This window comes from Mangifera indica, unplaced genomic scaffold (assembly GCF_011075055.1).
Source record: "Mangifera indica cultivar Alphonso unplaced genomic scaffold, CATAS_Mindica_2.1 Un_0013, whole genome shotgun sequence".
NCBI lineage: Eukaryota > Viridiplantae > Streptophyta > Magnoliopsida > Sapindales > Anacardiaceae > Mangifera > Mangifera indica.
The window spans coordinates 151,203-223,291 of NW_025401105.1; the positions used below are offsets into that span (position 1 = coordinate 151,203).

At 33.1% G+C, this 72,089-nt stretch overlaps 5 protein-coding genes across 6 annotated transcripts; 3 read left to right on the plus strand and 2 right to left on the minus strand.

Moving 5' to 3' along the window:
* The first annotated feature begins 651 nt into the window (after nt 1-651).
* LOC123205698 (uncharacterized protein At3g49140-like) lies at nt 652-6,556 on the plus strand. Of its 2 annotated transcripts, none has more exons than XM_044622720.1 (12): nt 652-944; nt 1,684-1,807; nt 2,432-2,651; nt 2,792-2,894; nt 2,991-3,055; nt 3,184-3,300; nt 3,388-3,486; nt 3,796-3,949; nt 4,588-4,697; nt 5,005-5,154; nt 5,838-5,933; nt 6,284-6,556. In XM_044622720.1, the coding sequence occupies exons 1-12, from the start codon at nt 911-913 to the stop codon at nt 6,395-6,397; spliced, it is 1,386 nt and encodes a 461-aa protein (XP_044478655.1). In that variant the 5' UTR covers nt 652-910; the 3' UTR covers nt 6,398-6,556. The 2 variants fall into 2 exon arrangements, with proteins under 2 accessions (XP_044478655.1, XP_044478654.1); XM_044622719.1 differs by having other exon boundaries at nt 654-944; nt 2,420-2,651.
* Nucleotides 6,557-6,588: 32 nt separating this feature from the next.
* LOC123205702 lies at nt 6,589-7,807 on the minus strand. Its single transcript, XM_044622723.1, has 2 exons — nt 7,429-7,807; nt 6,589-7,013 (listed from the first exon to the last, which is right to left on the minus strand). Exons 1-2 carry the CDS (start codon nt 7,805-7,807, stop codon nt 6,589-6,591), a joined length of 804 nt encoding a protein of 267 aa, XP_044478658.1.
* Nucleotides 7,808-8,305: 498 nt separating this feature from the next.
* LOC123205711 (protein WHAT'S THIS FACTOR 9, mitochondrial-like) lies at nt 8,306-10,674 on the plus strand. The gene is made up of 2 exons (XM_044622732.1): nt 8,306-8,583; nt 8,957-10,674. The coding sequence occupies exon 2, from the start codon at nt 9,053-9,055 to the stop codon at nt 10,319-10,321; it is 1,269 nt and encodes a 422-aa protein (XP_044478667.1). The 5' UTR covers nt 8,306-8,583; nt 8,957-9,052; the 3' UTR covers nt 10,322-10,674.
* Nucleotides 10,675-33,223: 22,549 nt separating this feature from the next.
* Nucleotides 33,224-37,189, minus strand: LOC123205703 (F-box/kelch-repeat protein At3g23880-like). Its single transcript, XM_044622724.1, has one exon. The coding sequence runs from the start codon at nt 34,535-34,537 to the stop codon at nt 33,224-33,226; it is 1,314 nt and encodes a 437-aa protein (XP_044478659.1). The 5' UTR covers nt 34,538-37,189.
* A 10,024-nt stretch (nt 37,190-47,213) lies between these two features.
* LOC123205715 lies at nt 47,214-51,092 on the plus strand. Its single transcript, XM_044622736.1, has 7 exons — nt 47,214-47,293; nt 47,406-47,458; nt 49,576-49,690; nt 49,812-49,981; nt 50,083-50,356; nt 50,477-50,637; nt 50,715-51,092. Exons 2-7 carry the CDS (start codon nt 47,419-47,421, stop codon nt 50,867-50,869), a joined length of 915 nt encoding a protein of 304 aa, XP_044478671.1. The 5' UTR covers nt 47,214-47,293; nt 47,406-47,418; the 3' UTR covers nt 50,870-51,092.
* Nucleotides 51,093-72,089: the final 20,997 nt, after the last annotated feature.

The following is a 72,089-nucleotide window of genomic DNA, read 5'->3' on the forward strand; positions in this document are numbered from 1 at the left end:
CATTATTTTATATTTAATATTAAAAATAAACTTAAATATGATTTCATTTCCCCTCCTAAAAGTTTAAAAACTAACTTTTCTTCCCTAAATCAAGTTTAAAAAAATCATATTTTTCCCTTAGGGTTTAGTTTCAAAATCCGATCACCTTCTCCGATGCCATCGTCCAATGGTCAAATGGTCAGAAAACCTGCATTCACAATGTGTTATTAGTTTGAGTCACAACACAAATCTTACGCATGTTCTCTCGCTTTACAAATGTATGAGCTCCCATCCCTCGTCCACTCTTCTGACCCATTTTTTGTATAAGATTGAGAGGAAGAATTATATCCAAATAAGAGTATATGAGTATTTCTAATGCTAATATGATTATATGATTCTCATGGTTTATGCTTATTTTAATTTAATTGAAACAAAATATTTATAATAACTGTTTCTTTTTATTTTTAAATGAAATAGTATGGATAATTTCATTTCCTAACACTGTATTGTTTTTCATAAAAGATTTTGATTTCGGGTGGAAAAATATTATTTATGCCATCTAGGGGTGCATATTAATTGTGATAAACATTGGGTGGGCCTAGAATTTTTCCGCAACCCCTAAATTTTCCCCAATGAAAAACCTAATCCGGTTAACCGGTAAGCACAGTAAACTTAACGGGTACTGTGACTGCAGTTGAAGGCCGGGCCTCCATGTGACTGTGTGCGCAGATAAAACTGAGGAAAATGATGCAAGCACGATGCTCTCCGTCTAACACTTCATAATTAAACTTAACATTTTCATGGCTCAGAACGAACGACTCTGAGAAGACAACAAAGAATTCGATGGCCCGACTCCAGTCTCACTTCTAACTACACAAACTTGCTTACGCCGTCATAATCTTCAGCTCTCATCTCAGTCTCTCTCTCTCTTATGTCGATCGCTGCTGCGTCTTCAATCGCTCTTGGTAATCTTGATCAAAAGCTTTTCTTTTTTCTTCTGATTTTTTTAATGAAATGATTTGAAGGGGTGGAGTGGTCTGGGTGTTTAATTGCTAATTTGTGGTATACCCATTTGAGTTTTGCGTGTTTTGGAGGAACCCATGTTGGTATTTCAGCTTTGATTGTGAAACACTTGACCTTTTGAGGGTGATTTGTTTTATAAATCCACATGCAAGTTTGAATTTTAAGCTTTTGATAGGTGAGTACCTGAGTTTGAAAGACTGATTAGTTTCATAGACTCACATGTATAGTAGTTTTTCAATTGCAAATTTAGTTATTTGTTCCCTTTTTTTATATTTAAATGATGGGGAGTACATAAAGCAATGACTTGGTACAAGGATTCTTTACAGTTGATTGTGTATATTAAAGAGAAGACCAGTTATTTTTTTCTTCTCTGAATAATTTCAATTATAGTGCTAGTACAAGAGGGCCTTTTGAAAGTTTAGTGTGTTTGGCATTATTATAATAAAATGAATTAAAGTTTACAATTAGTTGTATTATTTTGAAGAGGATTTTGTAGCAATTATAAATTAAGGCTTTTGATTCATTTGACAACCTATATTTGAAGGTGACTTGGACTATGATTTTATTAATTTGGCTTCTGATGTTGACTGACTTTCTACTTTGCATTTCTGCCCTCTTATTTCTTCTTTTATCGGATGCAATGGTGATTTTATTAACAATTTCTCATTCCATGCGTTAAAGGTCCTTTGCAATGTCACTTATGCCATTTGGAGGGGGTTAGTTGCTCAACATCAAATGGGATCACAAGCAGTTGGATTAAAAATCCTTTTGATAGTCACAGAGCTCCTGATATTTCTGGCACAAGGTCTTCCTAGATATTTTTACTCCTGATCTAGTTCATGAAAGATGAATTTGTCTTCAAATTGTGTTTCTTTATTTGGTTGGCATGTAATGATTAGTTTATAGCCTTATATATGCTGAACCAAATTAGTTTTCTGGCAGATTTTGGAGTGAATCCTGAGATTTCTCTATCATGTGTAAAGATAGGATGAAAATGAATAATACTGATAGTTTGGTTAGGGCATTTTTTGAATTTTGTTGTTTTTGACTAATATGTCATGTTATTGTAATTTAGTAGCATTATATTTTAGAGCCTATAAATCTGTGTTTGGTGTTGCTCCTTGTAGTTTGTGGTTATACTCAGTAGTATGGACAGAATTTTCATTTACTTGCTGAAGAAATGTTATAATGTAATCTTACTGTTTGGGATAATATTATGCATGTGTGCGCTTGTATGTCTATGTTGCACGCACAACCAAGCATGTGTATTTGGACCCAAAATACTGAAAATCAAGAATTACAGAAAATAAGGCATAAGAAATGATATGATTCATTTTTGAGTCTTCTATTGCTTCCCTATCTACAAAAATTACTGATTTAACAAACTTTAGTGAAAAAATTATTCTTCTATTGTAAGTTTCGGATGCAGGAATCCATTTTTTGGTTCTTCGCAATTCGATTGGTTGTCTACTGGACGTGATCTTTGCCCTACAAAAGTTTCAGTTGCTGCAGATTACTCTGATTCAGTTCCTGATTCATCTAATTACATTAATGACCGGGGTTATCATCCTCTTGAAGAAGTGAAATTTTGCAAAAGAATTCGGGACACCAAACTTACTTCAGCAGAAATAGCAAGGACCACTGTTGAGGTTTGTGTGCTTACACTTTGAATTAAAAAAGATGCCAATTATGTTGCATGGATCTTGGAAAGATATTGAAATGTTTTCCATTGCTGACATAACTTTTGTCCTTATAAAATATCCTTGTCACAATTCTTTCTTTCTGGTAGGCGAACAACAGTTCTTTGCTGGTCTTTCCCGGGACAGTACACTGTGAGCCACATGAGCAAATTTCATGGGCCGAGTTTCAATATGTTGTTGATGATTATGGAGGTCCATTTTATACTCTTTGAAACTTTCTGTGATGGTATCATATAATTTTGTATACTTGATTGTCTGTTCAACCATCGTCTTTCTTTACCTTTTCAGATATATTTTTTGAAATTTTTGATGATGAAAATATCTTACAAGATCCAGGAGCCAATAACCCAGTGGTGAGAATATATATGCATTTTGAATATAAACTTTTTTCATGTATATCTTCCAGTTAGAAAATGAATTTATTACATGGAATGTCATTGCAAACATTAAGATTAACTGATTTCCAATGAGCAACCTGCAGAATGCTTTGATAGGGATGGGTATTCCTGTACACAGTAATCAGAGTGTAGCTGCTGGATATAATATTTCAGATACTGGCTCTAGCGATGGCATGCCTCTTGATGATGATTATTTTGAGGTTGGTGGTCACTTTCTTTGTTTTTGAGATTGAATAGAGTAATCTCATTGTTACTAATGTGCATTTAATTCTTGTCTCCTCATATAGGTTGTGGATTCTGAAGTTCCTGATGTTCCAGTTGACTGGGGAATGCCAGATACTTCCAGCTGGGTTCACCCTATATATTTTTCTAAGTGTTTAACCAAGGTGATTGCTGATTGGTTTTATAATTGGTTTGCAGGGAGGTCAGTGGGATACCTCTAATTGCAATACATTGCTTGTTGTTACTAATTGAAAACGAAGAAACAGTCTTTGCGTTGCTAATAACCGGATTTTTTTTTTTTTAAAAGATTTAGTTTCTGTTTGAAAAAGCCATTAGTGAATTCAGGGCTAATAAGGATTAGCATGCTAGTAGTTAATGTGTCTAAAGTTTATACTGAGTTTTTCAAATATATAGCTTAGTAAGTAAATATGCAGCCTGCTGAGATGGTTTATGATGTTTTTACTTTCATGTAGGCTGTTAATATGGAATATTGTAGAAAAATGGATCAGCCTTCAAATGGTGTTTCTATTGTGGGATATCTCAGACCAGCTTTTGCTGATGAAGAAACTTATGTAAGAAGGCAATTTCACTGTGAAGATAATGATGGTGACTACTCAGACTGGAAAGGTATCCTCTTTTTTTTCAATGATTAGGTTATTTAATCATCAAATGAATTGATCTTGCAGTGATAATGATGATAGGATCTGTGGGGATTATTAGATCAGGTAGATAATTTTAGAATGAAAGTCATAGCTTGGTGGGTATAAATTCATAACCATCCAATGGGTGGTCTAGGATGTTTCTCAATTGTTAACTGTAAGTATGCTATGTCTTCTGGAATCATTGAAGTGGCAATATTCTTCAGTGTTCTAATGTAGTCTTGGCCACATAAGCAATGATGTGTCTCATTCAGGCATTCCTGTTTTCTGACATTCTGAATCAGTGAAGGTCCTTTTGCATCTTTTCAGTCCTATTGCTATGAGCCTGTTTTTTTATTATTGATTAAAAAAGAAGTCGAGTCAGATTAATATATTTTTTTTATTATGCAAAGATTAAGTAGCTATTGTATTACAGTAGTCAAACAATTGATCCAAATTTTATCATGTGTATATTTGTATTTAATATTTTTCTGTGAAAGGAAAAAGATTTTGGACAGAAATCTTTTTTATTTCTTTAATAAATGAGTTTTTCCAAGTCAAAAGTTTGGTCATATAAATACATATATGGTGGAATCTCGATTTGACTTAGCTTGCTGTTTTGTTTAGATGGTGAAATTATGGGTTTTAGTTCGAAAAGTGATAGAAGCAACACTACCTCAACTCTTTACAGGTTGGAGATTATGAGAATAGAGCTGTTCTCTGTGTATGGAATTCAGGCACGTATAAACACTCCCTATTGTTGTTTTTGTAAGTTTGACTTGTATTTAACCAACCTGGTTTATAGAGATACAAAAATTAAATTTTGCAGTGATGTTATTTGTTTGAAATTAAGAAACAGTGTAAATTCTACTATCCAGCTTGGTTGATAAGCAGGTACCTTTGCGAATTGTTTATAACATTCAGGTCCTGCAATTTGGTCCAATTACTTAAATGTTAAAATAAGTTCATGTGATGCTACAATGGTTTTCATGTACTAGATTTTGAACCTGGCATTCAAAATTTGCATCATTTTGTTATGTGCAGTATCCAATTAGTTTGCAAGACTTTCAGGACGCTGAGCCTGATGCCCTTGTACACTCTACTTCAGCAATTATTGATCACTTCAGTGAAAAGGGAATTAGGTGCAATGTTGCTCTTAAAGCGCTTTGTAAAAAGAAAGGTTTTAATGTTGAGGTAAAAAGATTTTAACCTATATGTTCTGATTTTCTTATCTTATATTTGTCAAGCTTTACGTGTGCACTTGATTAGATATGTTTTTTACGATACTTGTCTCAACTAGCAATTTGTATTTTTAACACTGTTATGGTCCTAGAAAACGAACCTTTTATAAAAATGCTATTCATTATATATTTCTATTACTATATAGAGTTAGTTTCGAAATAAAAAATCGGCATATTTATATGTTTGACAAACCTAACAACCCTCAACCTCGAAAATACTTAACTCTCAACCTTGAGCTCGAGTTTGCTTAAGCCATGCTTGTTTTGAAATTATTTGAGTTAAGCTCATTTTTAAGCTTGAACAAGCTTAGCTCAAATCCAGCTGAACCTAGAGCTTTTTTATTGTTCAATTTGATACAATGGATGTGTTTTGGCAGCTACAAGGCATGTTATAAAAGTATATCCAGCATGGTGTTTAACTTTTGTGATGTAAATGAAACAATAGTTTGTATTTGCTGTAAAAGTGAGGTTTTTGCTTAGTATCTTCCACCTCCTGTAACTTTTGTATAGCCTCAGATAACACATTAGCTGAAGATTTCATTATATTTAACATTTCTTAATTCTTTGTTTTATGGGAAATATTTCTAAATTCATTTGACCTTTGCGAAGGTCTGATCAATTGATTTGCTTCTGTAGAGAGCAAAGTTGATTGGAGTTGATAGTCTCGGTATGGATGTCAGAGTTTTCTCTGGGGTAGAAGTACGAACTCATCGCTTCCCTTTTAAAGTCCGGGTAAGCCACTTTTATTGCACTTGATATTATTCAATCAAAACTGCTTACCAAGCCACTTTTATTGCACTTGATATTATTCAATCAAAACTGCTTACCATTTTAATATTTCTCTCAAAAACGAAATTCATCCAAATGCATTCTTGAGTTTTTAGACCATCTAATACCTATCAATGCATTTAATCTGATTGTCTGAGATGATACCTGGTGACATTATATTGATGGGTTTATTCTGCTTGCTGAAATATTCAGATAGTCGTATCGATACTGGTCTTGTGTTTCTAAACGGACTAGAGCATCGGTTTAGTTTGCATTAATTGATTGATTAATGATTATTGTAACCATTTTTGCAGGTGACATCTGAAGTTGCTGCTGAAAAGCAAATCCAGCAACTCCTGTTTCCGCGTGCCCGCCGAAAGAAATTGAGAACTCAACAAGATATGTTTAAAGACCCAGATTTTTTTTAGTCTTATTGTTGTAATTTATAATAAGGAAATTTATTTTCAGAATAACATGGATCAAACCCATGAGTTCCAAATTTGAGGCAACTCTAAAACATAAAACTCTAGATGTCTAGCTATTGCATACCAATAAAACCCTAGATTTTTTTTTCTTTGGCATAGAAACAAGCAAGAGCATAATGATAGAGTAAAGAATATTAGTATTTACCATGTTCTGAGCAGAATTGATTTGGTGAAACAAGACTCTCCTTATAAGAAGCTACCACATCAACGCTATCAGCACGCAAGGAAACTTCCTTCACTTCTCCGGTTTTAGTGTTGAATGAAATCATGTCACTCCAATCTGTAACCATGACCACTTCATCACCATTCTTTAAAACAACCAATGGTCTTATGTCACTCATTAAAGAAAACCTCAAATCAAATGGCAAGTTCAACAATTTAATCCGTGAATCATTCACCCCATATTCCTTCATAATCCAAACCTCTAACGTATAATCAATAATACGTTTTTCCCGTCGAAGTTGAATTTCACAAAGGCAATCTTCATAATTACTTAAATAAGTCTTGAGAGTGCCAGCGGAAAGAAGAGGAGATAGAAACTCCTTGAATTTCTCCTCTTCTAAATCGAATTAAATGATTTTATTAACCCCACCTTCGATTAAGCTATATGTTACCCAATCTGGAGCTCCAGTCACAAGTGTTGTTGCTCTTTCATCAGGTCAAGTAAAAATCTATATGGTTATCAAAGTCAAATTGCCTCCCATGCTTGTGAGGGAAGTAAAAATTTTGAAGTCGTTTCCATGAATTTGTCTTGAGATTATAAACATAACCACATACCAAATCACTCTCTTTTTCATAAAAAACCACTACCACTTTGTAATTATCAGTAGATGAATCGTAACCAAGCCCCGAAACCAGAGAACTTTAGCATGGTGGAATCATCTTGAATTCCCTAATTGTTGGATTCCATAGCAAGAATGTCCTTGGGTTCCCACTGGATTCCTCAACATTTTCCAATCGTATCAATAATATACCATTACAAGACCCCAATACCCTTGTGTAGACGAATCTGTTGATAATGCATTCATTAGCTGCAGGAGCCAGACAACAATCTTCTCCCCATAAGGGAAGACAAATTGTCTCTTCTTCAGCTTCTTCAGTATGCGATGCGGCTTGAGCAGCAAGACTGTATACAGAAATGCAACCTTCCCTTAAGTTTCCTGATTTGAAGACTCCAAATCTGCGGAACCTTTCAGATGTTTCAGTGAGATGTTTTATAGCAAACTTGCGAGTTGAGATTAAGTCAGGCCAAGATTTGCGAACACACTTGAACCGCAAGAGAGATTTTGTGGGCAGTTTGAAAAGGGTTTGCTCTATAATATCATGCGGAAAGAATAGCATTGGCACTTCCATCTTATTCTGTGGACTTGCAATTGTAAAACCCTCCGTAGAAACACACTATGTATCACTGAAATCTAGCAATTCTATTCCTAGAAATATTATAAGCTACCTCTTTATTGAATTTTCCAGGGTTTGTATAGCCCCAATTTCCCAGTGAATCCCAACAAAAGGCTAACTCAACTTTCCTGATTACATAACCTAAAAGCTCTCTTAAGATTGTTTTCCTAATATGACAATCATAGTCCTGGGAGTAATTGGGAAATTGCCGGCTCCTAAGAAACACTTCTTTTATTGTTACACAGGTTTATTATTGACAAAACCTCTAATTTAAATAGTGAATTCTAATAAATTTGGTTCATATCGAATTGAATATTTTTTAATTTGAGTTCAATTTAATTTTAAAAAATCAAGGGAATTCTTTTGATTTAAGTTTGTTTCGTATTCAATTGAATCAAATTAAATTGATTTGACTTTCAAGATTGAACCGGCTCAGTTGGAATCCATCCTCAGGGAAATGTAATTTACTATAAGTTAAAGCGCCGGGTAAGAATAATAACTCAAAATATGAAGAGGGCATCGTTCAAACAGCCACGGCGCCGTTCTTCTCTCTGCTTGTCTTGTAACTCGCAGTCTTCAATATCTTTCTTGTTGGTTTGAAAGTAGTTCCTACTATCACCGATTGTCTCTAAATTTTAGTTTTCGGTTCGTTGGACTCCTTAAATTTGAATTTTCGGGAGAACAAAATTCGGGGGGCTGCTTCAAAATGACGGCCAAAATCGCAGTTTCAGGTACAAAAATCTGCACTGTGTTATCTTTATAGTTTTCCAGTTTTTGGGTTATTTGAAATTCTTCAAGAGCTACTGATAAAATCACTTTAAAGGAAATTCTTGAAAACGCTCTAGTGTTAGTTGAAATTGCACGTCACATCACATGTTTGTTAAAATGTTTGAAAGAGAAGCAACTTACGGGAAATCATAATCCTTAGAAGGGTCTATGAGTTATTTATTTTTTTCAATTTAATTTCTTTTGTTTTTTCCGGTGTTATTCCATTTGATTTGTTGACTCCTGAGTTATGTTTGCTTTTGTTTTTGGGTTATTTGAGTTATGTTTTCTTAAGCTGGAGATAACTAATCTTATTGCATTCTGTTTTGAACTGTATAGTTGCTTATTGCTACTTAAAATGGCTACTACTTGCTGCTAGAGAACACTCAATCGTGGACTTGGATTGGGTTAATTGTTGATTCTTTCTTCAGAACAATGAGATGGTTCAAAGGTTTTTTTGGCAGAACTGCATCGTCTAGATTTCTGTGTGAATGCCAGAGAGGAGTTAATTACCAGCAAAAGTTTGGTCTGGTGAATGTGAAGCTGAAATGGGTGAAGGATAAGTCATTGGATGCTGTTGTGGCTGGTGAGAGGGATCTTAGAGCAGCCTGCATCCTTGTTTCTGTAATTTCCTCTGTTTCACACCACTTTGTCCCTATTTACCACCTCTCCAGGCACCGTGGTCAACTTAATTTACCTCAGGATCTTAAGCTATCTACTTTTATACGGAAATACCCTACTATTTTTCACGAGTCACCTGTTCTTGATAGTGGAGGTACTCGTGTCCCTGCCTTTGGATTGACTCCTGAAGCTGTCGATCTTCATGAGGAAGAGCTTAATGTTATTCAGCAGAGTCAGAAGGATATTCTTGAAAGGCTCTGCAAACTACTCATGCTCACTAAAGATAAAACACTACCTTTACAAACCATTGACCAGCTGAAATGGGATATGGGTTTGCCCTATGATTACCAGCATTCTGCGGTTCCAAATCATCCTGGTTTGTTATCTATGGTCCATCTCCCTGATGATCGTCTTGGCTTGAAACTTCTATTCTGGGATGATCACCTTGCTGTATCACAATTGCAAAAGAACAGTGTTTTACAACAAAAGGAAACAGATAATAATCGCTTGGCATTTCCAGTTAGATTTACAAGGGGTTTTGGGTTAAAGAGGAAGTGCATGAAGTGGCTAGAAAAATGGCAGATGCTGCCTTATACTTCACCTTACACTGATGCCTCTCATTTGGATCCACGAACTGATGTGTCTGAAAAGAGAATAGTTGGAGTATTTCATGAGCTCCTACACCTCACTATACAAAAGAAAACAGAGCGCAACAATGTAAGCAATCTTCGCAAGCCATTGTCTCTGCCTCAGAAATTCACCAAGGTGTTTGAGCGCCATCCAGGCATTTTTTACATTTCTAAGAAGGGTGATACTCAGACAATTGTTCTTAGGGAAGCCTATGATCATCAACAACTCTTGCAAAAACACCCCCTTGTAGAAATCCGGGAAAAATATAAGACCCTGATGATTAAAGGATTTTTGGACAAGAGTAGGGGATTATACAAGAAAAAGACGGATGCTGATCAAGAGCTTATATGTAATGATCGACTCAGTGGCATAGGATACAGTTCTGAACTGGAGTCAGACGGTAATTTGTTGTCAGAATATGATTCGGATGATCCTGCTCAATGTGCTTCCTGAATCTGTAAATGAATACCTTGGGGTATTAATGACCTGCTCAAAAAATTCATTCAATGGATTGGATTCTTTGCATGAAGCTGGAAGGCATATTGTTCTCCTTTCTCTTGGATTAATTTCTCTGGGAAGGTAATCTCAAAATTAGATTTGGCTACTCCAAACGTGAAAGATGAGATGTTCCCAAAATCTTACTAAAGCAAAGAGGGACTCCCTTAGATCTTATTGGAAGTGGAATCATAGGTGTTGGTATACAAAATTTCCAAAGTTTAGAGGCTTTCAAAAGAACTGGTGTACACAATTCATTAAACAATATTTGGATTATTACCTCAATAAAATTATACGCATTTAATTTCGAATATCGAATTGGGTACTTAGTTGATATGTTGTCACGTGATTAGATAATTTTAAATAAAAGATAAAATAACATTAAATTATATGGCGATACGCCATTTAAGTACCCAATTAGGAACTCCAAACTAAATGTACATAGTATTATTCTTATTAGTTCAATACTTTTGATGGTCAAAAATATAATTTATTTCTAGCATGTCTAATTTTCACTTTATTTTGTATGTTGTGCATAGCCCTTGTATCTAAATTTCCCATTTATAAATAGTTTAAAAGGTTATTTTAACTTTAATATAATATGGCATTATAAACCCAAAGAAAAGAATTGCGGACAATAAATTAAAGTAACTTTATTTGGGGGGTCTAAATGATTTTGGTCAATATTATAAAGGTTATAGGGATATAGTCAAGCATTTTAAATAATAACAAACCTGTCATCATCTGTCTAACTCCCACTTCCAACAGATTTATTATCAAATTTTCACTTAAAAAATACGAAATCAAACAAGATACTTCTCCAAATCCAGATTTTTAATTGTATATTTGGTTTCTTTTTTATGGTCTTTATCAATGATTAATAGGATTTTAAAGTAAATTGTGATTGAAATCATATTAACTAGTCAGGTAAGATAGGAAGGTGTGATTTATTTTAATAGGTGAATTCATACCTACTGGACTAACTTGAGTTTACATTATATGAATTGGGAATTATATGCTATTTTACATTATAGGGGTAAAATAATATTTTTACTGATAAAAGTTAATATTTTATAGATAGGGTTTTGTATGATATTATCCATAAAGGAATAAAATGATATTGTTCATTATGATTTTTAATATTTTTTTGTATATCTTCCTTAGTCCTGTGCTTACATATTTAATTTAATTTTTACCCTTGCAAGATTGAACAAATGTCAGAATTTGAAGTTTTGGTTGCATACGAAGGGCAATGGATCTCCATGAATGACAACATCAAGATGTATATTTGTGAAAAATACAAAATGGTGATAATCCAACATGATATGACATACCAAGGCTTGTTGGAGTTATTGAGCTTCTGTTTTGGCATATATATAAGTCTAAAATGTATCCACATAAACATGAAGCTTGAAAAAACTCAATTAATGGGATGCTGTGCAAATTTCATAATGATGGCGATGTTTGCTCTATTGTTGTCCTTATGAAGAAGATGACATAAGTGGCCTCTTTTTATATGACAGTTACTCGTAAGATAAGAAGAGGATCATTTCAAGAGAAATGTTTTGAAGTACAACAGATTGTTGGACTTTTTACTGAATTTAAAATGGAACAATATTGTTCTTCATTTTCAATTAATGTTGAAGTTTCACATCTATAATATGATTCAGAAAAGGGTGGCTATGAACTCAGACGAGATGAAAAGGCAAAGTGTAATGTAAATGTTGATATTAGTTTCAATGATCTTAGGGATGCAATTGGCTTAGTGTTGTTGTCGACCACTGAGGATTGGTTACGTGGATGGAAGGATAATGTTCTACATTTGGTTGTTTTTAATTGAGGTGAGGAAATAAATGATATTGTTGTTGAAGATCATGAGTACAAAGATACAAATAAGTGGAATAAAGTGAATGGGGATCCTAGTGGTGAATTTAGGTAGAGTGGTTAACATTAACGCCATGTTTGTCATCGTGATACTTTGGTTAATGTACATGTGATAGTTTCTAACTCAATGAATTGGCTACCACCTTTTCCATACTTCCAACTCTAGCTATCACTAATGGCTTTGGAAGAGGTGAGAGGGGTTTTAAAGTTAATGATATATTCCTTGATTGGGATGTGTAGCAAGATATGTTCAGAAGACTAACTTTAGAGATTAAGTTCCAATACAAAGGGATGATATCAACCAATGGGAAATCAAATGTTTGCATGAAAAATTCTAATGGTAGACACAAGCAACAAAGATAGATAATTTTGAGTATTTCCAACTTTATTGTTTGGATAATGACCACAATTGTTTTAGAGATCCAAAAATGTTATATCATTAAAAAAACTACTTATTATGAGGTTTATTATGGTGGGTCATGTATATATACTCAAGAAAATTAGATAGATATGACATAGAGGTATCATATCGATATTTCAAAGATGAAAGCATGATTGGTAAAAAACTAAACATTGTAGAAGTTGAAAGGTTCACTTGAGAAGTTGTTCATGCTATTACTAAAATATTGGTACAACTTAAGAGTTGCATTACTAAAGGACTTGGCATTGTGAAGTTTGAAGAATTTCCAAGATAACTTGGCATGATCGTAAAATCGATGATGCATGAGAGTAGGTAGTGAAGGGAGTGTTAAAAGAGGGCACTACCTCTCTCTTTCTCTAGAATTTTCTACACTGCCTCCCATTGCAACTTGCAATTGTTTCCACCATCTGAAGCTCCAAAATTTTCCTTGCATGTTGCTGCCACTCTAGAAGCATGAAGAAATGTTTAAGTCGATTGTGTGTGCAAAAATTAAGATGTAGTGAATGTAACAAAATAAAAGAGTGTGTTGTGAGTTATTGCTAAGTGAGTAGGTGAGTTGTGAGTGTTAAGTTTGTGTTATGTGAATTGGTGGTGTAAGTTTTTGTGTAAGTGTGGTTTTGTACAATTTGTAATTGTTGTAATTAATAAAAATATTGTTTTATTATCACCACTCTTGCTCAACATGCCTCACTCCTTGTAATGTCCCCCTTAATATTATTTTCCTTCTTATGAATACTTTCAATAATGTAATTTAAAGTTACTGGCTCCCACTCAACTCAACATCTTTTTTCAGCTCAACTTTTACAATCTTCATGGTGTTTGTAGTAAAATCTAATGGATACCATATAGAATTAACAACATTACAAAATGAGTTATATATCATCATGTTCTCAAAGTTGACAACCTTTAAATGATAAGTCACCCCATTGCTTCATTAAGCAATAACTAAGATTGTTATAGAACATAACTTGGTTGAGCATAATGAAGATAGAAAATATTTGAGAGGAATTTGTGTGGAGAAGTTTTAAAGTGGGTTATGTGTGTATGTGTGTGATTATATTAAAGTCGGAGGTTTGTTTGTTGATTTGTTGTATAAGTAATATGGTCAATATGTTAATTACACTTAATTAGGGGTAATATGATAAATTATAAAAAAAACGAAACAATCATTGGTAATATAATAATTACAATTTATACACCGGTTTTAGAGCTCTTTTCTGTTAATGGTGTTAGGTTTTGAGATAGAAAGTTTAATTTGTGTATTCAACGGGCAAAATATTATTTCTAGGTTAAAAATTTTTGGTTTGAAAATGTTAATCACTCGAATGCTAGCCTTTGATCTTTCATACAAATTCCTAAAATTCACTTAACGTTGAGTATAAACAAAACTTGATATAATTGTAAAGAAACCCTACCCAAAACCCCAGTAAAAAAAAGTTATAAACTGTATACATGTAATAAACTATATACATGTAATAGTGTGTTTAAATTTACTGTTGGATGATTTATTTGTTGTGCTATTAGGTAGCCTTATGATATATCTTGATTGCACCATCTCGAAGTTGATTAGGTTTTTTCTTGATTAGTTCTACTATGGCGAATGTTATCAGTAACTTTAATTTTCAATTTAATTTTATAGTTATTAATTCTCCAATGGTGAAATTCAGAGTACAAGGGGTATACCTCAAGTAATGGTTGAAGGACCAAACACAAAGACTCGAAAACCCCCCTTTCACACAAGTAATGCCAATACAAGAGAAAGAGGAAATCAGGTTGTTTATGATATCGTGAGATGTGGCCTAAAAGTGATGATGATGTTTTGTTAATAAGAATGGTGGTTGTTTTAAAAGTTGTCCATCAATAGGTGAGTGGCATACCAACTTGAGAAAGAAAAACTAGGCTTCTTAAAACAATATGCATATGCTTTCTCTTAACCTTACCATTATGCTGGTGTATATGTGGGTAGAGTGTCTAAAGCTTATTCGCTGATCTTGTAAATATGACAATGCTGACCTATTTGATCTCTCTAAATTGTTTGTGAAATTATATGAACTATCTTTCACTTCAAATTTTGTCTCTAAATGGGATCTTCAAGAAATCCTAAAAATATAAGGCGAACATAATGCTTGTAATGTTTTACCAAGTTGACATTCAACACAAAATGACACTTTATGCTGACACAACTAAATATCTTAGTTTTGAAAACATCTATTATAGCTTGAGTACATGGATGGCTTAATCTTCTATGTCAAGTAATTAAGTCAACTTTGTTTAAATGTAGAGCAGAATTACTAATGAAATTCAAGCATTTGAGAATAAACATTATAATCACATAAAGCGCCCTGAGAATTAGCTGTAAGTAATAGTAAGAAATTTATTTTCAGAACAACTTAGCTCGAACCCATGAGTTCCAACATTTGAGGCATCTCTAAAATTTAAAACTCTAGATGTCTAGCTATTGCATACCAAGATATATATTTTTTCTTTTGCATAGAAACAAACAATAACATAATAATATAGTCCAAATATTAGTGTGTACCATCTTCTTAGCATGTCATACTGAATCGATTTGGTGAAACAAGGCTCTCCGTATAAGGAGTTACCAAATCACCCGGAATACCAAACAACAAAACTTCATTTTTTCTTGATAGAACAAAGTATCTTTCACTACTCTTGTTCTAGGGTTGAATGAAATCATGTTATTACAACATGTAACAATAACCACTTCATCACCATTCTTTGAGGCAACCAAATGGGTCATGTCACTGACATCCCATAACGTTGGAGCCACTGACAAATTCATCAAATTAATCCATGATTCTTTCTCCCTATATTCCTCCATCATCCAACTCTCTAATGTATATTCAGCATAATTTTCTTCCTTTCAAAGTCGATTTTCACGAAGGCGTCTTTCATAAATACTCAATCATGATAGTGCCGGTAGAAGGAGGAGGAGATAGAAACCCCTTGAATTTCTCCTCTACTAAATCAAAATAAATTATTTTATTAACCCCACCACTGTTTAAGCTTAACACTGCCCAATGTGGAGCTCCATTCACTAGTGTTTGTGTAAGTTGTACTACAACTGTATTACAACTTATTTAGGCTATAATACAACCCTGATCTTTGCACAAATTATAGCATATCAATAATCCCTACAATCATGTAACTTTCCTAATTTTTCTGTTTTACTTTCTATGTATAGTTTCTTGTTGAATATATTTAAAGGGTACAATGTATACAAGAGAGAGAGAGATTCAGATTAATATTCTTTATAACCCAAAATAGTTGTCTTTCTTATAATTATCATGGTATCAGAGCTATGGTAATTCAAATTTCTCTTCTGCTTTGAAAATTATTTTGTTTTGGTGCTTCAACTATCACAAGCAATTCCTTGCCTGTACTGCCCTATTGTTCGATATAAACTAACCTTGTCTTCGACATTCAATAATTTCCAAGTGTAATTTATATCTCTTGTAACTCCATAGATTGTGAAAAATTTGACTCCATATCTGTTAAGTTTAATGGGAAAAATTATCCTATTTGGGAATTTCATTTTCGAATCTTTATAGAAGGAAAATAATTATCTGGAATTCTAGATGGGTCATTGCGTGAACCAACTGATGATAAAGAAAAGGCTAAATGGAAAACAAATAATGCTAAAATCATTACTTGGATATTGAATTCTATTGAGAAAGAAATTGCTTTGGATTTGAGATCTTTTAGTACTGCTAGTAAGATTTGGGCTCACCTTAAGAAAGTGTATTCTCAAACAAACCAGGCTAGACAATTTGAAATTGAATATATGATAGCTAAACTCAATCAAGATGACAGGGACATAAAAACATTTTACTCTGAATTGTTGGGATTATGGACTGAGTTAGATATGATATCCTTAAGTATTGTTGAGGATTCTGCTTTTCAAGAACTAAAGAAAGAAAGAGATAAGAGTAGAGTGCTTCAACTTCTTATGAAACTCAGACCTGAATTTGAAAATGCTAGAGCCAATATAATTAATCAAGGATTAACTGATATTGATTCGGTATTAGGAGAACTTTTTCGAGAGGAAACTCGACTACGGACTCAGGCTGATTTGGATGCTAAAACTAATTATATTGATGCTGTTTTTTTAGCTTCTTGTGGCAGGCCCCAAATGAAACAATCCAATGGAGATTATAGTAAAACCCAATGTTGATTTTGCAATGGTATTGGACATATGCAGTCCCATTGCAAGAAGAGGAATGAATACAATTATTGTAAAAAGAAAGGGTATGTGATCGTTGAATGTCGACTGTTGTAAAGAAATAAACAAAACCAACCTGCATTTCTTGCTTCTAGTTTCAGTCAAGAACAAAATACTGGTGGCTCAAACAGTGTGACCTTCACTCTTACGCAAGTGACCATACAACAGATGAATCAAACTACCATACAAACTGTCCTACCAGGTGTCATTTCATCTGCTTTCTCTACTGCTGGTTCATCAAGTAAAACAAACTAATTAGCTCTTTGGTTCCTTGACTCTGCAGCCTTTAATCACATGTCCAACCATACACGTCATTTTTCAAAACTTCAACCATATCCACCAAATAATTTTGTTATTACTGCTAATGGAGAAAAACTACCTATCAAAGGGATTGGAACACTTTCTTTAAACAAATCTCTTCCTCTTTCTCACTCTTTTTATGTCCCAAATTTAGCTATGAATTTAATTTTTGTTGGTCAATTGGTTGATCAAAATTGTTCAATTAATTCTTCATCTTCTAGTTGTTCTATACAGAACCTTCAAACTGGGAAGGTGATCGGGAAGGGGCATAAGTAAGGACGATTGTTTCACTTGAACCTGAATGATCCAACCTCTCACAATCATAAGGATAATCAGTCTTCTCTTCTATTTTGCTGTTTTGTTTCTTCTCCAAATAATGTTTTGATTGCTAATAAAAAGTGGTGCCTTTGGCATCGATGCCTTGGACACCCTCATGCAAGTAAACTCAAAAACATGTTTAAGTCCAAAGTTCTTCCTGTTCAGTTAAATATTAATTTTGATTTTTTAAAATTAGATTGTGAAAGTTGTTCTCTTGGCAAGGTGATGTGGAATGAACTAATTAAAGAAGAAACGATGGAGAAAGAAGGAAAAACCAGAAGGAAGAAATTCGCAATCAAGAAAGAAGAGAGGAATTAGAGAGAACCAAGAATACACAGAGAGAAAAACAGAGAGCAAAGTTGATTGTATTTTCCAATTATTCTCAGTCTGTACAATTAGCCAACATTATATAGTGGCATTCTTTTTATTTTTATAAACGACATCGTTTCTTCACTGTTTCGATTTACCCATTCATTTTCTTCAAGACTTCCCACTCGTATCAATTCCCCCTACTCAAGCTTCCTTGTCCTTAAGGAAGAGTTCCAAGAGGTGAAATCTCTTTAAGCCACCACGTAGGTTTCTCCAAGTTTATTTTTGAATATTTGATGGAAATAGTAGTAAACACCCTCAGATGCAGTAGTATTCAAGTCACGCTCAGTTAGTTGCCGCGCCTTTACCTTATTCACAATAGAAAACTCTTCAAAGCTGATGGGACATTCACTATACAAAAAGTCTTTCCACCCTTGGATGGCAAACATCACTCCTTGATTTTGGACAATATTAACTATTCCAGCATTAACACTTTTTTTTTCTTTTTCTTTACCTTTACTCTCACTGAACTACCTCACATATTTCGCTGTCTCAATGAGTTATCACGATTATGCACCACATACTCGCTCTCTTGGATTGATACATGTTCCGTATTTGTCTCCAATTCATCTTGCCTAGCTGAATCTTCCACAAAAACTGACACTAAAGCAAGAACAACAAAACCATGTATTGGTACCTGTAAATAACCATAATTCGTTGCCACGACAATTTCCGTAGGCGTTTTCATCTCTGGCAGTTGAACCCTATCTTCCAGATATTCCATGACAGTTTCCTCTTCAATTAACTCAATTTTATGTTTAAGATTTTCAGCAACTTCTTCTGTGTCAACCCTATCTTTCAGATATTCCATAACAGTTTCCTCTTTAGTTAACTCAATTTTATGTTCAAGATTTTCAGTAACTTTTTCTGCGTTTGCTTCCGCTAGGTTAAATTTCTGTTCAAAATTTTCAATTTGTAGCAGACTCAAACCTCTAATCAAGTTGTTGATCTCATCAAAGGACTCTATTAGCAACCTCTGAAAATGTGTCTCTGATTCTTGCAATGCCTCACGTACATACTGTAACATTTCTTGCTCAAACTCTTGGTCTGTTTCTTCAACCATGGCGGAGGATCATTGCTCTGATACCAATTGATATGGACTGAACTAATTAAAGAATAGACGATGGAGAAAGAAGGAAAAACCAGAAGGAAGAAATTCACAATCAAGAAAGAAGAGAGGAATTAGAGAGAACCAAGAATACACAGAGAGAAAAACAGAAAGCAAAGTTGATTGTATTTTCCAATTATTCTCAGTCTGTACAATTAGCCAACATTATATAGTGGCATTCTTTTCATTTTTATAAACGACATCGTTTCTTCACTGTTTCGATTTACCTATTCATTTTCTTCAAGACTTCCCACTCATATCACAAGGCTGCAAAGTTACACTTTGCTCCTAGTTCTTCTAATGTAGAAGCTTCTTTCGATTTAATACATGCTGATTTATAGGGTCCGTCACCATCTTTGTCTAGGTTAGGATATATATATTTTGTCTTGTTCATAGATCATTACACACGGTTTACTTAGGTATTCTTTTTGCGTGCTAAATCTGATCTTACCAATATTGCAAAAGCCTTTATCAATATGGTTGAGACACAATTTGGCAAAACCATTAAGATTTTCCGCTCTGATTTTGGCGGAGAATTTTGTTCTTCTCAACTTACCAATTTTTTTCAAGAAAAAGGAATTTTGCATCAATTCTTGTGTCCCTATACCCCACAACAGAATAGTGTTGTTGAAAGGAAGAATCATCATATCGTTGAAATTGCTCGTACTCTCCTTCTTGAATCTCATGTTCCACATAGTTTTTGGGTAGAAGCTATTCATACAACTGTTTTTCTTATCAATCAACAACCTACCCTTGTGCTTAAACATAACACACCTTGGTTTTATCTGTTTAAGAAACCCCCTAGGTACTCTTATCTTAGAGTCTTTGGTTGTGTTTGTTTTGTCCTTCTGCCTCTAAATGAACGCACAAAATTATCTCCTAAAGCAGCGAAATGTGTATTTCTTGGTTATAGTGACAAGCATAAAGGATATCTTTGTTATGATTTTCAAGCAAAAAGAATGCGCATTTCTCGCCATGTCATATTTTTTTAGAATTTGTATTATTTTTCCTCTTCTGTTGTGACTCCTCCCTTATCTCTTGATAACTCCATTTCTTTTCTGCTTTCATTTTCTGATAATAATTCTACGAATGGTTTAGAAACTGATTTTTCAGGTTCATCAGTGAATATACCGCAAATGCCTTAACCTAATCACAATTTCGAAGGTCTACAATCTTTGCAATCATCAGCCATACCATCTCATTCCTCTAACCAACCACGTCGCTCAACCCATTCTAATTTTGGACAGCCTCTAGATCGGTATGGTTACTCTCCGAAATGGTATGGTCCTTCTATTGCTTATCTTAGTACTATTGAATCCATTTCCATACCATCTACCTATAAGCAAGCAACAGATAATGCATGTTGGAAGAGTGCCATGGAAGATGAAATTTTAGCTCTTGAGACAAACCATACTTGGGACTTAGTTCCCGCACCACCTGATGTCTCTTTAATTGGTAGTAAATGGATCTATACTATTAAACTCAAACCTGATGGTTCTCTTGATAGGTATAAAGCCAGATTAGTAGCTCAAGGCTACACACAAGAGTACGGTATTGATTATGAAGAGACGTTCTCTCCAGTTGCGAAGATGACCATAATTAGAACTCTATTAGCTATTGCATCTGCTAAAATATGGCCTTTGCATCAGATGGATGTCAAAAATGCTTTCTTGCATGGCGATTTACACGAAACTGTGTACATGAAGCCTCCACCAGGATACCCAATCTCTAATCCAAATTTGGTGTGTAAACTTCGCAAGTCTTTTTATGGACTCAAATAAGCCCCTCATGCATGGTTTGAGAAATTTTCATCTATAATTAAACAAGTTGACTTTCGAAAAAGCTCTAATGATCACTCATTATTCATTTCTCATTCCTTTAATGGTATCATTGCATTGCTAGTATATGTCGATGATATGGTTATTACAGGTGATGATCAGAAAGGTATCAACAAGCTCAAACATTTTCTTCAATCCTCCTTCCATATGACATATCTTGGGAAATTGACTTATTTTTTGGGTTTGGAAGTCTCTCAATCAGAAGACGGGGTATCTTTCAGTTAACAAAAGTATACTATAGATTTAATCAAATTGGTCAATCTTCCTGATAACCAATCTTGTGCTACCCCAATGGAATTCAATTTGAAATTAACCAATGATGTTGGTCCACCATTGCCTAATCCTTCTTTATACAGATGTCTTGTTGGCAGCCTCATATATCTTACAATCACTCGACTTGACATTTCATATGTTGTCCAAGTGGTGAGTCACTTTGTTTCTGAACCTCGTAAGTTATATCTCTTAGCCCTTCATTGAATCATTCGGTACCTTAAAGATATTTTGGGACGCAGTCTATTTTTTCCTTCCACTTATTCTCTTGAACTAGTGGCATTTGCTGATGCTGATTATGCTGGGTGTCTTGACACACGTCGTTTTACTACTGGTTGGTGTGTCTTCTTGGGGTCAACGCTTATTTCATGGAAGTGCAAAAAGCAAGACCGGGTTGCTAAATCTTTCACTGAAACAGAATATCGCTCTATGTCATTAGCTAGTTCAGAAATTGTTTGGCTTCGTCGACTTCTTTTGGATTTTGGTGTTTCATCTAATCAACCGACTTCTCTTTATGCTGATAACATTAGTGCTATTCGCATAGCCACTAATCCTGTTCACCATGAACGTACAAAACATATTGAGGTTGATTACCATTACATCCGTGAACTTGTGCAAGACCAAACTCTTCAACTTCATCACGTGCCTTCTCAAGATCAAATTGTAGATTTGTTAACCAAATCTATGACATCTGCTCGACACATGTATCTCGTTGACAAATTGATGGTTGTTGACACCTAGCATCAATTTGAGGGGAGGTGTAAGCTGTACTACAACTGTATTACAACTTATTTAGGCTATAATACAACCCTGATCTTTGCACAAATTATAACATATCAATAATCCCTACAATCATGTAACTTTCCTATTTTTTCTGTTTTACTTTCTATGTATAGTTTCTTATTGTATATATTTAAAGGGTACAATGTATACAAGAGAGAGAGAGATTCAGATCAATATTCTTTATAACCCAAAATAGTTGTCTTTCTTATAATTATCAGTTTATCCTGAGATTATATATATAACCACATACTGAATCACTCTTTCTTTCAAAAAAAACCACTACCACATTGTAATTATCAATAGATGAATTGTAACCAAGCCCCAAAACCAGAGACCTAAAAGAACTTATAAAATAGCATCCTGGAATCATCTTGAATTCCCTAATTGTTGGATTCCATAGTAGGAATGTCCAGGAGATCCTTTTGGATCTCTCAGCATTTTTTAATTGTATTAGTAACAAACCATTATAGGACCCCGATACAATGGCATCGATGATTCTGTTGGTACAGTAAGGCCATATCCAAATAAAATCGAATTTGTTGGCTGCTGGAATGAGATAACAGTCTTCTCCCGTTGAAGGAAGAAAAATTGTTTCTTGTTTTGCTTCTTCAGCATGCGATGTACCTTGAGCGGCAGGACTGCATAGAAAAATACAATGAGATGTGTTTTCTATAACTCCAACTCTATGGAACTTTTTAGATGTTTCAGTGAGATGATTTATGGCAAACTTGTGAGTCAAGATTATGTCACGCCAAGATTTGAAAACACACTTGAATCGCAAGAGAGATTTTGTGGGTAGTTTGAGAATGATTTCCTCTATAATATCATGCGAAAAGAATGGCATTGGCGCTTCCATCTTTTGTCTACTGGAAATTGTAAAGACCTTCATATTCTCTCCCGTATATAATTCTGACGGGAAAAGCACTATGTCCCACTCAAATTTTAGGCCATTCTCAACCTATACCCACTTGAAATGAAAAACCCCAACTCCCACCTATAGTCAAACTTCTGATAATTTTTTCTGTTAAAGGGAGGGGTAAAATAGTTATTTTACTGTATATATTAAAAAGTTATAAAGTTTATTATTCCTCGCCTCCCCAGGTTTTAGAAACTAACATTTTACCTTTACTTAAAGTTTTCAAACTTTAAAAAGTAACATTTTCGCCCCCAAACCTAGGGTTTCCATATTTTTCAAAACTCAGTGCCCCCTATAACTTTTAAAAATAGCATTTTCATCTCTATTCTTCAACTTCATCTTTCAACGTCGTCTCTGACCTCTTTCTTCTCTTAGTACGATGACGATGGTGCAATAAAGAGATTTTCATCTTCTCGTCGCATGATGTGACAAAGAGACAGAGATGTCTCTTCGTCGCACCACCCAGACGACTAAGGATGATGTTTCATCGTCCTTCATCACTCGTTGCTCGTCCAAACACGATGACAAAATATCTTTCTTTGTTTGTTCTTCCAGATCTAGATGACACTTCGTCGTCCAGATCTGGGCGACGAAGGTTAGTCCTTCGTCGTCCTTTGTAGCCAGAAACGGGAGATTGGTGGAATGCATAGGCCATCGGTGGTCGTCAGAGAAAGAAACAAACCCTAGGGGTGAAATTTAAACTTTTCAAACTTTGAGGATGGGTTGAGGTGTTAGTTTTTAAAACCTAGAAGGGGAAATGATAAAATTTTAAAGTTTTAAAGTTTATAGGTAAAATGATGATTTTTCTTCTGTCTCTAACTAAAATTTTGGACAGCAGTTTGGTCATGGGTGGGAGTTGGGGTTTTTCATCTTCTGTGGATGTAGGTTTGAGAATGACCTAAAATTTAGGTGGGAAATAGTCCTTTTCCCTAATTCTAACTAATCATAATCAACTACGATTAGGATTCCTAATTTAATCTACTCTGTATGGGAGTAGTATAATTATTTTCTTAGTTTTGAAAGGATCCCAATTTCCTAAGTCATAATGTTACTATATTAAGAAAAGACTAACCCAAGTTTCCTAATTACGTTATAGTAAATTATTTAACTATAATTAGTGACTTAAATTAATATAACTACACCAGTATTATTTTCCTAATCTAACAATTATAGTACTTGACCAAATGGGAAGTTGTCAAATCCTTGAAAAAGACTTCCTTTGTTCTTGTACATGCCTAACATTTCCCTTTCTTTATAGCACAACCTTATCCTTGAGGTTTATAGTTTTGAATCTTTGTGGTCTTGAAACTTTCAGGGACAATTCATCTGAGATAGAGAAGCATTAAGTCTTCTATATTAGAGTTTGTTATGCAGTAGTGTGTTGAAGTCTGTTACGCAGTGGTGTATTATTGATGATATAACTGCAGAGTATCATTGTAGTTGCAATGTCGTATTAGTATTTGGGATGGGAAATTTTGCTGATGTAGAGCTGCGGTTAAATTTTGATCATGAGTAGTTTTGTGGAGAAGTTATAAATGTGTTGTAATTTTGAAAGAGAAAAGAAAACAGTGTTACTATTAAAATTGAGAGCAATGTATTTGAAGCAAAGAAAAACTTCATTTTATTAACTTCAGAAACATTATAATTTAAAGCTGAATTAATAACAACCCACTAAAGTCATGGTCATAAGATTACACCATGATCAAAAACATGAATTAATAACAACCCACTAAAGTCATGGCCATAAGATTACGCCATGATTAAGAACATGAATAAAAAAAAACCAACACAAAAACAGGAATAATTTGAAACATTCAACTAAACAATATTTATGATTCCACATCAGCAGTCCTAAACATGTCTTCTAACAAAATGTGTTGAACTTTGTTATGCAATGTATTATTGATGATATAGCTATAGATTATTTTAGTCGTGATGTTGTTGTAGCATTTGGATGAGCAACGTTTAATTTGCGATCTTGTGAAGATGTTAAAGAAGAGCCCCAGAGGGCGATGGACTTTGGCTTAAGGAGAGATGTTGTGTAGAAGTTGACCAATTGACGACATTTGAGATGTTGACCAAGTTGACCAAGCGTTTTCTATTTATAAGTTGCATTTTCTGTTAGAGGAATGCTATATGTATAATTTTTGTGCATAATTTTGTATATAAACAGTAATATATTAATATATAATTGGATAGTTGAAAATTAAAAATAAACTAATATTCAATCACATAATGACATGTCATCGTTTATACATAAAATTGTGTATATAATTTTATTGTTTTTGTTAACATTGTAATTGAGTTAAACAGTTTTTGTTATAGTTGACAATTTTCAACATAACCTATTAAGCCGACATGACATGACACCAAAAAAATTATGTATAGTTAAGTTTTTCTAACACGAAATTTATTTCAGGTCAACCGATACAACTCAAAATTAAATTGGATAGTTTTAGGTTTCACAGAAAGTATCCGGCATGACCCAAATGAATGTTTTGGAGAAATATTATTTTAATAGAATTTGATAAAGATAAATTATAAAAATGTTGAAAGTCAATATCAACAACAGTTGAAATTTTTACAAATTGTATATAGTTACATCTTTATATAATTGTAATTACTTATGTTATTTTTATTTGTATTTAAATATTTTATTTTATTATTAAGTAGTAAGATTTAGATTGTGATTTTAATTCAAAGTCTTGTTATATATTTAAACATGTGATAGGATCAGTTATATTGTTGCAACCATCATCTGTATAAATATTGAACTTCAGTCAATGAGAAATTAATCTGTTGAAGCCAAAATCTACCGAGTTAAAGAACCTCGCTTCCTCAATATGTTCTTGGTGGTGAAAATTTGTGTTGCAACTTGAAGTTCTCTGAATTGAGGGGTTTGACCATGGTGATCTCCCGAAGAAAAGCCTATAAAGTAGAAAATATATTAGGTTTATAAGTATGAAGATCGAAACTCTACAAAAAACCAATTGACCTGTGTTAAAATCCAATCTTTCACACTTATATACTGCTCACTAATATTATATTTATTATATATGAGAATTTAGTCTCCAACACCCTCCCTCAAGTACAATCATCATAAGCTGTTAGGCACGTCGTTTGGCTGAGTCCGTTTTTGGATGGGTTCATTGTCATTTGTATCTAGGAATCCTTTAGACTGTTATATATAATTGTGGTGGATTGGACCTTAACATAAGTTAATTGATTTTATGTAATATGAATTTCGATCTCCACACTTATAAACCCAATATATTTCTAACATAGTATCAAAGCTTGAGCCAGAAGGCGAGCCTAATGTCCTAAAGTATTACTATATACAAGTAACAACACACCCATAATGGACTCGGCCAAATGGCTAACCTAACAGCTTATGGTAATTGTACTTAAGGGAAGGTGTTGGAGACCAAAAAAGATAAAAGTCTCACATACAATAAAAGTAAGTAAAGTGAGTGATATATACGTGTGGTGGATTGAATCTAAATATAAGTTAATTGATTTTATATAATATGAGTTTTGATCTTTACATTTATACGCTAATATATTCCTGACAAACACTGAGACTGAAGTTTGTTCAAACCATCCATGTGAAAGGTAGAGATGATCACACAGCTTCAGTGACGCGTTGAATTACCCCCCTACAAGCTCTATACCATCAAAATGAAGCACTTCTTATTGAAATGTTTGACAAGAACTTTCACCATATGTATTCGCACGCTGAGAGCCCATATCCACTGAAGAACCATCACCTTCTCTTGCGGTCATGGAAGAGAACACATCCTGAAAAAAGAACGAGAGTACAAATTGTTTACTTCCAAGAAGACTAAGAAAGAAGAGAATGGTGTCCTTTTTTTTTTTTTTTTTTGTATTTTATTAGCCGCCCTCATTAATTTTGCAAGTTTTATATAACCCCATAACATGAATTTCAAATTCCTATTGAATCCTGATTGTAGAATAATAATAGAAGACTAACCCAACTTTTTTAATTACATAATACTAAATGGCTTAAATATAATTATTGAATTGAATATAACACTCTCAATGTGATTTTCCTAGAATATGACAATATAGTCCTTGGACCAGATGGGAGATTTTTGAATCCTTCAAGAAGACTTCATCGGTTGTTGCACATTCCTAACAAAATCTCTTTCTAAACTTTACATTAAATTAAATTCATCTCGTCAAATTAAATTATATACACCTTATTTAAATATTAGCAATGATTAACACCTTCCCATCTAATATTCTATCTAAAAATACTTTTTTACCTCTTGAGTATATAGATCATAATATTCCACCCAAAACATAATCTTTTTCATACTACTTGACTTATAAAAGAGTATAATTGTCATATTCATTTCCCAAATTTAATATACCAAAAATGAAAAAGATTTCTTTTTTTTTTTTAATTTTCTTTCTTTCTTTCTTTTTTTCATTTTTTTATTCCTTGCCTCACCATCCAAGCTCAAAAGTCCAACCATTTTCAATGGTCAGTCTGTCCTCATCTTCATGAAATCATTTTCATCATCACAGCCCTCGTCCCTACTCCTCCTTTATGTCACCCTTGTGTCTGGCTTGATCTCTTCCTTTTCCCACTAGGTTCACCAAACCCAAGCATTATTGTGGTTGACAACGCACCTTGTCTAATTGTGACCCACCTCTTTGATTTTGAATCAACTTCTTCTAGATCTATTAGTGTGGTGCCAGCCAAGGGAAACTCATCAACTTCCAAAATCACAACTCGCTGCACCACCTAGCCTCTAATCCAATAGTCGTGAAACTCCAGCAATACAGTTAACACGCATAACCTTGCCACAATCGCCACCACGAACCTGTAAACCAGCAATTAAGAACTTATCTTCAACTCATTAGAACCACCCCGGTGCAAAAAATTTAGCAATGCCCTTGGACCATGGATCCTATAAACGACTCTATCATAAGCCAAACCACTTCTTCAAGCTGTTTCATACGTTCAGAGTTGGAGCCATTCTTAATCAAGACTTGTATCTCTATCATGAACTTCCCTCGCAAACTTTTCCTCACTCTTTGTAATGTCCCCCTTAATATTATTTTCCTTCTTATGAATACTCTCAATAATGTAATTTAAAGTTATTGGCTCCCACTCAAGCTCAACACCTTTTTTGGGCTCAACTTTTACAATCGTCATGGTGTTTGTAGTAAAATCTAATGGATACCACCTAGTATTAACGACATCATAGAAGGAGTTTTAGATGATCATGTTCTCAAAGTTGTCAACTTTTAAATATATGATAAGTCACCCCGTTGCTCCATTAAGCAAGAACGAAGATTGTTATACAACATAACTTGGTTGAGCATAATGAAGATAGAAGATACTTGAGGGAACTTTTGCGGAGAAGTTTTAAAGTGGGTTATGTTGTGTGTGTGATTGTACTAAAGCTAGAGTTTTGTTTTTAGATTTGTTAAAGAAGTTATATGTTCAATATGTTAATTACACTTAATTAGGGGTACTATGTTAAATTATAACAAAATGAAACAATTATTGGTAACATACTAATTAAAATTTATGCACTTGTTTTAGAGCTCTTTTTGGCTAATAGTGTTAGGGTTTTGAGATAAAAAATTATTTCTAGTTTAAAAATCTTGGGTGAGAAGATGTTAATCACTCGAATATTAGCCTTTGATCTTTCATACAAATTCCTAAAATTTAGATATTGTTGAATACAAATAAAATTTGATATAATTGTAAATAAACCCCACGCAAAACCTAAGTAAAAAAAAGTTTTAATCTATATACAGGTAATACTGTATTTAAATTTATTGTTAGATGATTTATTTGTTGTGCTATAAGGCAACCTACCAAAATGCTACTAAAATCGCACTATACCAACTATGATCTATCCCGATTTCACCATCTCGAATCTAATTCGGTTTGCATTTGATTAGTTCTCTAGTAACGAATGTTGTTAGTAAGTTTTTTAATTTTTAATTTAATTTTATAGTTATTAATTCTAAAATTCATATAAATTGGGTCGAAAATATATTTGATAAAGTTTTACGGTTGAAGTTTTTACTCAGCTTCAGTAAACATTACAAAGTCAATAAATAGTATTTTCGTCTTTTAAGTGTCCATACGATGCCAATTAACAAATCTTATTAAAAGAACTAGGTGATGGGTGGAAAAACGTCTTTGTCAAACTTCATGGGGTTGAAAATTAACAGGGCAAGTCTTGAGTGGAAAAATGTTCTTTAACCTTAGATTACCTTATATGGTAAAACCACTCTATGGTCATACTGTTGGGACAAACCTAATTTTATTACTTTGGGGAGGTTATAACATAATATATGTGTAATCACAAAAAAAAAAAAAAAAATCTTATTTTGACTTAATTATCCTTATTACAAGAAGTATTAAAGAAAAATAAGTATTATTTTAATAAAATTCATTAATAGTGAATGTCAAACCTTTTACAGGAAATTGTGATGAACAATAAACTATGTACTTCTTTTACACGTTTCTTTGCGTAAATTACTGATATTTTTGCTAAAACTTTAAGTCTTAAGATATTTCATAATATGCATAACAAGTTGGATGTGATTGATTTGTGCATGCACTAGCTTAAGGGAGAGTATTAAACTTTTAAACTTTTGTCTCGCATTGGTTATCTATATACTTTCTCATATACTCTCTCTATATATTGTAAAGAGGAGTGTAAAGAGGAGTGTAAGGCTAATATATCTTCTCCTTTTCACACTTTCTCTCTTTACAATAGAAATTAGGTCTTAAGCAAACATGCCTCAAACATCTCTAGGCCTGCAATTTATCACAGAAACCACAGTGGAATCAATGAAAGAAGTTATCAAACTCAAAGAAGAATCTCAGCAATCTGGATTACTCAATGTAGCTTTGTACAAAACTCAAATCTCAAACGTAAAATGTAAACTCAAACATAGGAAACATTTTGGAATCTGATTTCTTCTTGAGAAGGCAAAAGCCTCACTTTTCAATTTATACGATTTTCCATAACAGATTATTCTTTGTTTATTATGCAAAGATGTAAGTAGCTACTGTACTACCGTAGTCCAACAATTGATCCAAATATTACCATCTGTATATTTGTATGTAATATTTTCTGCGAAAAGAAAAAAGATTTTAAACAGAAATCTTTTTTATTTCTTTTTAATAAATTAGTTCTTCTGAGTCAAAAGTTTGGTCATATAATTACCATCTGTATATTTGTATGTACTGGTATCTCAATTTGACTTACCTTTCTGTTTTGTTTAGATGGTGAAATTCTGAGTTTTAGTTCGAAAAGTGATAGAAGCAGCACCACCTCATCTCTCTTTAGGTTGGAGATTATGAGAATAGAGCTATTCTCTGTGTATGGAATTGTCCTTTTTGTAAGTTTGACTTGTATTATCCTAACCAACCTGGTTTACAGAGATAAAATCATTAAATTTTATAATGATGTTATTCGTTTGAAATTAATAAACAGTGTAAATTCTACTATCCAGTTTGGTTAATAAGTAGGTACTTTTACCATTTGTTGATAACGTTCCAGTCCTGCAATTCGGTCCAATTACTTAATGTAAAAGCAAGAGCATGTCATACTACAATGGTTTTCCTGTAAGGACACATAACACCAAGAACAAGAGGTTTGGAAGGTAGGTGATCAATTTCGCAACTCGCATAGATATGAGTTGATGATTTCAATTATTGCATTGAAACTTGAGATGTAATACCAAAAGTTAATCTTCCTAAACTCACGGAGCAAATTAAGGGTTTACACAGTAATCCACCCGGCTGTGTGAATTTTGACTTGATTAAATAAATCTGTAATGTAGCTAGGAGACGGTGAACTAACAATCAGCTCAGAAAAAACCATGCAAAATTTTCTCAACCATACACATGTATTGATGGCCAGTTCATCAACTTGATTGACACCCTGCCTGCAACCTGTGGATTTGCTAGCTATAAAAACCCAACATTACTTGTTGTTTTCACCACTCAAAACTCAATAGCAATAGCCATTTAAGAATATTAATCCCACACGACATCTAACAATGGCTTCGAGCAACAAGTGTTTGATCTCAGCTTTCTTTGTTGCTTTGACAATATTTTCTTCCATGGATGTTGGGTTAGCATCTCGCCGTCTACTGCAATTGCCACCGTTACCCACTTTGCCAAATTTGCCTAAACCGTCCGCATTGCCGCCTTTGCCTTCGGTGCCTACACTGCCAACGACCGCACAACCATCTTTTCCAAACCCCACTTTGCCACCACTTCCTACGGCTTTGCCCACCATTCCTTCTGTCCCAAAGCTCACTCTCCCACCATTGCCAAGCATACCTTCAATTCCAACTACGATTCCCTCTATTCCATTGCCATTCTTCTCTCCACCTCCTTCAAATTAAACTGTTTAATCTATTTATATATTCTCCCTAGTCCCTATCATTGGTGTGATGTTGCAGTTGCTTGTCATATGGGAAAGCCTTGTTTTTGTATCAGTGATGTCTTGTCCCGCAGTATGTTGTCTTGCGTACAGGAAGACTTCTTTTTGTGTCACTGGCAAATCTGAAGCTTTCTGTTGTTTGTATTATTGCTTGTTATTTCTAGTTTCATCAAGTTCACAGCAGATTTAGTATTGCATTCTTTTTTGGGAGTTTCAGATTTTGAACCTGGCATTCAAAATCTGCCTCATTTTGTTATGTGCAGTATCCGATTAGCTTGCAATTAAGACTTTGAAGATGCTGAGCCTGATGCCCTTATACACTCTACTTCAGCAATTATTGATCACTTCAGTGAAAAGGGAATTAGGTGCAATACAATTCAGCAATTATTCAAAAATGCTATTCATTATACATTTCTATTACTATATAGAGTAAGTTTTGAAATAAAAAATTTGCATTTTTATATGTTTGGTGTGAAGATTTTGTTGGTTTTTTGAGTGGGAAGATTATATGCAAAGATAGAGAAATGGAAAGAAAAAACAGGAAAAGCAGAGAAGAGAGAAGAAAGTTCTGATAGTTGTGATGATCATCCTGCTTTTCATTGCATCAATAAAACATTTATATGTACATCCTATTTACATCCTATTTTACTTAAAACATATACATAGCAGTTCAAATTAAGCTAAACCATATAATTTCTTACAAAACAAACCAAAAGTAACCAAAAGCTTACCTACTAACAACTCCAAGCTACACTGGTTACATTCTAACCAAATACAAACTAAAACAACTCAAAATGGATAAGGAAGTTTGTCAGTATATTAAACAACAAAAACAAACTTATATTCGCTTTGTTTCAAAGCACCCAAGCACATCTTCAACATATCAAAAAAATCCAACAACTGCATACTTCACTTAGCTTCATTAGATTTGAAGAAAAAACTGAATGCAACTAATTTTATCACCTACCTATGTTTACAAATTGTCATGAAACTTATGGTAGATAAATCTCAAGCAACACAGTATCGTCAAGCAAACTTCTTAACCAACTATTTTAGTAGGACCTTACCTGGATCTTTTTATTGTTCAATTTGATACAATGGAGGTGTTTTGGCAGCTACAAGGCATGATATGAAAGTATATCAATCATGGTGTTTAACTTTTGTCATAGTATAAACATGTGGATGTGAGTGTTTTCTTTGGGGTAGAAGTATGAACTCTTCGCTTCCCTTTCAAAGTCTGGGTAAGCAACTTTTATTGCAGTTCATATTGGTTATTGGATCAAAACTGTTTGCCAATTTAAAATTTCTCTTAAAAAGGAAATTCATCCAAATGCATTCTTTACCTACAATTCTTAAGTTTTTAGACCATCTGGTACCTGTCAATGCAATTAATATGATTGTCTGAGATAATACCTTATGACATTATATAGAGGAGTTTATGTCTGTTTGCATAGTCTGTCCTTTACATTTACAAGTTTGAAGAATCATGATGATAATTAAGTTTTATGATTCTCTAGATAAGATTACAGAACATTTCTCAACATAATAATCTCATGATGCACCTTGAGAATCTGTTTGTCGGATCATATAATTGGTATTGATACTGGTCTTGTGTTGTGTTTCTATATGAATCATCCGTTAACTAACAACATTGGCTTGGTAAAAATTTGGCTAACTTTTGCAGGTGACATCTGAAGTTGCTGCTGAAAAACAGATCTAGCAACTCCGGTTTCCCCGTGCTCGCAGAAAGAAATTCAGAACCAACAAGATATGCTTAAACACCCAGATTGTTTTTAGTGCTCTAGTTGAAAGCAATAATAAGAAATTTATTTCCAGAATAACTTGGATCAAACCCATGAGTTCCAACATTTGAGGCATCTCTAAAATATAGAACTCTGCATGTCTAGCTATTGCATACCAATAAAACCCCACAATAATAATAATAATAGAGTAAGAAATATTAGTATTTACCATCTTCTGAGCATGACATACTGAATTGCTTTAGTGAAACAAGACTCTCCTCATAAGAACCTACCACATGACCCCTATCAACACGCATTGAAACTTTCTTCACTTCTCCTGTTCTAGTGTTGAATGAAATCATGTCACTCCAATCTGTAACCATGACCACTTCATCACCATTCTTTGAAACAAACAATGGCCTTATGTCACTCATTAAAGAAAACCTCAAATCAAATGGCAAGTTCAACAATTTAATCCATGATTCTTTCACTCCATATTCCTTCATAATCCAAACCTCAAACATATATTCAATAAAACCTTTTTCCCGTCGAAGTCGAGTTTCACAAAGGCAATCTTCATAAATACTCAAATAAGTCTTGAAAGTGCCGGCAGAAGCAGGAGGAGATAGAAACTCCTTGAACTTCTCCTCTTCTAAATCAAAGTAAATGATTTTATTAACCCCACCTCTGCTTGAACTCAATGTTACCCAATGTGGAGCTCCATTCACTATTGTCGTTCCTGTTTCCTCAAGTAAATAGCCTGTTTCCTCAGGTAGATAGCCTAAACAGGTTTCATCGGATAAGAAAAGATTTCCAAAATTGTTAACTTGCCTAGCGTTCTTGTAAGGGAAGTAAAAATTTTTAAGTCGTTTCCATGAATTTGTCTTGAGATTATAAACATAACCACAAGCCAAATCACTATTTCTTTCAGAAAATACTACTACCACTTTGTAATTATCAATAGATGAATTGTAACCAAGCCCCGAAACCAGAGAACATAAAGAACTTTTGAAATAGCATGGCGGAATCATCTTGAATTCCCTAATTGTTGGATTCCATAGCAGGAATGTCCTTGGGTGTCCACTGGATTCCTCAACATTTTCCAATCGTATCAATAATATACCATTACAGGACCCCAGTACCCTTGTGTGGATGAATCTGTTGATAATGTATTCATTAGCTGCAGGAGCCAGATAACAATCTTTTCCCCATAAAGGAAGAAAAATTGTTTCTTCTTCTGCTTCTTCAGCACGCGATGAGGTTTGAGCGGCAAGACTGTATAGAGAAATACGACCTTCCCTTAATTTTTCTGATTCGAAGACTCCAAATCTGCGAAACCTTTCAGATGTTTCAGTGAGATGTTTTATGGCAAATTCGTGTGTTGAGATTAAGTCACGCCAAGATTTGCAAACACACTTGAATCGCAAGAGAGATTTTGTGGGTAGTTTGAGAAGGATTTGCTGTATGATATCATCCGGAAAGAATGGCACTGGTGCTGCCCTTTCTGTACTGTAAACGGTAAAACCCTCCATAGAAACACAGTATGTATCACTCAGATCTAGCAATTTTATTCCTAGAAATTTGATTAGTTGCCTCTATACTTAATTTTGCGGGGTTTATATAGCCCCAATTTCCCTATGAATCCTAATAAAAGACTAACTCAACTTTCCTAGTCTTTAAGATTATTTTTCCTAATATGAAAATTAAAGTCGTTGGGCCGAATGGGAAATCGTCGAATCCTTAGAAAGAATTCCTTTAATGTTGTATGTACATGCTTAACATTTCCCTAACTTGTCCTCAGAGTTGAAAGACCACCTTTACATCAAATTGCTCATGGAGGTATTAACTGGTTACCTCAAATACCTTTCCTGTTGGTTTGAAATTAGCTCCTAACAGCACCGATTGTCTCTAAAGTTTCGTTTTCGGTTCATTGGACTCCTTCAATTTGAATTTAGAAGCTTTCTTTTAACAAAAAAATTTTCGGGGAGGACAAAATTCGGTGGGTTGATTCAAAATGATGGCGAAAATCGCAGTTTCAGGTACAGAAATCGTAACAGTGGTAACTTCAGAGGTTGTCAGTTACTGAAAAAATCACTTTATGTTGAGCTTGGTTGTAAAATGTGCGAACATTAGTTGAAATTCCGCCTCACATCACATTTTGTTAAAATGTCTCAAAGAGAAGCAACTTGCAGAAAATCATAATGATGCGTGTCGCCACTAAAACTCAAGAACAAGAACGGAGATCGTAGAGAAGTTAAATTAAGAACAAGAATTACAGAGGGTTTGAGAAAAAAAATTCATGAAACATTTGCAAAGGCCTGGTCCTGCCGATATTATTTCACCCTTTTAAAACATTCAAATGACTACTACATATAATGTTCCTTTTAAACACCATGCCCCTGCACTTCTGACTCATTTGTTCAGTTTGTAACAATTCCCCTTCGTTAGCTTCCTTTTCCTCGAAGGAGAACAAAGGAAATTGCTGACTAATTGTGTCTGCAAACTCCCTGTGGCTAAGGTTGGTTTGCAATGATTTGTTTCCAAACTTTGAGTTAAATTACTTAATGTATATGTACAATTTTCAGGCAGTAACAAAAATATATATAAAAGATGTTACTCTTATTTCTTGCACATGATGATTTGACATCCACCTATTGCTTAAACAGTTTTTTAATTTTATTTCTACCACCTGCCGATAATCCTTCATGAATCTCATTTTGTCCTTTTAAATTTATTATTTATTATATAATATATATTATTTCTATCACCTGCCAATAATCCTCCACCTCTGCATCTTATAACGCGTTTTATCTCCCGCCCCTTCATTCTGCAACTCCAAACGCACTCAAGGCCATTACAGGAAATGGAGGTACTGATGGTCATTACAGTACTGCTCTTGTGGGCTGTCATCGCGGTGTTGGTTGGTGCAGCAATTCGTCTCTTTTTTTTTTAAATGCCAACAACAAAAAAATGTCATCCAGCCGAATTTTGGTATCATTTAAAATCTTAAGATAGCAGTTCATGATTTGAAGGCCGCAGTCTGTGACTTCGGGACTTCCGTTCAACATGTTGAGGCTAGGCTGAGTCCCGACTGGGTATTTTTTAAATTTTTTTTTTGTTTTTATTACATTTAAGTGATAGTTTTTCAAACAATTTTGATGTTGCGAAGTGAAATGTTTTAGGATGGTCTTGATGAAAGAGGGTACTCGGGCGATAATGAGGCTATATTTGCATTTGAATATGGGGTTGAATATGAGTCGTCGTGTTAAAGACTGCTCACTGTAAGTTTTTATGTTTACAGGGTCTGTTTTTTTTTATTTTTGTGCCTCTCTTGAGTCCTATCTTTACATGCATTTAGATAGTCACTGAAGATGTGCATTCTAGTGATAATTTTTAAGTTATTTTGAATATGTATTGATACTCTGACTGCTCCAACTTCATGTTCGAATGACATTTTTTGGGTTATTTTGAAATCAATACATCAAATTGATCAAAATTTATTAAGCATTTTCCAAAAGCCCCTCCTCCCATTCCAACAGGACACCAAAGGGGGTGAGCCTTAGAAAATAGTAGTAACCATCCTCTAATACATACCAAAGTTGAGAAAAAAAAAAAAGTTAACACAGCAAACAAAATACCCCTTCGACACAGTCAGAAACAAATCAACTACACAACAGCAATCCAACAACACAAAGCAACCCTTCAACACAGCCAGCAACAAATCCATCCAAAAATCCAACAAATCAATCCAGTAAAATTATAAAACCTTGAATTCTAAATAAATTAACACAGCAAAGGCCTAAAATTATAAACCCTTGAATTCTAAATAAAGGGAGGAGTGACGGTGGATGATTTTGTGGGAGACTGAGGGGTGAAGCGACGGTGCAAGATATGAAAACAAATAAATTTTAACATAGCAAAGACCTAAAATTATAAACCCTTGAATCTTTGTTCATACTTACTTGAAATGTCATGGAAATCTCCCGCCCTAAGCTGACGAAGTTGACTGAACAGAGTTGAATCGACAAGGCGCTCAAACAAGAAGGTGGACGCAGTCGACAGAGGCGGAGGTTGAAACTGAAAGAAGGCCAGCAAAGAGACAAGGGAACAAGTGATGGTGGAAATATTTGTAGGAGACTGAAGGGTGGAGCGACCGTGGAATATATTTTTTTTTAATTTGCAGCGGGAGGTGAAGCAACTGTGGAAGATGTGAAGACAAATAATATATATATATATATTTTAATTTGTAATATATATATTATATTATATAATAATATATTATATATTATAAAATATTTTTCAATTTAAAAATAATATAAAATATAATTAAAATTTACAAAATTAAAAATAAAATATTTTTTAAATTTATATCATATCAATTTGGATTTTAGATCGAAGACTTTAAACCCTAACCAACCATATATGGATCGAAGACTTTAAAATGAATTACCAATTTAGTAATTAAATATAAATCTCGAATTTATTTGATTCAAATTATTGTTTAATTTGAATTCATACATTGTGTCACACCAAATTTAATTAGACTCAAATTCAATTAAATAATTAAATATATTATTAATTGTATCATATTATACAATATATACATTACACTGTGCCGAATCAAATCGAGATTTATATTGAATTACCTAATTAATAATTTATATAGAATTACTTAATTGAATTCACTAGAACTGATGGATTAGATTCGATTCGACTCAACTTGATAGTTCAAATGTGCTTGGATTTGATTTGAGTTAAATACATGGTTTATAGTTTGATTTGGTTTGAATTTATATATATATTATTAATTGTATCGTATTATACAATACATACATTGCACTTTACCAAATCAAATCGAGATTTATATTGAATAACCTAATTAATAATTTATACAGAATCACTTAATCGAATTCAATAATTGATATAATCATACGTAAAAGTATAGTATACTATTGTATTGTATCAAATTTAATTCAATTCGAATTCAATTAATAATTATTGAGTTAATTAAATTCCAATGAATTCAATATAAGCAATAGAAGAGAGATTACCACATGATTTGATTTGACTAGAATTGATGAATTACTTAATAGAATTGATGCACTGTACCAAATCAAATCAAGATTTATATTGAATTACCTAATTAATAATTTATATAGAACTATTTAATTGAATTCAATAATTGATATAGTCATATGTAAAAGTATAGTATACAATTGTATTGTATCAAATTTAATTCAATTAGAATTCAATTAATAATTATTGAGTTAATTAAATTCGAATCGAATTCAATGTAAGTAATAAAAGATAAATTACCACATGATTTGATTTAACTAGAATTGATGGATTACTTAATAGAATTGATGCACTATACCGAATCAAATCGAGACTTATATTGAATTACCTAATTAATAATTTATATAAAATTACTTAATTGAATTCAATAATTGATATAGTCATACGTAAAAGTATAGTACACCATTGTATCGTATCAAATTTAATTCAATTCGAATTCAATTAATAATTATTGAGTTACTTAATTAAATTCTAATCGAATTCAATATAAGTAATAAATGATAGATTATCGCATGATTTGATTTGATTAGAATTGATGGATTACTTAATAGAATCAAATATATGGTGTACTTGATGGTTCAGATGTGTTTTGATTTGATTTGAGTCAAATACATGGTTTGTGAAGGACTAGAGAAGATTAAGAAAACATTGGCAGATGAATGAAATAAAATTAAAGAATAAATTAAAAATAAAATACCATTATTGAAATATAATTAAAATTTAAAAAATTAAAAATAAAATATTTTTCAATTCATACTGAAAACAAATGGGTAATTATAAATTTATTAAAAATAATGAATTATTAAATTTTATTGACCAGTCAATTTAATAAATGATGTAATCATACGTAAGAGTATAATACACTATTGTATCGTATCAAAAAAGAGATTTTCAACGAACTATAACTGTACTTATGATTCATCAAATAATGTAATCAAAATGTGGAATGAAATTACTAGTAAAACTGTAAATATTTCTCAACCCTTTATCATAAACAAAATCACACATATAGATACCTCAAATGAAAAATAATATTTTTCAACCTCAAAATTATCATTTATAACATAGATAAAATGAACCAAAGGCATACTCTTGGGTGGTTGCACCCCAGTCATAACATCGTTGCCTATCCCCAAATCTAGCACGTACACGAACTTGTGTATACGCCCTACTTCTATACTAGCTATTTGGGGCGCATACTAGGATAACTGATTGAATTTTGTTGAATATTCCTTTACTGATTTTGTCCCCCCTATCAAGTGTTAAATTAAATAGTTTCTGTTAACATATGATTTAAATGACTGTTTTAAACTTTCATTAGTTAATATAAATTCTATCCCTTAACTAATGAAATAACCAAAATACCTTCAATTTAAATGATCGTTTTAAACTTTTTTCCAAAAAAAAAAAATCAAAATACCCTTTATCAAGGTAAATAAGCAGTGTTTATCCAATTATTATAATCATTAGATATGATTGGTTAATCACGTTAATTGCATTTTAGACTAAATAAGTGGCGTTTTTCTGCATTATTGGAGGTATCGTTGCCGTTTTAACCATCTTCATAAACAGCTCACTGATTGTTTCACAACTTTTACGAATGAAAAGTTTCAGAGCAAAACGCTACCAGAAGCCAATGGAAAGGAAAAATGAAAGGCCAAATGACTTTCTTTTGCATTTTTCAGTTTTCGTATGAAATCCAGAACACGTGGCATTTTATCATTTGTCATCAAACGAATAAACAATTGTTTATTCGTCCACCTTTTTCAAATTTCAGTGTTAAATGACAAAAGAGACCTTCAGATGTTACAACTTTATTGGCTAAAACATTCAAACGTTATCCTGAGCCGTTGATTTTCGTCAAAATAATTCCAACCGTTGATGTGAAGCAATTAATGCATTAAAGCGGGTCAAATCCTGTTGGCCAACATTAATTGTCCCTTAAACCAGTGCATTTGAGAGGATTAAAGTTTTTAAAACCAGTGCAATAAAGTTCCGATTTTTCAAAGGCCAAATGACTTATTCCCACCCAAGTTTTATGACGTCAGCGATAGAATATAAGATGGGTCCGAATTAATTGCAAAGTCTTGATCTCTCGCCAAAAGACTTATTCCCACCCAAGTTTTCGTTCATTCACAAACACTTTTATATGAAATTTTAAAAATTTAAATATACACCTATTTCTAAACTTTTGATAGAATTTTTAATTAAATGTAAGAATTAAACTATTATTTTAATAATATTATTATAATACATATAACTTTATCCAGTTTCCCTCCCAAGTTTTGAAAATAGATCATTTTCTCTTTAAACTCATATTTTTCATGTTTGAAAAATGATTTTTCTCCCTAGCTCTAAGGTTCATACATTTCAAAATTTCATTCTTCATCCGCCCCTCAAATTTTACGAAAATTCTCCAATCGCCCATACATTTTCGGTTTGCTATTCTTTTTCAGATGTCATATCCCTCCATCTTTGATGACCTCTTTTCCTAAGATCTGAACTGTCATCATCCTCTCCCTCTCCGGTGGCTTCCTAGCATGGAAACCATGTTGAAATCTACCAAAATTGAGCGAATGATTTGAATCAATTTCTATTGATTTATGAAAATATAATTTTCTGTATATTTCATATTCAATAGAATTACAATTATATAGGAAATTAGGATAGCTAATTTAAGAAGACCATTAACTACTCCTATCTAAGTTTAGGAAGGATATTATAGCATTCTTAATCTATATGATTCTCTATGATTCACTATATATACAAATATCTCAACATATCTCAACACTCCCCCTCAAGCTGGAGCATATAAATCATATGCACCAAGCTTGTTACAAATATAATTAATTCGTGGCCCTCGAAGTGATTTTATCAGGATGTCAGCAAATTGATCATTTGAATTGACATGACTTGTGCCAATAATGCCAGATATAACTTTCTCTCGAACAAAGTGACAATCAATTTCTATATGTTTTGTCCTTTCATGAAAAACTGGATTAGAAGAGATGTGAAGAGCAACCTAGTTATCACAAAATAATGTCATTTGTGGAACATCTGCAAACTTTAATTCTTGAATTAACTACTTCAACCAAACAAGTTCACAGGTAACTAATGCCATAGCACGATACTCAGCTTCGGCATTTGATCTAGCCACAACATCTTGTTTCTTGCTTTTCCACGATATAAGATTTCCTCTAACTAAGACACAATACCCAAAAGTAGATCGTCTATCTGAAGGTGAGTCTGCCCAATCAACATTAGAATATCCAACTATCTATGTATGACCCTTATTCTCATAGAGTAGACCTTTTTTTGGTGCTCTTTTGATATACCGTAGAATCCGAACAACAGCATCCCAATGATGAGTACATGGCGACTAAAGAAACTGACTAACAATACTAACTGAAAATGAAATGTCAGGTCGTGTTATGGTGAGATAATTGAGCTTACCAACTAATCTGTGATACCTCCCAAGATCATTAAGAGGCTCTCTCTGTCTAGGTAAGAGTTTAGTATTAGGAACCATCGGAGAGTTTATGGGTTTACAGTCTAACATCCTTGTTTTTTTCAGAATATCCAAAGCATACTTTCTTTGTGAGATAACAATTCCAGATTTAGATTGTGCCACTTCTATGCCGAGAAAATACTTGAGTGGCCCCAAATCTTTAGTCTGAAAATGTCTAAACAGATGTTGCTTTAATTGCATAATGTCATCTTGATCATTTCCCGTTATAACAATATCATCCACATAAACAACCAAATAGATACTTTGTCCTTGTGAGGTATGTCTATAGAACACCGAATGATCAGACTCGCTTCTACTCATGTCAAATTCATGAATTACTGTACTAAAACATCCAAACCAAGCACAGGGAGATTGTTTTAAGCCATATAAAGAGCGTCGGAGTTTACAAACCAATCTAGACTCCCCTTGAGCAACAAAACCAGGTGGTTGCTCCATATAAATCTCTTCTTGAAGTTCACCATGTAGAAAAGCATTCTTGATATCCAACTGATGTAGAGGCCAATGCCTAATGGCAGCCATAGAGAGAAACAGATGAATAGATGATATTTTAGCCACTGGAGAGAATGTTTCATAATAGTCCAGGCCATATGTTTGGGTGTACCCTTTCGCAACCAACCGAGCTTTTAATCTATCAACCTTGCCATCCGGACCAATCTTAATAGTATAGATCCACCAATAACCAACAGTGGTGTGTCCAGAAGGTAATGGAACTAAATCCTAAGTACCATTGGCATGTAAAGCAGACATCTCATCCAGCATTGCTTGTCGTCATCCAGGGTCAGAAAGGGTCTCATGAATATTGTTAGGAATAGAAATAGAGGACAATGTGGACATAAATGCATAATATAGCGGTGATAAGCGATGATAACTAAGGAAATTATAAATAGAATGAGGATTACGAGTGGAACGCATACCTTTACGAATGGCAATGGGAAACTGATCAGCAGGAGACAATACCTCAGTACTGGAAGAGATTGGTGCAGGAAAGGAGGCACAAGAATCTCAGGAGTTACCTCATGAACATCTTCACCTATAGGACCCGTACTTGGCTGAAGAGACTCCTCAGTTAGAGGAGCAAACTCAGGCAGAGAATTACGAAAGTAGATAATAGAAGGCAATGGAAGAGTTTCTATGATAGGTGGACCACCTGGAGAAGAAAAATAAGGAGAAGACTCAAAAAAGGTAACGTCATTAGAAATATAATATCGACTTGTTTCAGGAGAATAACACCGATATCCTTTTTGAAGATGAGAGTACCCAAAAAAAAACACTTGAGAGCACAAGTGGTTAACTTGTCCTGACCAAGAGATAGGTTATGAATAAAACAAGTACACCCAAAAATAAGAGGAGAAAGAGAATATAAAGGTTGTTCAGGATATAAAATAGAGTGAGGTATCTGATGCTGTAAAATGGAAGACAGCATTCGATTTATTAGAAAGCAAGCAGTGAGGACTGCATCAGCCCAAAATTGAGAGAGGACATTATTGTGTAGAAGAAGGGTACGAGCAGTTTCAAGGAGGTGTCGATTTTTACGTTTAGCAACCCCATTTTGCTGAGGGGTATAAACACAAGATGACTGATGTAAAATACCTTGAGAAGACATAAACTTGGTGAAAGGAGCAGAGAAATATTCAGTAGCATTATCACTATGAAGGATACATATAGTAGTAGAAAATTGTATTTTTATTTCAACATAAAAAGTCTCAAAAATAGAGAATAACTCAGATCGATTTTTCATTAAAAACAACCAAGTGCAACGAGAATAATCGTCAATAAAAGTAACAAAGTATTTAAATCCTAAAACAGACGCGACTCTACTAGGACCCCAAACATCTGAATGAACTAACTCAAAAGGGGATGCAGTTCGATTATTGACTCGCTTGGGAAATATTTTTCTAGTATGTTTGTCAAGCTGACACGACTCACATTGAAGAAATGATAAAGAAGACAAACTAGGTACCATCTTCTATAGTTTGGAGATACTAGAATATCCGAGGCGATTGTGAAGAACTATCGGAGACTCAATAACTGGACAGGCTATAGACTCAGATGGTAGATGTAAGCGGTAGAGACTCTGTGACTCACGTCTTGTGCCAATCGTCTGTCTCGTACTGCGGTCCTGTATAACAAAAGAATCTTTAGTAAAGGTAATGACACAGTCTAAATAATGAGTGAGTTTACTCACAGAGATGAGATTAAACGGGCATTTAGGTATATAAAGTACAGAGTTTAAAGGTAAAGAAGGAAGAGGAAGTGCTCGACCTAAGGTTATTGCTTGAGCTACAGAACCATTGGCTAACATGACAGCAGGTAGAAACTGAGATTTAGTACAATGAGAAAGTAAATTAAGGTTACTAGGAATGTGGTCAGAAGCACCAAAATCGAGAACCCAAGGGCTAGAAGGAGAAGACTGAGTGAAGCATACGACTAAGTGACATGGATGTGCACTAGAAGCAATGTTGGATGAGGACTGTTGCGATGCCTGATACTTGAGATATTCTTCGTAATCAGCACCTGTGAGAGTTAATAATGGTTGAGATTGATTATTAGAAGAGTGTGGACCATCCATCTAAATAACATTGGCAACCCGAAGAGGACGACCATGTAGTTTATAGCATTTGTCTCTAGTATGACCCCATTTATGGCAATAATTGCATCGTGGTTGATTCCCCCGACCAGTACGTTCTCTATGTTGAGTCTGGGAGGCAAGTGCATATGAGTCTAGGTTGGAACCTATTATAATACTTGGAGAGGACACACGGAGCAATCGAGCAAAAACCTCATCAAGTGATAGAATAACTGCACTAGCCAAAATTTGATCCCAAACATTATCAAGGTTCGGGCCGAGAGCAGCTAAAGTTAATACCATAAAGAATCTATCTCGCTGTGCCAAGTCTTCTGCAACAGATTTATCGGTAGGAAGGAGAGAATTAAACTCAGTTTTCAGGGAAGTCATCCGTCCAAGAAACTCCGACATGCTCAACCCAGGGTGTTTTAAATTAACCATATTAGACACCACTGAATATAGTGGTTGGATGTCATTAGTATAGAGAAGTTTAGCCTGAGTCCATAGGTCAAAACATGTCCGATATGCTTTAAAAATTTATTGAAGTTGGATATCAATTGTATTCCATAACATACTACACAAAACAGCATCAATTCTAATCCAGTTAGACTTATCGGTTTTAACATCCTTAACCTTAGTGATTAAATGGTCCTCGATTCCTTGTCCCAAACACCATAACTCAATAGAAGCAGGCCATGAAGTATAATTACTGTTACCAATCAATTTTTCAGTTGTAATTATAGGCAAGGAAGTGAAAGAGAATGGTGTACCTACTTTGGAGCTTTCAATAGCCATAATAATCAGAATAAAATAGAAAACTTAATCCACCTGGTAGAAGAAGCGTTGAAAAGCTCCCGAAGATGAGGCCGGTAGAAGAATCACAGCCTGAAGAGAAGAGAAAGGCCGACAGAAACTAATTTCTGACGATAACAGCGGCGTACGGTGACAGAACTGTGCGTGGATGGTTGGAGGAGGATCACCGGAGCTTTCTGTAATTCAGAGATTATAGCCTGAGCAAGAACAACAGCTAGTGCGTGCGAGATATTCCGACGTCGGATGACAGCGGAGTTTCCATAGATAGAATTGTCGATGTCGTTTGAGTCCAATAGAGAGGGTGGTGTCGTTCCACAGTCGCCAGAACAGGAGATCGGTAACGGAAAATACTGAAAAGACAAGTCACGCGTGTAGGTGCGTGCAGCGGATAACGGCAATGGGACTTCGACGGGTTTTATGGCGAGACTATTTCGATCCTTCCAATGTGAGCACAATCACCGAAAAAAGATGAAATCACAGTGATCGGAGAAACAGCCGGAAAGGGGGTTTTTATTCGCCGAAAACTGAATAAAGAATGCCGAAAAATTTCAAATTCTTATTCTAGGCTCTGATACCATGAAAATATAATTTTCTGTATATTTCATATTCAATAGAATTATAATTATATAGGAGATTAGGATAGCTAATTTAGGAAGACCATTAACTACTCCTATCTAAGTTTAGGAAGGATATTATAGCATTCCTAATCTATATGATTCTCTATGATTCACTATCTATATAAATATCTCAACATATCTTAACAATATCTCAATATATCTCAACAATTTAGAGTCATTAGCAACCTCTCCTTCAATAGTCGATGATGGTACAATCATTTCCTCCCTTCAATTTGTCAACTGGAAGCATGAGGAGAACTAATCGAAGATGAATCATTTAATTAATATTTTAAAAAAATTTAATTAAAATTTTTTAACACAAATTATTTTTCAATTATTAAAACTGAAGATAGTATCATGAATATTTTATTTATAATCTCTCACTTGTGGTGGAGGAATACCGTGGTTACATGATAAAAAATATTATAAATTGATAACATAATACAAATAAATTAATTTATATACTATATAAATTACAAAAAATAAATAAAATACATTTACTATATAACATTTAATATTTTGTAATAATTATATTCAAATAGATTGAATTCATTTGATATTGGATCCATTTGTAATATTTTGTAATGATAAAATTAAAATAAAATGAAATTATAAACTCTAAGAATTATTATCTGCAGATTCATATATTTTTTGAAAGAGAGTTGATGAGAGAAATGAGATTAAAAATATAATTAAATAATTGAGATTGATAGATTTGTAAATAAAAGTGAAAATGAAGAAAAATTGAATGGTTTATATAGAAAAAAGTAAATTAATTAAAAAATAAAAAAAATTAAGCAACTTGGTAGAAGCTGTTGAAAAGGCCAACGACTTCCACTAGGCAGAAGCAAAAGGATTTCTACCAAGTGCCAGAAGCTTTGCTTCTCCAAGGCAAAAGAAAATTTTTTTTTTTATTTTTTATACAGTGTTGAGCCAGGCTAGGCTATGTCATGGGCTTAATATTAAAGCCCTAAACTCAATCTGATAGGCCTATGGGTCTGGCCCGATACACTACATTGTCGAGCCAAGTCTTCTCGTGTCGAGCCTTTTTTTTTTGTGCTTTGGGCGGGACCCCCTTTTGACCTGGCTCGATTGACGTGTCTAACCACCCATCTCTAAGCCAAAAGCTTTGATCGGTGTCAGCTCGATCTCAAGTTGGACATTCAATCAGAGATGAAGAAGAAGGTCAGTCGGTTGGAGACAAAGGAGAAGGTTGGTCCAAGCCCTGCAAAATGTGAAGTACAAGGGGTGAAACATAGAATTCTAAACTTAGGGGGTGATTGAAGGATAAAAATATACAGAAAATGTAAAACCCAGGGTGGGGTGAAATTGCCATTTTCAAACCTAAAAAATTATGATCTAAGGAGAAAATTGTTAATTTTCAAAACTTGAGGAAAAAATAGGATAAAGGTATATAGTTTTTAATAATATTATTAAAATTACAGTTTTATCTTTACATTTAACTGATAATTCTAACAGAAGTTTAGGGATAGGTGGGTATTTGCATTTTTGAAACCCCGTGGGTAAGAGTTGGGTGTGGACTAAAACTTGGGTGGGAATGAGTCTTTTGGCCTAATCTTTTTCAAAGTTGTGGGGGAGACAAATAATTTTCTCAAGCCTTGGTCAAGAAGGAAAGGAATTCGAAGGAGATATGAAGAAGCTATAAAGAGCTGAAGAACAGAAAACGGTGGAGTATTGGATCATCATCAATTTAATTAGGCTTCAGTTGCATGTCTTTCAGATTTCAGTGTATAAGAGCCAAACCCAACTAAAAAATTCTGATTGTTTTTTAATTTCAGCTTGCAGTTCAACATGGATTCTCCTTTCTCTGATCAGAGTGGCATCTCAAGAGGTACTTTTTTCCATGCTTCCCTGCTATCTCTATTGAATTTACATAGAAGAAAGATTCGTTTGAACACTTATAAATGTTAATATTCTGGTTAAGATGTCAGCTGACTAATGGAAAAAAATGGTTTTTGAAAGGCAGAACAACTATTTCCCACCGAATTATGTCAAAATAAAAGTTTTCACCTTTTAAGTTGAAATGAAAAATTTGCAACTTTTGTCATATCCTGTTATTAAATTCTTCTGATATTTGAAGCAAAAGCAAGGAAAAAAAGGAAAATACACTTATTACTTTGTAATGACAATTAAAGTTAAATGTCACTGTGACCCCAAATTTTTATATATGTATTTTCATTACGTTTATAAAGAGTAATATAATGTATATTTATTTTAGATATATAAATGTATATATATTTATGTGTGTTATTATTATTTTATTTTAAATTTAAAATCATTTAATTATATAATAATACATATAAATATATACATATTTATATGCTTAAAATAAATTCATGTAATTTTATTAGTTAATAAAACATGACTTTCATTGCCGACCAATTTTTTAGGTTTAATTCTACCAAATCACACTGGGATTATGCCATTTGGCCGGAATAACACATTCCAATGCAATTATGATTAGAAACTCACAATTCCAGTGAAACTCTAACCAAAATCGCATTTGAGTGGTGTGATACTAAGCAATCCTCATCACCCACTTTTTCCCATCAAGAATTAACCCGCACACAATATGGAAATCACATCTAATAAGCCAAACAAAAACAAAATAGGAGTTATTTCCTCAATTGGTTGTGTGTTGGGGGTGTTTGTGGTTCGTGGCAGTGAGTCTGGTGGTGGAAGAGTGGGGTTGATGGTAGTAGTTGGTGATGGTTGTTGTAATGTGTGCGTGCTGGGTGTTGGTGGTCGTGATAATGATGTCTTGGTGGCAAGATAAGGAAGTTGCGTTTCGTGGCAATGAGAGAGTTTGTATTTGTTGGGACGAAGAAGATGAAGAAACTTGTGGACTTGCCATAAGAGAACAGAAACGAAAAAAAGGGTAGATGAGGATGCTACAATTTGGTGTCGGTGAGAGTATCTCTGTTGGTTGTAAAGAAGAAGACGAGAGATGAGAAATAAAAAATGGAAGATGAGGAAGTCTCTTTTTTGGGTAACGAAAGACGAGGAAGTTGCAATGAGAGGATAAATGAAAAACTAGAAAACAAATAATAAGTTCAAATACTTGAATGCCCTTTTAGAGTTAAAGTTGGTTAAAAGAATTAGAGGGAATGTGGGAAATTTTCAACTTTGGAAATAGAAACTTATCTTTTTGATATAGTTTGTGGATAAAAAATTGTAGTTCTTTCTTTTTAAAAAGCCGAAGGACTTATTCCCCCATAAAGTATGCGGAATTTTCAAGTTTTTTTAATCAATTTTGAAAATTAATTATGCCCGTTAGTTATATTATTTTTTCATTTTAAACTCTCAAAACTAATAATTTTCTCTAACTCAAGTTTTCAAAAACAATATTTCCTTCTAGAGTTTCCAAACTTTCAAATTAAATTTTTCGATGATGACCGATGATCTTCATGAGATGTCTCTTCCTCTTTGGTGTCTCTTCCTTCCGGTCATATGATGTCTCCTCCTTTTTGGCTTCTTCATCCAAAGACGAAGACGACATTTTTGTCAATGACAAAGAGTCTTCATTGTTGACGATGACGCCGAAGAGGAGGAGACACTGCATGGCTGGAAGAAGGAGACGTCGGGAAAGAAGAGACATCACCTGGAGATTACTGATTGTCATTAGAAAATTTAATCTAAAAGTTTAGAAACCCTAGGGGGAAAATGTTGTTCTTGAAAACTTGGATTGGGAGAAATTGTTATTTTTTAGGTTTTAGAAGAGAAAATAAAATCAAGTTTAGGTTTATTTTTAATATTACAAATAAAATGATGATTTTGCTTTTGAAACCGTTAAGCTTAATCATTTGTGAATCGATAAATATGATTTTCAAAGTTAACAAAAGGAAACTTGAGAAATCAGTATACTTTATGTGGGAAATAGTCCTTTAGCCTTTTTAAAATACTAAAGCATTATACCTCTGTTATCATTTTAACTAATTTTAATTTCAGGAAGAGATGCTCCGCCAAGTCATTACTTACTTAAAATCAAGTCCTTCTCCATGCTATCAGAAGCCTCCATACTTGAATACACCTCGGACAAGTTTGAATCGGGGGGCTACCAATGGTATCTATTCTTACCATTTCTTCATATCTATTTCTTATGTAACAGTTTCAAAAGTAATTCAAATGACTAACTTTGCAAGTTTAAGCATTAATATTGTTATACTGAAGTTGTGAACTTACAGGAAACTGTCTCTCTACCCAAATGGAGACAAGTTCCGAGACGGGAGAGATCATATCTCTATTTACCTGGCATTGGCTGAAATGAATTCTTTACATTCAGGCTGGGAAATCAATGTGGTTTTCAACTTCTTTATACTCAATCAGCTGCAGAATAAGTATTTTATTATCCAGGGTAGAACATATATAATCAATTGCAATGTGAACTTCAATGTCTATGAAATTATTTTTTTTCTAAAGGAATTTCTTAAATAATCATGTTTGTGATGCATGTAGAGTGGAGAGAAAGGCGTTTCCATGCAATGAAGACTGAATGGGGCATCGCCAAATTCATAGACCTGGAAACGTTTTGCAATCCTCTAAATGGATTTCTTATCGAAGACACTTGTGTCTTTGGTGCTGAGGTTTTTGTTGTCAAAAGTACCTTCAAAGGGGAGTGCTTATCAATGATAAAGCAACCTACAACTTGTTACTATTCTTGGAAGCTTAATAATTTTTCATTTTTAGCTGATCAACGTTACAATTCTGAATCATTTGGAGACTATAATTGGTATTTATAGTCATTCTTATTTCTAGCAAACTTCTGTATATCTCGACATTTGAAAACTTCCATTATATAATAATAAAATTATGCGCACTTATTGAGTACTGATTTGGGAACATTTTGCAGGAATATCATTCTCTATCCTAAAGGAAATGGAGAGTTTAGGGGCAGCAACATTTCAATTTATCTAACTCATGCTCGTTTCTACGCTCTTCCTGATAAATTCTTCTTGAAATTCATTCTTCGTGTCAAAGACCAAATCAATGGAGAGGACTTATCATATCAAAGTAAGAGTTTAAATATTCACATTGAATTTAATTTTCTATATGTTCTAATTGCCTTCTTGATTTCTGATTACTTCCAGCTGAACATTTGTTTTCTCCTTCGCAACCTGACTGGGGTTATGCAACATTCATGTCCTTGGCTAAATTGAAGGATCCCAAAATGGGTTACTTGGTGGATGACAGTCTCATCATTGAGGCAGAAGTTACATTACTTGGTCTCATAAAACCGTCTTAATACTTTTGTTAACCATGTTGCAATGCTTGCAGAAACACTTTTACACACACACACACACACACACACACACACACATATATATATATATATACTGCAAATGTTGTAATTTAAAAATCATGGATATATGCTACCTCAATTGAGAATTTTTCTTTTTTGTTTTCCTAATTTACTGCTTGTTGGATATGGTGACTCAGATGTTATATATTGCAATGCTTTCTAGACTGAATGATTGAATTTCACTTAAGAAATGTGGTCATTTCTTTGAAATTTGGCCAAATTCATTTTTCCTTGGAAGAGGAAACAGCAGCCGGTTTCAAACAAAAAAGAGAGAAAAATAGAACTGGGTTTGAAGCCGAAGAGTTTCCCTTACTGGTAGTCAAGGCCACGGTTCATGAACCGGCGGTTTCCGTTCGAAACCGTCGGTTCACGATTCGAAAAATTAAAGACCCTGAACCGAAACCGTAATAGGATGGTTCGTTCACGGTTCAGAACTGACAGTTTCGGTTCATGACCCCAGTTCGGAACCGATGATTTCGGTTCGAAACCGATATTGAACCGTCAATTCTAATACATGATCTTGATTTAATTTTTAAATTATTAATTACAATAATTGAAAATTAAAAGAAAGACTTGGACTTAATTTTTTAATTAAGTTTTCTACGTATCTTCTTGGGGTTTAGAAGAATCAAAGCCTACGTAGTTCTCTTACCTTTGCATATCTAATAGTTGGCAGTACGCCCTTACCTTATCATTCACCTCCACTATCTTGAGTATTATTTCCCGTCATCGAACTATCCGTAGTTAAATCAAGCGATTCTTCATTGAAGTCCACTTTTATTTCTTGTTGGCGTAATTCGACTATTGTCCAATCGTCCATGCATACTTGGGCTTCAATAGATTCGAGAGCTAAACTTAATCGCATCTCATCCAATATATTGCTCCCTTGACTAAAAGCTTGTTCTACTGCGACAGTTGATACTAGTGCTGCCAGAACTTGTTTAGCAATAGCTGCTAATGTTGGAAATGTTGATGCATGTCTATTTCACCATTCTAAAACTGGAAAGTCTTTACCTATATTATTGTCACCAAACTCAAAAATAGTAGTTAAATAATATCAAGCTCCGAGGTGGAGCCTAATGTTCCTCTTGGGCTTTTGCCCCTTTGCATCATAATACGATCACCATAACTCATATTTTGGGTTGATGATGGGGCAATAGGTGGTAAAGAGGAAGAAGAACCACCTTGGTTACCATAAATTAATGAATATTCAACATAAATTTCTTTAATTAAATTCATAATGTTAGTTATAGTTAATGAAATATTAACTTCATCTAATTGCAAACATTCATAATATAATGTCAAATAATTTGTGACACCATCTAATTTAAATCTAGGATAAAAAAAACATGCAACAAGAAAAAGTTCTGGAATTATTTTATAGTAACTTAACCATTTTGTTTTCATTAAAAAAATAGTTTCTTGTAGAATAATTTCTTGTTTGGCTTCTTGTAAAGCCCCAATAATATTAACAGCTTCATTTAAAAACAAATGAGAAGTGAGATAATAAACCACACTTAAAATATATGTTGCATTATTAAAATTTTTTAATACATTTAAAATTGTTTTACAAATATCTCAATGTTGAGGATATAATGTAACTTGTGGCATATGTTGTGAAATAAATGAGCATAATAAATCCCTATAATCAAAAGACTCGTTGAGTAATTCATATGTTGAATTCCAACGAGTCGACATGTCTTTAGGAAATCTTTTTAGTTTTCTATTATGTTGTTTATAAAATTTACCCCATTCTTTCATAGTTTTGGGATGTGTCCATAAAAATGAAATTGTTGTTTTTATTGGACTAATAAAATTATTAAGACAATATAAACCATCTTGTACACATAAATTTAATATATGACATGCATATTTAATATGAAAAAATCTATCACCTAAATTAAGTTTGCAAATATTAATTAAATCATTTATTGAGACAGTATTTGAACGTGTTTTATTAAATGAAATTGAAAAAATTTTATAAAGTAATTTATATTCTTCTAATATTCCTTTAATTATTCTAAAAATATTATCGGTCGTATGTCGTTCATCAAACACCCTAAATGCTAAAACATTTGTTTGTAATAGAAAATTGTCATCTATCCAATGACAAGTTACACTCATATAAGAGTGAACTTGCCAATGGTCACTCCAAATATTACTAAATATAAATACATGCCTATTAAAATTTGTAAAAAATTGAATTAATTCTCTTTTTTGTTTTTTATATAAACTAAATAATGTTCTTTTTAATGTGTTTCTTGGAATAGTTTTATATGCAGGATTTAATGCAGTTTTACAATAATTATTAAAACCTAAATTTTCATTAAAACTAAATGCTAAATGATCTATTGCTACCATTTTTGTAAATTTTTTTTTACTTTTATTATCACTATACATAAATAAAGATTTGTGTATAGAACCATATCCAGTTATTTTTGTTTGGCCTCGACTTTGCCCCATTTTTTCTAGATGCTTTGACTCCAAGTGTCTTTTGAATATCCCATATCCACCTCCTTGTTTAAATTTATAAATTTGCCTACAATAATTGCAAGTAACATCGAAATTACCATCTTCTTTTTGTTTTTTCTTGAAATGAATCTTGAAAATATCGAATGTTGGAATTTTTTGAGAATGTTGTTCCATCTCCATCTGTTGTTGATGTTGTTGTTGTTGTTCCACCTCTACATATTAGTTTTCACTTTCTTCTGTTGAAAACTCATCTATAAATTGATTTTCATTCACATTTGATATATGTGAATATTGACCAAATCTCCTATTACCGAAAGAATTTCCACTACTTGTCATTTTTTGATAATAAATAAAATTAATTATATAAATAAATTATGTGATTAATTATAAAAGATAATAAATAAATTATATGATTAAATATGAAAGATAATAAATAAAATAATAAATAAAATTAATTATAGTAATAAATTCTATAATTAATTATGAATTGTATAATAAAAATAGAAATTGGAATTAATAAGAAATTAAGAAAGAATTTAATTAAATTTAAGAGGATTTGATTGAATTGAAAGATTGAGAGAGTATTAAGAGTTGAAAGAACGAGAATGAGCGTTTGAAGGATTAAGTGAGAGAGTGGAGAGATTGAAATTTGAAAGGGTATATATATAGGAAAAAAATTTTTGAAAAAAATTAAAAAATAGAGGGGTGAATTGCGATTTTAACCCCTGCAAAAGTTGTGAAAATTACAGGGGACCAACGGTCCCCTGCAATTTTCTTTTACAAGCCAACGGTTCCCTGCGTAGGGAACCGTTGGCTTTTTAATAAATTAAAAAAATAAAAAAATTCAAAATTTTTTGGTTCAGCACAATAAACCACCGGTTTACATGTCGGTTAATAAACCAGGTGTGAACGGACGATTTCACAGTTCAAAATTAGGTAAACCAAAACCGAACCTCTAAAATCTGGTTTCAGTTCTGGTTCAGTCCAGTTTCGGATTTGCTGGTTCCAGTTTCTGTTTTATCCAAACTGATTTCGGTCTGATTCATGGGCCAAACCGGCCCGTGGCCAGGTCTACTTGAACTAGATTAATAAACTTCTAAGCCTTAATGCAAGTAACATTGACGCCTCTGTACTCTGCCTTAAATCGATGTTTAAACTCGGAGCAAGTCATCTCGGAGACATTGATCATTGCTCTAACTAAGTTCTACCATATTCTTGCCCCTAACTTAAAAAGATAGGTAGCATATCTCACTTTCTCTTACTCAGTCATGTTAAATAGGGTCATGACACTCTCTACTGAGTCCAACCACTCTTCAGCTATTATTGGGTCCTTTGTATCATCAAATTTTTTAGACTAGTGCATACTAGGGAGGTTGATAATATGATGCAACTCATTATTCATCAGATAAAATAGTCAAAATAAGCTTTCTTTCTCCCTTTCTTTCCCAAACTGTAATTACTGTTCATTTAGTGGAGCAGTCTTTTTGTTTAAACAATTTAATAGTCTAAACAATCTCAAAATAATACAAAAACTATATATCATTGAAAAAAGGATTCAAAGAGCTTTCCAATGAACTATAACTGTACTCATGATTCATCAAATAATGCAATCAAAATGTGGAACGAAATTAGTGGTAAAACTGTAAATATTTCTCAACTCTCTATCATGAATAAAATCACACACATAGATACCCCAAATGGCAAAACAACATTTCTTAACTTTAAAATCATCATTTATAACATAGAGAAAAGGAACCAAAGGCATAGTCTTGGGTGGTTGCACCCTAGTCATAACATTTCGGTTTATCTCCAGATCTAGCCTATACACGAACTTCTGTATATGCCCTACTTGTGTACTAGCCATCTAGGGGGCATATAAGGATAACTGATTGAATTTTATTGAATATTCCTTTACTAAATTTGTCCCCTAAACTAGATTAATAAACTCCTAAGCCTTGATGGTTCAGATGTGCTTTGATTTGATTTGAGTCAAATACATGGTTTGTGAAGGACAAGAGAAGATTCAGAAAGCATTGGTAGGTGAATGAAATAAAATTAGAGAAAAAATTAAAAATAAAATACCATTATTGAAATATAATTAAAATTAAAAAAATTAAAAAAAAATATTTTTCAATTCATGCTGAAAACAAATGGGTAATTATAAATTTATTAAAAATAATGAATTTTTAAATTTTATTGACCAGTCAATTCAACAAATGATATAATCATACATAAGAGTATAATACACCATTGTATCATATCAAAAAAAGCTTTCCAACAAACTATAACTATACTCATGATTCATCAAATAATGCAGTCAAAATGTGGAACGAAATTATTAGTAAAACTATGAATATTTCTCAACTCTCTATCATAAACAAAATCACACACATAGATACCCCAAATAGCAAAACAACATTTCTCAACCTTAAAATCATCATTTATAACATAAAGAAAAGGAACCAAAGGCATAGTCTTAGGTGGTTGCACCCTAATCATAACATCGCTGCCTATCTCCAGATCTAGCGCATACACGAACGTTTGTATACGCCATACTTCTGTGCTAGCTATCTTGAGGGCATACTAGGATAACTAATTGAATTTTGTTGAATATTCTTTTACTGAATATGTCCCCTAAACTAGATTAATAAGAGACTTTCCTATTGAGAAGAAGATGAAAAATAAAAAGAAGACTAAAAAAATGTAACGTCTATAGAAAGGTAGTAGCGACGTGTGTCAAAAGAATAACATCAATAACCCTTCTGAAGATGCGAGTATCTAAGGAAGACATATTTAATGAAACGAGTAGACAATTTATCTCGACCAGGAGATAAATCATAAACAAAACAGTACATCAGAAGACATAACATTGAAGAGGAAACAACAACTGATCAGGATATAAAATAGAGTAAGGTACCTGATCCTACAAAACTGAAGAAGACATTCTATTAATTAAGAAACAAGTAGTAAGAATACCATCTGCCTAAAAGCGGAAAGGTGTATGACTATGTATAAGTAAGGTACAGGCAATTTCAATAAGATGCTAATTTTTACGTTCGACAATCCCATTTTGTTGCAGAGTATAAACATAGGAAGATTGATGTAAAATGCCCTTGGATGTCATAAATTTAGTAAATGGAGTAGAAAAGTATTCACTTGCATTATCACTGCACAATATACGAATAGTAGTGAAGAATTGTGTTTCAACTTCAGCACAAAAAGATTCAAAAATAGAGAATAATTCAAATATATTTTTCATTAAAAATAATCAAGTGCAATACGAATAATCATCAATAATTGTAATAAAATATTGAAAATCCAAAACAAACACAATTCGATTAGAACCCCATACATCGGAATAGACTAACTCAAAGGGTGATGTAACGTATTTATTGGCACGTTTTGGAAACGATATACGAGTATATTTTCCAAGTTAACAAGACTCACAATTAAAAGACGATAAATGTGACAAACTAGGAACTATTTTCTATAGTTTGGATAAACTAGGGTGTCCCGAACGATTATGAAGGAGCGTTAAAAACTCAATGATAGTATATGCTACAAAATCAGGTGGACTTAGTTGGTAAAGGCCCTTTGACTCATGCCCTACGCCAATCATCCAGCCTGTACTATGGTCCTGTATAAGATAAGAGTCATTAGTAAAGGTAATTGTACAATTTAGGGAACAAGTAAATTTGCTAACAAAAATAAGATTAAATAGACAGTCAAAGAGATAAAAGACAAATTCCAAAGGCAAGAGTGGGAGAGGATGGGCACAACCTACTGCCTTTGTAGTAACAATAGATCCATTAGCTAATGTTATAGTAGGTAATGAAGTAAACTTAGTAAAGTAAGAAAATAGATGAAGGTTACCAGAGATGTGATCAGAGGCACCAGAATCAAGGACCCTTGGCTCGGAAGAGGAAAAGTGAGTAAGACACACAACTAAATTACTTGGATGAGTAATCGAAGCAACAGAAGATGAAGATTATTTTACTGTCTGATATCAGAGATAGTCTTCAAGATCAGCATCTATGAGAGTCAAAAATAGTGGAGACTATACTCTAGAAGAGTCAATAGTAGAATCAAATGTACTAGTCTGAACAATATTAGTTGTTCGAGAAGGAAAACCATAAAGCTTATAACATTTGTCTATGATGTGACCCCATCTATTACAATAATTACACTTTGGCTGATTTCTTGACCATCATACTCATCTGGATATTGATTCTATGAGACAAGGACAGATGAGTCAAAATTAGAGGTATCAGAAGATCCAGTCATAACTCTGGGAAAAGACACATGAAGTAGACGAGCAAAGACTTCATCAAAAGTAGGGGCGACAGCACTAGCAAGAATTTGGCTTCAATATGAGAACCATAAAGAATTTGTCTCGTTGGGCTAAGTCTTCAGCTGTTGTTTTACCAAGAGGCAACAATAAATTGAATTCAGTCTTCAAAGATGCCATCTGACCTAGAAATTCAGACATTCTCATGCCTTGTTATTTTAAGGTAACCAAAGTTAATACAACAGAGTATAACTACTGAATATCATTAGTGTACAAGAGTTTGGCTTGAGTCTATATGTCATTACATATGTGATAACCTTTAAAGATAGAATGGAGTTGAGAATCAAAGGTATTCCATAACATACTACATAACAAAGCATCAGTCTTAGTCCATATAGTTTTATCAAATGTAATATCCCCAGCTCTTTTAGTGAGATGGTCTTTAAGACCCTGTCCCATGCACCATATTTCAATGGACGCAGCCCATGAAGTATAATTATTACTTCCTATTAATTTTTCTATAGTAATTACTGGAAGAGAATTAAAAGGAAACAGAGAACCTGGTTTGAAGTTTTCAATGTACATGTTGAATCACAAATCAGAGAATGGAAGGAGCTTTCTAGAGAATAGTAAAGATTCGGAGCAACTGGGGCTCACAAAACTGATCAAGAGATTGTTAAATAGTGAAAAACAGTTTCTCAATGTGTGAACACTGAAAGAACTTTTTGATGACATCACTAACAGCATGTTTCGTAACTAGGGGAAGTGGGTCTTCAACAGAAATGATCACTGGCTTCTACTGAATCGATTGACGGAGACGGTGTAGTCCCACGTGTGCCAAAATAGTGGATCAGAAATCATGTTCCAAGCAAAAAAACGGTTGGTGCATGTAGCAAATTTCAGCATCCAATGACGGTATAATGAAAAGATAACATGAATTTTGAAAAGAAAGAGAGTGGAGAGGCAATAGAAAGAACAAGAAGGTATAAAAGAATAAAATATCAAACAATGATTCCTAGGGGTCAAAGGATATGAGTAAACTACAGAACAAGAATCTTCCTCATCAAGGTGCTTTTTGTTCTCGGGTTAAAATGGTATCCTTAGCACCATAGGTGGCTGAACCCAAACAAATGAAGCTAATAGATCAACTATAAACAATTACATCATTCTGAATTTGTCAACTCTATGATTTTCAAGTAAAACTTTTAACCAAATGAAAAATTTACAATTAGACAGCAAATGCAAGTTGCTCATGACCTGCCATGACTTTTTTTTTATATGTTAGTAAGGTTTTAATATTACCAATAGTCATAAATGATCTCTACACTAAATTTATGGTAATCATCTCTTAAATTATGGTCATATTAGATGGTCCAATATCATGTTGACACAATAAAACCTCAATTTTCAAGGTAATGAGGAAAAAGAATGCCTAGGCATACTCATATAAGAAGTAATCATAATGTCACTAGTCCTTAAGCTCAATAGTGTTTGACACAATCCTTCTATATTCACTATGTTATATATTTTAGGTTATCTATCGTCAAAACAAATACCAAAAAGAGGAAAAAAACAATAACAATAAATAGAAGCCATTTTATAGTTTAAAAAGACAATCAATAGAGACACAAAGTGTAACTAGGGTGATAAAGGAAAAGGGAAACAAACAATTTAGTTGATGTAAGACTAGAGAAAGCCTTCATGACAAAGTCTATTATCTTATAGGTTTAACCGAGTCGTTCCATACATGAGGCCTTGAAACTTTAGCTAGAGCAGCACCATACTTTAGTTAAACAAGAATGAGGAATTCACAACATTGATTTTAGAACCACCATTACATATGCACATTGAGTATGGTTGTTGTTGGATGTAAAATGTTTAAGGTTAAGATGTTATTATTCATTAATTCTGATATTGACCTTATAAACCATTAACTCCCTCTTCAAAAAGAATTCAATGCATGCAGGTAAAGGGACTAATTCCTTTAATATCAGCAATGGTCTATTCTATGACTGTTTTGTGCTTCTTCAAATTCTACACCAGTTTTCCTTCTTGCTGCTCATTTACCTTACTAGAAATAATTATTGGTAAGGTCTCCTTATCTCCAAAGTACACATATTTGAGGTGATCTGGAAAAGGTTTTAGCTCCAGCTCTAGTGCCTACAAAATAGAAGGTACCAATTTTCCATTAGGCACTGCAGCTCAATATAAGATACATTGCCTGTATTTTTCAACTCCTGGAACTCATTTATTTCTGCCACTGCATCCTGCACATCAGAATTTAATTTAAATTCATCACTTTCTTTCAAAAGCTTTTCATAGTTAGCTACTTTCAACTCATCTTCACCATCAAGTTCAAAAATATCTTGCGTTAGAGAATCAATTAAATCAATTGAATAAATAGGAAAATCCACATCAGGATAGTTCATAACACATAAATATTAAATTGGACAACTTCACCATCAAACTCCATGGTCAATATGCCTTTATGAACATCAATTTTTGTTTTGGTTTTTTTCAAAAAGTGGTCTTCCTAACAAAATAGGTGTTGATTGGTCATTATTTTCCATGTCAAGAATATAAAAATCAACTGGAAAAATTAACTTGTCATTAACCTGAGCAAGAACATCTTCAATCAACCCCTTAGGATATACATTTGATTTATCGGCCAACTGAATAACTACACCAATTTTTTCTAAAGGTCCAAGATTAAAAGCAGAATAAATGGAATATGACATTACATTAATAGATGCTCCTAAATCTAACATGGCCTTTTCAATTTTAGTGCCACTTATTGTGCAAGAGATGTAAAACATATCTGGGTCTTTGCATTTTTTAGGAAGACTTTTTTGAATTATAGTTGAAACATTTTCTCCTACCCTTATTTTTTCACATCTTTTGAGCCTTTGCTTTCTTTTCACTGTATACAGCTCTTTCAGAAATTTAGCATAGCGAGGCACTTATTTGATTGCATCAAAAAGTAGGATATTGACTTCATACTTTCGAAAAGTCTCATATAAATCCGTATTGTGTTCATACTTCAGATTTAAAGCTTCAGGAAAATGAGGAATAGGTTTATATTCACTAAAAGAAGGATATTTACCTGTCACTGCATTTTCAGAAGAATTATTTTTTGTTGCCACTTCCTCTTTGTTTTCTGCTTGTTGCATTGGTGTAGGTGGTGCTTTAATCGGCATCTCTAACTCTTTTCCACTTCTCAACACTATTGCACTAACATTCTCCTTTGGATTCACCATAGTTTATGATGGCAGTTTGTTTGAATTTTGTGCTTCCAGCCTACTGATTGCAGTAGTCATCTAACTCATTTGATTTTCCAAATTTTGAATGCTAGTTTTGGTTTCCTGTTGAAATTTCACAGTGTTAATAGTCAAAGTTTTAATAATATCTTCAAGAGATGTTCCTGAATCAAAATTTTGAGTTGATTGTTATTGTCTAGGAATGTAAGGCTACTGATATGGCTAAAAGTTATTCGAAGGTTGATTCGCATGTGCATTCCCATAACGAAGATTAGGATAATCCCTCCAAACTGGGTTGTAAGTATTCAAATAAGGATTATAATTCTGATTTCGCTATTGTTGTCCTAGAAATCCACCTACTACATTTGCTTGCTCAAAGCAATCCTTTTGAAGTGTTAGGCACATATCAGTTGGATGCCCCTCCACTGAACAGATTCTGCAAACTTTTATTGCCTCTATTTTTCCTATAGCCATTTGACATACAAGAGACATTAGATCATCAAGTCGTTTTTCAAGAGAAGAGACATTTGCCTCATTGACACACATATCAGTTGGATGCCCCCCTTCAGTGATGCTTCTAGTGGGCAGGTAATAAAGCCAATCTTGCACATCATCTTTCAAAGAAAATGGGAAAACTCTCATCTTGATTTGTTCTTTGGTTACTCCATTCGGTTTCATACTTGTGCACACCACATGAAATTCCTTTAAATGTTTATGAGGATCTTCACCTACGGAGCCACGAAAAATAGGTAAAATATGGATCAGTCCAAATTTTAAATCCAATGTAGTATTAGCATCTAAATTAGGAAAAGTAATACAGTGTGGTTGTTGATTCAAATCTGGAACAGCAAGGTCTTTTAGAGTCTAATTTTTAGCCATGTTTACTTCTGTTTCGTGAGCAGATCTATGTGTTTGCAGTCTCCTTTTTGCTTCTTTTCTTAACCCTTTTGCAGTCTTTTCAATCTCTGGGTCAAATTGTAAATTAGCTTGTTTCGAAGATTGCATAACAAACATACAAATTAAAAACTGCCCCGACAACGGCGCCAAAATTTGGTAAGTGTTGTCGTCGACACCCAAATTAAAATCTTAAATTCCTGCAACAAAAATGTAGTAAAGAAAAGTAGGGATCGTTCCCTCGAAGAGTTCCAATTAGTACGTCATAACAAATCAATCAAAACAAGGAAATAAGAGGGATTTTGAATTGAATGGGAATTATAATTAAAAACAATAAATAAAAATTCAGAAAAATAATCTAAAACAAATAATCAATTAAACAAACCTTGGTCTACGGTTACATCCACCATTGAACTACAATTAATCATCGATACCAAAAACATCAAATTAATTATTCAAATATTCGTTGTGGTATTAGTTACCTGTCTTACCTTACGATTAGTTAACCAAAAACATGTATTCTAGTTAACTCTTATTGATTAACAACTCGGATACGATCTCGAATTTAATTAAACAATAGCATTAAGAATTAGAAATATCAACGAAGCTAGACAACACAAACGTACGACGTTGCATTTAATCTAGTTGAATATTTTCCCTATGAATTACAGTTTCTGACACAACAAACAATAAATCCCAGTTGCCACTTTGATTAGATGGATTGAACAATTATGGATTCAACATCTAAACCAGCGTTAAATCGTATTAATTAATAAACTAATCGCGCGCCTTAGCAATCAACTAATACAATCATAGTAAATAATTCAGGAAAATAATCAATACTTGAATAATTAAAAGATGCATTAAAGAACAAAACTTAATCTCACAATTCTTGTAGTTTCATGGTTTCAGATCCCTTCAACCAAGAGAAAATATTTAGCCACTGTAAACCATCCTAAGCTAGCCAAAATTCCAGAAAAAAAATGTTTCTCGCCAATTACAATCCTCAATCCCAGCAAAACTAAAAATAAAAATATATATTTTCGCCCTACTTAGATATGGAAATAAAAGGTAATTCTCATCTTCTAATCCAACCAAACAAATGTGATACATATCTTTCCAAAAAGAAAGGAAAAGATATATATATTTTAATGTATATCTTTTCCCCAAAAATATTCTTCCTTATCTATTTAAAATAATCCAATTTTTCAGCTAATAATTATCCCTTTTCTAGGAAGTAAATCTTGACTTTTCTAGACTATCTCAACTGCTCTGGACGTCCAAATTTAATTTTCAAAATCTGCTCTCATCATTCACGTGCCCACGCTTAGTCAACATCACAGGTTTTGTTAACTAGTAAGCTTGCTCCAATTTTAGTCTCTTTGGCCCAAACTTCACTCCAAAAATATTCAACGCTTCCTAAGTGCAAAAGATAAATAATTTCATTAGATTGCATTAAATTTTCACACAATATAAGGGAATTAGAACTCAAAATAATAAAAAAGTTGACGACGTTATCAATTCACAAGCGATCTTCCTTTTTCATCAACTATGTAATTATCTCCAAGATCATCGTCAAATTCCCTCCCATGCTTGTGAGGGAAGTAAAAATTTTCAAGTGGTTTCCATGAATTTGTCTTGACACTAAAAACATAACCACATACCAAATCACTATTTTCTTCATAAAAGACCACTACCACTTTGTAATTATCAATAGATGAATTTTAACCAAGTCCCGAAACCAGAAAAAGAAACGAAGTTTTAAAATAGCATGGTGGAATCATCTTGAATTCCCTAATTGTTGGATTCCATGGCAGGAATGCACTTGGGTTCCTATTGAATCCCTCAACAATTTGCAATTGGATTAATAGTATACCATTACAGGACCCCAATACCTGAGCGCACATGAATCTGTTGGTAATGTATTCATTAGCTGCAGGAGTGAAATAACAATCTTCTCCCCATAAAGGAACACAAATTGTTTCTTCTTTTGCTTCTCCAGCTAGTGACGAGCTTGAGCGGCAAGACTGTATAGAGAAATAGGACCTTCCCTTAAGTTTTCTGATTCGATGACTCCAATTCTGCAGAACCTTTTAGATATTTCAGTGAGATGTTTTATGGCAAATTTGTGAGTGGAGATTAAGTCACGCCAAGATTTGCAAACACGCTTGAATCGCAAGAGAGACTTTGTGGGTAGTTTTAGAAGGATTTGCTGTATGATATCATCCGGAAAGAATAGCAATGGCGCTGCCCTTGCACTCTGATTCTGATATTATGAGTTGATATGATTCTGATTTATTGTACATTAATTTTCTTATTTCATAACATTAAGAAACTATTTCAGTTTAATTGTAATTCTCAATGTTTTAATAACTAGACGGGGACATAAACCGTTTTGAATACTGGTTTCGATCAAACCGGTCGGTCCAACCGGAGATTTAAAATCCTAAGCAGCCACCAAGAGACCAACAGAAGGCAACTGGGCCTAGGCGACTGGAAGAAGACATGGCACCCAAGAAAATCTGGAAAATTCAGAAACAAATCAGCAGAAAACTTGGCAAGGAACCGCGGAGACTTGCAGCAGGAAGAGGGCAAATGGACAGGAGACAAGCAGCAGTAGGGCAAGGCTTCTTCAAAATCCTCAGGCGCAGACAAGGAGAGGCAAAGAAAACTGACTTCAATGTGCTGCACCAGCTTAAGAAAAGGCCACGAAAGCACACTTCGGCTGAAGCAGACAGAAGCAGCATACTAGAAAGCATCCAAAGCATCACCCAAAAGCAGGTCCTTGACAGGAAAATGCAGGTCCTTGACAGGAAAATGCAGCCAAAGAGGAAGGGAACCTAGCAGCAAAAAGCTCTAGAAAGCAGCAGAAAGCTCCAAGATGCAGCAGAAAGCTCCAGGAAGTAGCAGAAACCACTGAGAGAAGGAGGAAGCAAAGCATTGGCAGGAAAATATTTATGCAGAAACCGGCCCGCCCGCAGTTTAAACTGTGAAATCATTAAATCGTCGGTCCGTCCGCGGTTTTCTCCAAAAATTAATTAAAAACAGTTTTGTGTATTACAGAAACTGCTTCAGTACCCGGTTCAATGGCTGGCCGGTCCGATCCGGTTCTGCAATCCATAATTCTATATATTATCTAATATTTCTACAATAATATTAATTAACAATTCGATGCTTCTAAGGTCATTGTCTTTTATTTGCATTTCTGTCTTATGTGTGACTTGTCTCATTCATCTTTCCAAGAAATTAACTAGAGTCAAAATATTCAGTCTATCATTATGTGAACAAGATTGAAGAAAGAGTGCATGGAAACTTCAAAGTAAATTGACTCAACGTCTAAATCAAATAATTCATTTCTAAACTGAGGTTTCTGAAATTGACTCAAAGTCTCTTCCTTTCTAACTCTCTTCTTGGGAACTTCAATGTAATGAGGCTGTGAAGAAGGTTTCGGGCTTTGAGTATGACTCTTTGAGACCCCTTTCTTGGCGGGGCAACCCGGAGACAGCTCCATGTTGCAGCCATTGAACTTCTCAAGGTTTTACTTTCAAAGCTAAATCTGAGCCTTACATATCTCCTCCCGCCGGCTTATTTTTGTCTTTATGTGTTTTGCAGGTTTTGTAAATTGAAGTTCAAGCATTTTGGTGCCAAAAAGGACGAAATTTCTTAAGTTTTCTAAATCAAAATCCAATCTTTCAAAACATAGGCAGATTTAAGAGGGCTTTCTTTGGATTCTCTAGTTGAGCAACATTGGCATTTTGGTTTAAGCCGACGCACTGCCTATGTTAAATGGGTTTGCTGGACATTTCCTTGTTAATCAACATGTAGATTCGGTCAAAAGATATGAATTTGGATACTTTTTTACTTCTAGGATCCTTGAAGCTTCACAACTAGAGCTCAGATTGAAACAATAGCTAAACTTGAACGAGTGAATTTCATGTTGGGATTCTAATTTATCGATTAGGCTTTAGATTCATTCGTTTGTTTATCTAATAATATTATTTATCCCAATTGCAATATGATTCACGGCGTTGGCAATACTTAGGTGGGACAATCCTTGGGGAGGTTGCTTACAAATCAACCTTTGAATGCAAGTAAAACGAAATGGCTAACTGCTAATCAGCTCCATCCTTCACTTTAATAACAACTAAATGCAACAGTTGCTTATTCTACGACCCAAAAAAAAAAAAAATTACATAAACACTAAGAGCTACTCAGCTTCAACTTTTCTTGATCATAGCATTATCTTCATCATCCCTGACAAAGAAATATTATGATTAAATTTGAACATTTTAATCATAGTTTATTATAACAATAAAATTATATACTCAATTTTGTACATAAGTAATAACGTGTTATTTTGTAATTAAGTGTTATACAATAATACATCAAACTTTATGTACAAAGTTGTACAGATAGCATTACTGTTATTATAATTAGTTAAAATAAGCACCCAAGCCATTCTTTCCGTATAAAATTATAAAAGAAATCCTTCTCAAACTACCCACAAAATCTCTCTTGCAATCGAAGTTTGTAAGCAAATCTTCGCGTGAGTTAATCTCAACTCACGAGTTTGCCATAAAAAATCTCACTGAAACATCTGAAATGTCGGTAGATTTGGAGTCATCGAATCAAAAAACTTACGGTATGGCTGTATTTCTCTATACAGTCTTGCTGCTCAAGGTGCAGCGCGTGCGGGAGAAGCAGAAGAAGAAACAATTTGTCTTCCTTTAACGGGAGAATATTGTTATCTCGCTCTTGCAGCCAACGAATTCGTTTTTGCCAGGATATGGAGTTTATTTTCCACGCCAAGGTATTGGGGTCCCGTAACGGTATGTTACTAATACGATTGGAAAATTTTGAGGGACTCAATGGGAACCCAAGGGCATTCTTGGTATGGAATCCAACAATTAGGGAATTCAAGATTATTCGACCATGCTATTTTAGCAGTTCTCTTCGTTCTGTGGTTTCAGGGCTTGGTTACAATTCATCTAATGATAATTACAAAGTGGTAATGGTTTTTATTGAAAGAATGAGTAATTGGGTGTGTGGTTATATATATGATCTCAAGAAAAATTCATGGAAACATTTCGAAAATTTTCACTTCTCTTACAAGCACTTGAGGCAAGTTTACAATTTTGGAAATCTTTTCTTACTCGATGAAACCTGTTTAGGCTATTTACCTAATGAAATAAGAACAACACTTGTAAATGGAGCTCCACATTGGGTAGCATTGAGCTTAAACGGAGGCGGGGTTAATAAATAATTTATTTCGATTTAGTAGAGGAGAAGTCCAAGGAGTTTCTATCTCCTCCTCCTTCAACCGGCAATTTGAGGACTTTATTGAGTATATTTGACAAATGTCTTTGTGAAAATTGACTTAGAAGAGAAGAAAATTATACAGAATACACATTAGAGGTTTGGGTTATGAAGGAATATGGAGTGAAAGAATCATGGATTAAGTTGATGAATTTGTCATTAGGTTTCAAGGTTTAGTAATATAAGTGACATAACGCCATTGGTTGTTTCAAAGAATGGTGATGAAGTGATTATGGTTACAGATTGGAGTAACATGATTTCTTTCAACCCAAGAACAGAAGTAAAGGATACTTTGTTCTATCAAGGAAAAGTAAAGAAAGTTTCGTTAAGTGTTTATTCTAGTAACACAAGTAAAGGATAACATGATTTCTTAGTAGGAGAGAGTCTTGTTTCACCAAATCAATTCAGTATGGCATGCTCGCAAGATAGTAAATACTAATATTTCTTACTCTATTGTTATGCTCTTGCTTAATTGTATGCAAGAGAAAAAAATATCTGGGGTTTTGTTTGTATGCAATAGCAAGTCATCTAGGGCTCCTATTACTAATATGAATATAAAATTTTATGGTTTAAATACATTATTTATTAAAATTTAGCTAATGTATTATCTGGGGCTTGACATAAGGTACAAGAGGTTGGAGACACTAAGCAAAAACCTTAGAACTAGAACCAATTGGCTCTTAATATTTAAGAAACAAAAACTTGTGACGACAGGTTCTTACCTAAAACCTATCTGACTAATTCCGGTTCCTATCTAGGGTATTTAATACTATTCACTTAAACAAAATTGTTTTCCTCCATAGTTCATACATTTTTATTGATGAAGAATGAATTAAGAGTCTATTCTTAGAACAAACAATTTGTTCAACATGGATGCACGGTTTTGTTTCCATCATTTTTTGTCCACAGTAAGTGAAACTCATTCTCTAATTCAGTATAATTAAAATTTAGAACTAATTAGTGCTCAATGCCCGTATGGAGATGTAGCCAAAGCTTTTAGCTTTCTCGTCTACAGAAATCACTGAAGAGGTCTCTTCATGGAAAGACAATCACCATTCATCTCCAAAATTTGAGTACTAATTTTTGTTAGACTAAATTAAAATTTCATCCCAATATTAAAATCGTTTTAGATGACAAAACTAAAATATTTTTCATAAATATTTCAGTTGGAGAAGAGCTAATAGTCTTAGAGAAGTATAATCTCTAAACTCAAATTGTCGTCGATAAAAATTTAAATTTAAAATATATATAAATTAATCCTTACCAATCAACATGGAGTTTGAATTTTAAAATAAATTCATTGGTAACTAAATCTATGTACTTAAATGCAGAGATAACTTTAAAATAAATCAAATCAAATCATCTAAGATAATCTCTTCCACTCAAATTTGAACTCTCATTGACAAAAGTTAGAGTGAATTACATTTTCCTCCACCCCTACTTGGCAGAAGTAATATTATGATTTTATCTTTACTATTTCATTTTTTAAAATTATCATATAATCTTATATTAACAAAAATTAAAAATAAACTTTTAAATTTTTAAGTTATATAAAAAACCACTTAATTTCTTTTTTTTTCATTTTCTTATTTCTTTCTTTTTATACATAAATGTGTCTTTGTCATATAATCATATTTTAAGAGATAAATTGTAATTTTTTAAAATTTCTTTGTGAAAGTTTTTGGGGGTTATTTGAATTTTAAAAAGTTTGGGGGTCGTTTATAAATTTTTGATATATCAGTTTACCTCTTACTAGTTTCAATAATGATAATTACACCCTCAAAGAATTGAATAAAATGCAACAATGCTTTTTTGGGTCAAATTATCATGTTTAAAACGTTTTGGACTAACAGAAAGTTGTTTTTTACTTTTAAAATTAATAAATAGTATAATTACTATTTTGTTTTTATGCTATTAGTTTTTTAAATAGAGCTTGAGTTTGGGTTGCAAAATTTATTTGTGCAAACTAGGGGTAGAAAAGTATTTTTGGACCGAACCTTGGGTGGGAAAGTGTTAATTATTCTAATGGGGTTTTTAGTTGAGGAAATTAAAAATTACACTGGTAATCTTTTATTACTTTATTTAGTTTATAAATAATAAAATATTCTAATAATCTTTTATTATCAATGATAATGTGATAAACAATGTAAAGAATAATCTAATTACCGTCTCTATCATAAGTATTAAAAAATTACCAAGATAATCTTAATTTTTATTATAATTATATCATTATTTATTAATTTTTTAGGATAAAAATAATTTCATTTTGAGTTAATATAACAAATAATATAAAAATATTTTAAAATAATTATATCCAATTCAAGTAAAATAATATATTAGTATTCTTTTATTACCTCTAACTAAACACAATAATTATTTATATCTATCCAATTTTACCAAATTTTATCAAAAAATAATAATAATTTATACCCAATAAGGGAGGGTTTGGTTTAGAAAATATTTTATTATCAAAATTAAAAAATTACCTTGAAAATATATTAGTTTGAGTATTATCAGGTATAAATTTATTACTATATTTGATTATGTTTGATAAAATTAGTATATATAAATAATTATTGTGTTTGGTTAGAAGTAATAAAATAATACTTATATATTATTTATTTATTATATGAAAGATTAATAGGTATAAAAAAATATTTTTCATATTATTTATTACTTTAATTAAAAATGGAGGGTAATTTTGTTTTAAAATTTTTATAAGTAAGGATAAAATAGTAATAATAATTAAGATTATCATGATAATTTTTTAATACCTAAGATAAATATGGTAATCAGATTACCTCTTATATTATCTGTTACATTACTATTACTAATGAAATATTACTAGAATTTTTTATTACTTTACAAACTAAATAAGGTAATGGAAGTAATAAAATATATATTACAAAGGTAATTTTTGAATTTCCCAACCAAAAGGACTCTAATCCTTAAGGTAATCTATTTTCAAAATAATTTTTTACTTTTAGTTCTTAAATATTTCCCAAACCAAACACTCCCTAAGGTAAGATTTATCTCAAAATTCATATGAATTAAATCTTTTCTCCAAGAAAAGATCCGAATCTTTAATCAAATTAGATATTCATTAAAGAGGCTTGCTAAATTCTCTATTTATTTGTTAAAAAAAATGACCTTAAAGTAAAGTTAGCCTTTAGAGTGATTTAAAAAAAAAAAATCCTAACCCAAATGGCTAATTGCATATGTTTTGAAGATTTAGTATGAATTAGCCCAAAGACAATAATGGGAACTGAAGAAAGATGACAAAGGAGAAAAAAATAATGATAAAAGAGTAGCGTTATGTGTATAACTTCTATATAATTTTGTATATAAAAAATAACGTGTCATCATATAATTAAATTGTTAAAAATTAAATATAAAATAATATCTAATTATATAGTGACATATCATTGTTTATGGACAAAGTTACACATAAAATTATGCATATAGTTTTTTTGATAAAAAAATAAAAAAGCAAGAATCTTCTTGATGATTCATAATCCTTACTTTCTGTAAAAACCTGTTTAAACTTTAAAGTCTAGCCTACAAAAGAAAATTAATAAAATTATGTATACTTATTAGATATCTTGATGATTTATCATTATTTAATTAAGTGATTTTAAATTAAAAAATAATATTTAATCATATAAAAACACATTATGTAAATATTTATTAGGTACTCAAATTTAGTGAATTGTATTAAAACTGCTCTTACCTCGCTCTTTTCTCTTTTGTTCCTTACCCCATTTCTTCTTTTCACATTTGAATTTGAGACACAGGCAATTTAGTTGGGTCCAATCCTATGTAAAACACAAATAGCTGGGGGTTATTTGTAAAAATAAAAAAAATTTGAAACCCTTATAAAATAGCCACTTTACTATGAACCCCACTATTGCAGTCCCATATCTCCTATCATAATCCATGTCCCATATTGAATTTAATTCTTTGTCAGTGGGCTCCAATGATATGTCAATTTAATTTGTCTTAAATCTCTTTAAAATAATTTTAAATATTAGTTTTTTCATTTCAAATAACAATAATGATGGGCATGTTTGTTTTTTAGTGAAAAATTTAAAAAAAGTACATTATTAAAAATATAAATTTGTTTAATTTGTGTGAGAGTACAAATAATTGGTAACTAGAATTAAGATAGTAGTGTTTATGTCAATCAAATATTTATCCCCTCCTTCCAAGTCAATTTCGTGCCCAAGTTTCCAAATTCAAGTTACCACCTTGACTTTTGGGGGTGGGAATGGGGGTGGGGGTGGGGGTGGGGGTGGGGGTGGGGGTGAGGGTAGGGCTGGGGGATGGGGGATGGGTAGGAATGGGGGATAGGGAATGGAGGATGGGGGATGGGGAGAGGAGGCAGGGGGACCTTGCTAGCAGGGGGGGTGGTGGTGGTGTAGGACCTTGACCTTCGAGGTACGGGCAGGCCGTGGTGGGCTTTGTGGGGTCACAATTATTGTATAATTTAACTTACCTAACTAATTAGATTATTTGATCATGTTGGTTGAATTATATATTATATTGTATATCAAAAACTATTTTTTGTATCATATATTGTTTCGTATCGTAAGATACAATTTTATAAAAATAATAATTCGATGATAAAAAATTTCAACTAGCACATCATTATCTTAAAAAAATCATATACTAATAACTATAAAGTTGATATCATCATTATATGATTGACTTACCTTAAGAGATTAATCTACTGGTAGCATTTTTACATTATTGTATGATGTAATTATAGCATGTACTCATTCTTGTATGATTTACTTACCTTTGATAATTATTCTTAGGAGCCGATCGGTTCTAGAGATTTAAAGATTATCTTATTTGTTTGATTAGTAATAAAATATTATTGCCAATACTGATATATCAAATAATAAAAGTGATAATTTGATTAGCACATTCACCT

Bases quoted from the DNA above. Each gene is read 5' to 3' on its own strand.
- LOC123205698 (XM_044622719.1), top strand. From the start codon at position 911: ATGTCGATCGCTGCTGCGTCTTCAATCGCTCTTG. The intron at 2,895-2,990 runs GTCCATTTTATA...TTACCTTTTCAG, and splicing joins TGTTGTTGATGATTATGGAG to ATATATTTTTTGAAATTTTT. The intron at 3,487-3,795 runs GTGATTGCTGAT...ACTTTCATGTAG, and splicing joins TTTCTAAGTGTTTAACCAAG to GCTGTTAATATGGAATATTG.
- LOC123205702 (XM_044622723.1), bottom strand. From the start codon at position 7,807: ATGGAAGTGCCAATGCTATTCTTTCCGCATGATATTATAGAGCAAACC. The intron at 7,014-7,428 runs GTATATTATTGA...AATTCGATTTAG, and splicing joins GGTATTGGGGTCTTGTAATG to AAGAGGAGAAATTCAAGGAG.
- LOC123205711 (XM_044622732.1), top strand. From the start codon at position 9,053: ATGAGATGGTTCAAAGGTTTTTTTGGCAGAACTGCATCGTCTAGATTT.
- LOC123205703 (XM_044622724.1), bottom strand. From the start codon at position 34,537: ATGGAGGGTTTTACCGTTTACAGTACAGAAAGGGCAGCACCAGTGCCA.
- LOC123205715 (XM_044622736.1), top strand. From the start codon at position 47,419: ATGGATTCTCCTTTCTCTGATCAGAGTGGCATCTCAAGAG. The intron at 49,982-50,082 runs GTAGAACATATA...TGATGCATGTAG, and splicing joins TAAGTATTTTATTATCCAGG to AGTGGAGAGAAAGGCGTTTC. The intron at 50,357-50,476 runs GTATTTATAGTC...AACATTTTGCAG, and splicing joins TCATTTGGAGACTATAATTG to GAATATCATTCTCTATCCTA.